Source organism: Pelobates fuscus, chromosome 5 (assembly GCF_036172605.1).
Source record: "Pelobates fuscus isolate aPelFus1 chromosome 5, aPelFus1.pri, whole genome shotgun sequence".
NCBI lineage: Eukaryota > Metazoa > Chordata > Amphibia > Anura > Pelobatidae > Pelobates > Pelobates fuscus.
Window position 1 is genome coordinate 327,393,150 of NC_086321.1, and position 72,089 is coordinate 327,465,238.

General features: G+C 43.6%; 1 protein-coding gene across 1 annotated transcript; it reads right to left on the reverse strand.

The window, feature by feature from the left end:
- Positions 1 to 4,168: 4,168 nt before the first annotated feature.
- HNRNPM (heterogeneous nuclear ribonucleoprotein M) lies at positions 4,169 to 34,246 on the reverse strand. Its single transcript, XM_063455655.1, has 16 exons — positions 34,066 to 34,246; positions 27,359 to 27,516; positions 22,882 to 22,934; positions 22,231 to 22,238; positions 22,053 to 22,146; positions 20,277 to 20,582; positions 19,198 to 19,351; positions 18,579 to 18,628; positions 18,170 to 18,230; positions 17,612 to 17,701; positions 16,820 to 16,861; positions 14,954 to 15,034; positions 7,630 to 7,719; positions 5,852 to 6,531; positions 5,241 to 5,292; positions 4,169 to 4,669 (listed from the first exon to the last, which is right to left on the reverse strand). Exons 1-16 carry the CDS (start codon positions 34,185 to 34,187, stop codon positions 4,506 to 4,508), a joined length of 2,205 nt encoding a protein of 734 aa, XP_063311725.1. The 5' UTR covers positions 34,188 to 34,246; the 3' UTR covers positions 4,169 to 4,505.
- Positions 34,247 to 72,089: the final 37,843 nt, after the last annotated feature.

Consider the following 72,089-nt stretch of genomic DNA (forward strand, 5'->3'; position numbering starts at 1 on the left):
GGCCTGAAACACCCGCTTTAAGGACACTGACTGCTATTAGCTTACACTGGAAAACTTTTTTTCTTTGTAAAAGCACGCTATAGAGCCACCAGATATGAGTTGGCAACTGTCAAAGTACACTGGCAGGGGTCTGCAGGGCACATGCTGAAGGAAGGCCTGACACACCCGCTTTAAGGACACTGACTGCTATTAGCTTACACTGGAAAACTTTTTTTCTTTGTAAAAGCAGGCTATAGAGACACCAGATATGAGTGGTGGCACTGACTGGGCAAATGGGCACAGTATCCACTGTGAGCCTGACACAGAAGCTGGCAGGCAACTAACTGCTATTCAATCTATTACAGTAAAAAAAAATATTTTTAAATGTCAAGCATAAGCTATTGTGAAAACAGACATGAGTGGTGGCACTGGGCAAATGGGCACAGTATCCACTGAGCCTGACACAGAAGCTGGCAGACAACTAACTGCTCTTCTTCAATCTATTACAGTGAAAAACTTTTTTTGGTTTTAAATGCAAGCTTAAGCTATTGTGACACCAGCAGTGAGTGAGTGGTGGCACTGGGCAAATGGGCACAGTATGCACTGTGAGCCTGACACAGAAGCTGGCAGGCAGGCAACTGCAATTACATTACACAAAAAAAAAAGCAGACTGATGTTCTAGCCCTAAAAAGGGCTTTTTGGGGAGCTGTTCTTACAGCAGAGATCAGATGAGTCCTTCAGGATTGTAGTGGACACTGAATACCCTAGCCTATCAATTTCCCTATCTAATCAGCAGCAGCTACACTTTTCCCTCCTCTCACTAAGCATGCAGCTTCAGAATGAATCTAAAATGGATGCTGGGAGGGAGGTGGGAGGGTGTGGAAGGGAGGGTCTGCTGTTGATTTGCTGGAATGTGTCTGCTGATCGTGAGGCACAGGGTCAAAGTTTGCTCAATGATGACGAATTGAACCGCCCATGTGTTCGCCCGCGGCGGCGAACCAAAACACGCTATGTTCGCCGGCGAACAGTTTGGTACATCACTACTCCCCATGGAAAATCCAGGATACTACTCAACAAAGGTCGCCCCCTATAGGTCACCTCTTAGAGGTGTGTTGCAGTGACATTCCTGGGACATGTACATGAACCAGTGTTTAGGTTGATGAACTTTTGACAAGTATTCCTGGTGCATTTTCAGGTTGTTCGGTGCCAATATTTCTATTTTAGTTACAGGCATGCATTTCTTTGCTCGTTTTTTTTGTTTACATTTATTACAGTCATTCATTAATTTTTTCTATAATATTTTGGGTCATTTTAAGAATAATTAAGTTGTATCAGTGGTTTTATGGTTAGAATTTGGTTTTATTTTTAGCTTCCCACTATAGACTAGCTAGAAGACTCAAAATTAGTCACTCTAGACATTCAAGGCAAGCCACTTTTATTTGTATTTATTTAGTGTGCTAAATAGTGTGTTGTTGTAACAAGTGCAACAACTTTATATACACTGCTCAAAAAATAATAAACAAAAATAACACATCCAAGATCTGAATGAATTAAATATTCTTCTGAAATACTTTGTTCTTCACATTCACATTTCTTCACAAAAATTTAAAAGTGGAAATCAAATTTGTCAACCCATGGAGGTCTGGATTTGGAGTCACACTCACAATTAAAGTAGAAAAACACTACAAGCTGATCCAACTTTGATGTAATGTCCTTAAAACAAGTCAAACTGAGGCTCAGTAGTGTGTGTGGCCTACACGTTCCTTTAAGACCTCCCTACAACGCCTGTGCATGTTCCTGATGAGGTGGTGGATGGTCTCCTGAGGGATCTCCTCCCAGACCTGGACTAAAGCATCTGCCAACTCCTGGACAGTCTGTGGTGCAACGTGACGTTGGTGGATGGAGGGAGACATGATGTCCCAGATGTGCTCAATTGGATTCAGTTCTGAGGAACAGGCGGGCCAATCCATAGCATCAATGCCTTAGTCTTGCAGGAACTGCTGACATACTCCAGCCACGAGGTCTAGCATAGTCTTGCATTAGGAGGAACCCAGGGCCAACCGCACCAACATATGGTCTCACAAGGGTACCTAATGGCAGTCAGGCTACCTCTGGTGAGCACATGGAGGGCTGTGCGGCCCCCCAAAGAAATGCCACCCCACACCATTACTGACCCACTGCCAAACCGGTCATGCTGGAGGATGTTGCAGGCAGTAGAACGTTCTCCACGGCGTCTCCAGACTCTGTCACATGTGCTCAGTGTGAACCTGCTTTCATCTGTGAAGAGCACAGTGTTGGGCTGTAAACAAAACCCCCACCTGTGGACATCGGGCCCTCATGGAGTCTGTTTCTGACTGAGCAGACACATGCACATTTGTGGCCTGCTGGAGGTCATTTTGCAGGGCTCTGGCAGTGCTCCTCCTTGCACAAAGGCGGGGGTAGCGGTCCTGCTGCCCTCCTATGGCCTCCTCCACGTCTCCTGATGTACTGGCCTGTCTCCTGGTTGCGCATCAATGTTCTGGACACTACACTGACAGCAAACCTTCTTGCCACAGCTCGCATTGATGTGCCATCCTGGATGAGCTGCACTACCTGAGCCACTTGTGTGGGTTGTAGACTCCATCTCATGCTACCACTATAGTGAAAGCACTGCCAGCATTTAAAAGTGACCAAAACATCAGCCAGGAAGCATAGGAGCTGAGAAGTGGTCTGTGGTCACCACCTGCAGAACCACTTCTTTATTGGGGGTGTCTTGCTAATTGCCTATAATTTCCACCTGTTGTCTATCCCATTTGCACGACAGCATGTGAAATTGATTGTCACTCAGTGTTGCTTCCTAAGTGGACAGTTTGATTTCACAGAAGTGTGATTGACTTGGAGTTACATGGTGTTGTTTAAGTGTTCCTTTTTTTTTTGAGCAGTGTATATATATTTATAGAGAACCAACTTATTCTGTTGTGCTTTATAATGTTATTAGGGAGGAATTTGCCAGCAAATGAGAACCTATTAGACAATTTTACAGGAATAATAGGAATACGAGGACCCTGCTTAAATGATTTTACAAATTAAACAACTTCCATGGTTGCACAGATTTACGATCAAGGACTTGCCATTTTCCACTATTTGGATGATATCCTGATTCTGCGGGAGCACTTAGAGACTGGAGAATCATCAAAAGAGTTTTGGAAATCCTACAATCCACTGGCTGAATCAATTTCAAGTAAACTGGTATTGTCCCAAGTGAGGACATATTTAGAAGCACAGTCTACACAGCTCAACAAATCCCATTGTTGTCCTGATGCCTGGGTATTTGTCAGTCTGTTCCATCCGAGGCAGGCGGAATTTAATCGTGGCAGTTGGGTGGCCAGCCAGCTTAGGGATAGAAAAGTTAAGAGGGTGGCCGGCCAATGGGAGACAGGCAATAGGCTAACTGTAGGTAATGGAGGCAGCAAAAGAGCTGTAATCTTTCTGCTCGGCTCCCTCGCTCACCCTTTTAGTGTATGTGTATCTGCCAGTGAATGAATGAACGCGAGTGAGTCTGTCCTATGAGTATGTGTATGTTTAGGTGACCATCCCCCCTTCAATAGCATGCATGGGAATGGTGTTTTTACTCAGTTTCCTCTCTCTCCCCCTTCCCCCACACTGTGGTGGTCTTGCTGCAGCTGGCCCTGCCTCCATGGCTGAGATAATCAAGCTTGATGATAGGGTGATGGGAGTTGGCACCCAGACCACTTCAATGAGCTGAAGTTGTCTGGGTGCCTACAGTGTTCCTTTAAGATACAAAGGGCACATGTTCTGGTGAGTATAATAGCTCCCCTTCAGGCATTTTCATGTAAGCACTGCCTTTTCAGAAAATGGCAGTGTTTACATTGCCCCTAGGGACACCTCCAAGTGGCCACTCTTTAGAGTCCTGTGCCGATTTTAGCCCATCCCTATGAGAAAGCATTGGATTGACTAAAAACCAGCCATTTTGATGTCACAAAGGGGGCAAAGCCAGCACTGGCAATAAAGAGAATTTTATAGGGGGACTAAGAAGGGGGGAGGGGCAAGCAACCTAAATGCTGGTTTTAGCACTATAGGGTCAGGAATACATGTTTGTGTTCCTGACCATATAGTGATCATTTAAGCTCTTAATAGCACATACACCTTTTAAATGGCATACAGAATTCACTGTATAAACAGTTTACATATGATAAATTTAATATTTTAATTGAAACCTAACCATGCATATGATTAAATGATACAAAATATAAAGCTAGAGACATGCTGATGGTCAGGTCATTTATGATATTGACAATTTAAAGAAACTTTTTAAAAATGTATTTTTTTATTTCTGTAGTTTCACAAAAATGAACATACTTTTACAACTACAAAATATGTGCACACTGGTCACAATAAAATTTAAACTGGGAAATAAAACAAAAATTAAACATAGTGGGAACATGTCTGCCTCTATAGCAGCGATTCTTACATAAAAAAAGTGAGGAAAAAAAAAAGTCTAACAAAGGCTATAAAGAAAGCCCCATCTACGCATTTCTGTCCATTCGGACATCAATTTCTCTTCCTCCAAGTTTGGTTCCATTCATCATGCGGCATGCTCTTTCAGCTACTTCTGGGCTTTCAAATTTCACCACACCACAGCCTTTGGATTTCCCATTTTCCATCTTTATATCAGCATACACAACATGGCCTGAAAGGATGCAGTAAACCAAGTTTAAAAAGGTAGTTCGCCAAAATTATTGTATACATAAAAGGTTTTGTATTTCCCTTCATACAAGCATAAAGGGTTATTCCAAGCACCAAAAGTACTTCAGCAATTTAAAGCAGTCATGATACTTAGAGTCAGTATTGAGACAGCGTTAAAGAATTTTGCGATTTGAGTTATAACTCAATTTCTGCATCATTAACCAGTCCAGCCTGGCTAACTTAAATCCAAATATTTGCATCAGTCAGCATGCATAGCACCAACAGATGACCAAAGGTGGTATTGCACTGAACCCCCCCCCCCCCCTAAATAGCCCCCCATCCCCTTCCATAGCACCCCATTTTCTATTTTTTTTGTATGACATCGCTGAGGAGGCTGGGACAGCATGTCCTGGAGGGCTAGTCCTCCTCCAGCACATGCTGTCCCAGCCTCCCAAGTGATGTCATACAAAAAATAAATAAAAAGAATTATTAAAACACTGTCTTTGATTGGAGTAACACCCCTTAGCCATGCTTTTTCAATACATATACAAGAAATAAGCAGAAGGGCAACTTACCACAATCGTTGAACTTGTCTTTCAACATTTTCCATGTGCAGTCAAAAGACAACTGTGGAGGAGAGAATAAGATTAAGTCAACACCAAAGGATATACCAAAACCACAAACTATTGGAACATTAATATATTTGACATGATGAACATCAAGTTTAGTTCTGTCTCAGACAACTGGATTCCTGAATTGACCACAGTGTGGATTTCCACATATAAAGTCAAACAATTATTGACATTTATAACATTCTGCAGTATTGCCAACAGCCCTCGACACGAAAGGCTTGTGGCATTATAACAGCCAACACAGGACACCAGGTCTTGGTGACCTTTATCTAAACAGTAACTGCTCTACAGAGGATCTGTGAAATGAGCAAAGCTGTTTTCATTCAGTCTTAAAAAAGTTACTTGAATTTTACATGGTAAAGTATGGAAAACAGAAGTCTTTCAAAATATAGTTAGAAGCTAGTCTTGATGAATATGTCCTGAGTGCTCCCATTTTATTAGCAATCATTAAAGCAGCCGTCCAAGCCGCCCCTCTCCCGGGAGGACAGCATAGCATGCCCCAACTATGGGAAAAGAATAGGCAGAAATAGCATTCCAAACAAAGAATCGCTTACATTTCGAACAAAGATTTGACATCCCTTCCGGGGCATTGCACCTGGACGAGAATTGCCAGTTCCTCCAAAGGATCCTCCAAAGTTGCTTCCAAACTTGTTGTGGTCCATGTCCATAGGCCTGTCAAAATTTGAACCCATCCCTAATCCCATGCTAGAACCAATCCCCAGACCTGCACCCATTCTGTCCAAAGAGCTTGAGCCAATGCGATCTAACCCAACCCTGCCCAAAGAATTAGCACTTAAGCGGTCAACTGGTGGTAATCGGTCCATAACAGGCCCCATACGATCTAGTCCTGAACCCATTCTATCCAGTGATGAGGAACCCAAACGGTCCATTCCAACACCAACTCTATCTATACCAGAGCCAATACGATCCAAATTGGACCCCATTCTGTCTATGCTTGAGCCAACTCTATCCATATTAGAGCCCATTCTGTCCACACCATAGCCAATACCAGTACTCATGCGGTCTAAACTAGAAGCTACAATTCTATCAATGCTGGTGGATATATCCATTCCTAAAGAACCAATACCAGAGCCAATCCTATCTGAACTAGGACCCATGCGATCCATGACAAGCCCCATTCGGTCAATGTCTGATCCTACTCTGTCTACACCCCCTCTCCCCATGGCTGAGCTCAGTCGTTCAATGGTGGAACCAAGACTGCTTGCTCCAGAACCTAAATTAAAAAAGGGAAACAAAAAAACCACAAAGACACTTTTGTAAATATTTTTTATCATCTTCAAACACTGACTTTTGGTAAATGTTATAAGCCATTTAATCAATCTACAGTTAAAATGTGTTCAGGTTTCTTTCAATTCAAAGTGGTGGCACAGGTTAAAAAAAAACAACATTTTATATTATGCAATCTGAGTTTTCATTCATTTAACAAATTCAGGGCTGTGTTGAGCTGCAATTTCAAAATAAGCAGGACATTCTATTTAAGCTTAGGATCCTTAGTGATCACATTTTAATCTTTAAAGGGCCACTATAGGCACCCAGATCACTTCAGCTCAATGAAATGGTCTTAGTGACAGGTCCCTCTAGGTTTAACCCTGCAGCTGAAAATATAGAAGTTTCTGAGAAATCACAGTGAGAAGCTGAAGTCCACAGGAAAGCACTGAGTAGTGCTTTCCTAGGGGGCGTTTTTAATGCACTCGCGGCTCTGGCCGCACATGCTCATTCGGTTCTACTTGGGAGCCATATGAGGAGTGGCCAGTGGAGGTATCCCTAAGGCTGTTAAATACGGCATTTTCTCTGAAAAGACCGGGTTTACTGCAAAAGGCCTGAATGGAATGACTCTACTCACCAAAACAAATACAATAAGCTGTAGTGTCCCTTTAAGATAAGCTCCAATTCCTTTGTCAAGCCCTCTCACAATACACACTTTCACACCTAGTGCCTCACAAGATCACCTTGCATCATTTGTCGTGCATGCAAATATGTATTAAGATATGGGGATAGGTACTTCCAAAGTCTGAGGATTTGTTATTTTAATGTCTAAATATTGTTCTGTCCATAAACTTTACCATAGCACTGATTTAGTGATTTATTTTAATATTAAGACAAAAAATATATGCCGTATTTGGCATGGGGCTAGAAAACCAATGTTTTGTGGACCATGAAAGTGCACAAGGAAAATGCTCAATTTAAGCATACTAAAAGCACCACAGTGCTAATCACGAAGACTATGCAATTTTTTGTAAACATTTGAAGCTAACCGGGTTTAAAATATTTAAGTACAATTCAAAGAAAACAAAACACACATAAAACGTACCTAACCCTCTATCAATAGGGTCACTGTAACCTCTGGATAAGGAACTCAGTTCATTTCTGTCAAAGCCAGCTGTCAATCCACGGTCAATGTCTAAAGAGGGAGACGAGACCGTTTATGAACACATGAAATATAAACAGTAATATTCATCAATATTTGATAATCAACTTTTGTATGGTTAACCTATCACAGTCAATTACGTATTCAGGAAGAACACACAAGTTCATAAGTTTTCAGGTTGACACATCTGGTTTTCTTTAAGCCATAAAAGATTTTAAAAGGAACATTGCGCCACTTAGAATGCCCTCAGATATTCACTCAATGCATCTCTATGGGAAGTGATGCAAAGATTGCAGGACGCAACAAACTACCTCTAGCAGCTGTCTGAGTGACAGCTACTAAGTGTCCTTTGTGACAAATATAAAAGCATTTCCTCAGAAACTGCAAGATGTATAATGGTGAGACCACAGTGACACTTTTTGCATCATAAACACTACATTAAGCTATATAGCGGCTTTAGGGTTTACAATATCCATTTAAAAAAAAGTTAAAGCGGGGGGCGGGGCCGGACCGCCGACGGGATCAGACATGTTCCGTCTGAGCTCCCGCTTTGGGGCCGGAAAATCGGGGCTAACTGGGGGCTCACACCCCCCACCCACCCGCTAAGCAGATCACATTGATCCCCGGATCGGGAGCTACGGGGGGATACCTTTTAGGTGTCAGCCCGGCACCTACAGTGGCAACAAAGGCCCAAGGCGTGTGGAAGCTTGAGCCGGGACGAGACGGCCGCTCTCCCGGGTCTCCTGCCGGTGTCTGGCGTCCCCCCCCCCCCCCCCCCCCTCTGGACCGGGGGGGTTATCCCGGTCTGCCCAAGCAACTACCGTCACTCCAAGCAGGGCCGCAAGCCAGCAATCTGCAACGGCACACTCTCCGGCGGCATCCCTCAAGATGGCTGCCGCACGCCTGCCACATGTGCGACCTACCAGTAAGATGGAGCCTGCTGCAGAGGCAGCCATCCAACGCCATCCGACTTCTACAGACACCTGCCCCAGAGAAGTGCCGGCTGACCACATTGAGCAGACCAAAGGGATGCCTACAGCACAGATATTGGGCCGAAAAAGAAGAGCATCAGCATTCCACTGGGCCCACCTCAAACGCACTGCAATGGCTGCACCTCCATCCCAGATCCCCTTCTGAGGCACAAACAGCCTGCCAGCACAGGAGGATTCACCCGGGGCACCGGCCAGCACCGCTGAAGATCCGACGCCGCAGGCGGCGATCACCCACCGGGATCCAAAGCAGGCCCCTGCAGGGGAAGACCTCGGCCTCCCACGTGAGTGACCAGGTACGAAGCCCAGAAGCGCAGGCCTTCACGACGGCTCGGGGCTGTGGGGAGGAATTGCTTGAACTCTGCCTCCTATCCACGCACCACCCCCTAAGCCTGAGACCGAACCGGGGCATAGGCTGAGCCAGTACCTTGCAACTCAAGCACAGACAACCGGCGAAAATGCCCGCACGTTGGACTACCTCCCTACAAGCGGCATGTCTGCCCTGTGCCTGATTCCGCTGCCGGAGAACTTTGCCACCTAGATCTTGGACGCTTGAGTATCACCCATGCCCACAAGTCAATACTGTATAAATATGCATGTTTGTTTAGGCAATACCATTTTTTTTTTAAGTTCAGCAATGAGCGCTAGGGCAGCCTAGTTAAATGGGTTATCAATCCTGTTATTACTACCTAATGACCCACTTCTATTATGGCTTCGAATTAGCTGTGCATTAGTTTTATCTTTTTATGTTGAAACTCACGCAATCAAACTCACGCAATCCAACCCACTAAGACAGGCATAAGACCTTTCGTAGCCTAGTATTATTCTTGCTAATCACATACCTGAGCGCCACTAAGACCAAGCATTGTGAAGCCTGTTTATTTTGACTTTATTCAGCATTCAGATGCCATAGCCTAGTACTAGCTTGTATTTAAATAATCTGCAACTGAATAATCGCTTTACTTTACCCTGTGAATATAAATGTTTGAGCCACTACTAGCCTGGGACAAAGCAATCTTCCCTGCATATATACTAAATCATCTGGAAGCACCTGACCGTTAACTTAAGCTTGTGACTATTAACCTGTTAGGGGTTAAAATTGTGCAGATACTCGTGCCATGGTTAGACTTGTTAATATCTATGTTTACGCAGTTGTAACACATTATGTGACTTTAAAAATGACAAAAATGTGCATGTCTCTCATGTAACCCAATGTAGAACCTGCATATGAAACGCTAGAGGATTGCCTTTGGGGTACCTCATAAGCGGATGTTAATTGCTTATGCACAACAAAAATAAAAAATTCAAAAAAAAAAAAGTTAAAGCAGTGACCTATATAAGATGTCGCACACTGAAATATGTAGAATATGTCTGTTAATTCCAACAATGTTTTAGGTGCATATAATAGACAGACGATACCAGTTTGCATGTCAAAGTGCAGTTTCCCCTTATATATGTCCATGACCTTGCAGATTTAGAAAAGTTCTGTATAGCAGAGTTCCCCAACCCAGTCCTCATGGCCTACCAACAATCCAGGATTTATGTATTTCCCTGTTTTATTAAAACCTGGACTTTTGGTGAGTCACGAGTACTGGGGTTGGGTAACACTGCTCTATATGACCAACTGGACAAAATTTAGGAGGAGAAAAGAAAGACTGTGGGACCCATTAAAAAGCCAGGGTACGGGGGGCGGAGCCTGACCACGGAGCAGTCCAGACGTGTGCCGCATGAGCTCCTGTGTCTGGCATACTAAACTCGACAGCAAAACGAGCCAAAAGCCTACCGAGCTGCAGAATCTTACCCGACCTAATCCCGACATGCCGGCGGTTCCGGGGATACCTCTCGCGGGCCGCTCCTCCGCTGGCAAACCGGACTCGGGGCTTTGCGGCCTACCGGTCACTGGGCCGAGGAGAGACGGCCGCTCTCCTACGGCTCTAACCGGAGGTGACACACGACTAAAGGGGTCCCCTCCCCCCCTGGACCGGCGGGAGTTATCCCGGTCCTACCTGGCAAGCACCTGGGCGGCAGACACCCGCCACAATGAAAGACAGGCTGACTCAGACCAGCAGCAGCTACGCTCCCCTGGGCTGCCCAAGATGGCGGACATACTCACCTCACACACAGCAGCGGACCACGTGGAGCAAACACTCCAGGGCATCGACGAGATATTTGCCCGATTCTGGGCCAAGCTGGAGAGGCGAATGCAACCCACACAGCGACCCAGACAAAGGGACACCCAGAGAGGCCTAAGCCCAAACGCTGAAGGCTATCAAACAGGCACAAAACCTACCCAGCAATCTACCAAGCCCAAGACCAGCCCACGCAAACCGAGGGTCAGAGGGGCGCTTACCCAGCAGAGCACCAAGTGGGCGGAAAAAACCCCGCCGCAAGAAACAAGCACGCAACAGGACCCTCCACCGCCTGCGTAGAAAACAGGACTTGGACACTCTGGGTCATGGGGCCTGGAGCCCGAAGTTGCCAGCCCTTGAACCGACCCGAAGCCAACGAAAGGGTGAGTGCTGCCCAAAACGCACCTTGACCCTGGAGAAGTCAAACGCCCGCAGCAGGAGCATACCGGACATGGGTGTCGGTTAAGCCAACACTGGACTGATTACCTGTGGGGGGTAGCCACCGGCCGCACTAAAGGCCTTACAGCGCACATGGACTCGGTGCTCTCCCCCACGTTGCCTCTGGAGCGCTGTGCGGTATGCCAGTCATCGTTTATTGCCTAGCCTATATGTGTTTTAACGCTTAGTCAGCCACATTGCAGCCTTAGGCATCTCCACATGTACTGATGCAGCCTCAAATTATGTGTCTAGACCCACTGCTTAGCCTTGGTACTATGCCCTTCACCTGCCTTTCATGACTAAAACCCTAGCAAATGTATTCTGGTATTGCTAAACTGCATAACTGTATTTTGATAACATATCTGGTACAGTCTGATAGAGATCGATGTGTATATATATAACGAAATGCACCCTCATAGTTTGTTCACTCATTAGGATGATGTACCAACTCAGCATGCCACTAACTGCAGCCAGTCATGTTAATCCACTTCTTGTAACCACGATTTTTGCTAGTATGTATCGCTTTAACTAACAATCTGATCGAATCTATATTGCTTGAGAAAGATATAAATAATCATTTACAATCGCTATTGAATCTTGATAGAATTGAATACCCTAAGAATCTACGTTTTAATCTCACTCTATAATAGCGATAACAAGCATGTACCTACTCTTGTCTTTGTAACTTTAAAAATTGTGCATGTTTTCTCACTGCCTTACTGATTACAAGCTGTGTATTTTGTCTTCTGTCACAAGCTGTTGGGGCGTGACAAGTTGTATGTAAATTATTTGCACTTCAAAAATAAAGAATTTAAAAAAAAAAAAGCCAGGGTACGGGGGCGGGCCGCCGAGCCTAGCAGTCGCAGGCAAGCACAGCTCCCGCACGAGATAATCAATTTAACTTGAAAATCATTAAACTGAAATCAGCGACCACCAACCTCGACCCGCAAAGCACACGGGCTACCGGAGCCGGGGAGAGGCTTGCTCGCGGAGTTCCAGTCCCCCGGAGGAGGGGTACCCTGCAGCAACCAGCGGGTGCCTGCCTGGCGGTGAGTTGAGTGGACGGCCGCCGCTCCACTATCCTGCCCAACGGAGCCCGGAGCACACAAAGCGCAACGGCGGACCCGGTCCTGTCCCCCCCCCCGGACCGGGGGGGGGGGGGGGGGGGGTGATCCCGGTCCATGCTTTAAACTACACGTGGAGGCGCTAGCAGACCACCATGCAGGCCTCAGACACGCGGCCAAGATGGCGGAGGCCACGAGAGCGGTGATCGCATGAAGCCGATAACTGAAACGACCTGGCACGGTACACAGGGTTGCCTGAACTTAACGACCCACATTATTAAGCAGCATTAAAGTCCAGAGAAATTGCGGATGCAAGGTCCACGCTTACCAGCTCTCCACATAAGCACCGACATGCAGCCTGGACCCGCACACAAGATGGCGGAGACCAGCACTCTCGGACACAAGACGACCTGCAGCCACCATGCGCTCTGGCACACGAGGCATTATCAGGTACGGCAGACCCCCCTAAGCGGGTCCTAACACTGACCCTTCAGCCTGCTTCCTTGAGCTTCTGGCAAAGATATCTCTAATGAGACAGAAAGGGGTATTTTTTATATACACCCCTATACTTATTAACCCTTAATAGGGAACACATGGGATGGGTAGCAGCATTGTTACCAGGCTGTGTGATACAAAGTAAATACAAATACAAAAAGAGAGAAGTCCTGCGCTTAAGCAGCAAGGACTACAACACACATCAGCCCCAATATATAGTAAAAACCAAAGAAAAGAAAAGCGTTACCTGCGCTCTCTCCTTAATCCCTATGTATATTTAGACAAATGGAGGTCATTTAGTTGCTCCAATGGCCATTGGAGGGAATGCCCGCCTGCCAACGTCAAGGCAGACCTTTTTGGCAGGCGGGCATTCCCTCCAATGGCCATTGGAGCAACTAAATGACCTCCATTTGTCTAAATATACATAGGGATTAAGGAGAAAGCGCAGGTAACGTTTTTCTTTTCTTTGGTTTTTCTTATCAGGTACGGGCCCAGACACCCCGAGATACTCCTGACAGAGAGCCCAACAAATACCGCTCACGGATACTGCATTGCCGAGAGGTCCGCACACGTTTCATCTGGGCTGGGTGCTCATTGGGAGGAACCCCCCCCCCCCCCCCCCCACAGCCTGCCATATACCCAGGGAGAAGCTAGGGGCCCGGCGGAACCCTGGGCCCACGGTCCTGAAGATGGGTCCAATGGCACACGGGCGCGAGTGCCCATCAAGGCCTCATGTAGAGGATGGGCGGCCCTCGAAAGCAGCATAGCCATAACAGAGACTCTGGTCAGCGGCTTAAAGGCATCGGAAGCAAGCGGGACTCCGGGTCCAGATCTGGCCCCCTGTCACTGGACATGTTGAGGACTAGCCTGTGTGGCAGACCATTGGTGGTATTTGCCCCTTCTCATGCTATCAACAGACCCGACCCCCCCCCCCCCCCCTTATGCCTAGCTTAGCATATGTGCCCCAACTTAACCTTATCAGTCTAATCATCCTCACTCAGCCGAAGCTGGGGTAGACGAAGTGGTTTAGTCCATTGATAACCTTTTTAATTTTAGTAACACACAGCATGATGTCCAAATCGACCCTTATACTATATTAGCTAGACTAACTAAACTTGCAATTTCATAATAAGTGCTTATGGCCCTACCATTCACGTTGTCTCTATGCATGTCACTCTGCAGTCTTTTCATTTGTCATAATCTTGGGCTCGGGCAGCTACCTTATTGTTGATCCTCGAGATCTACATGTTGTTGAGCCAGATGTAAATTCTCAGCTTGTTTAAACTTTTATTTAAGTATAACAATTAATCGCCTGTTTTAAGCATGTTTATGAAATATAAAACGAGGTTGTTAATCTTAGGAGATTTTGCAATGTGTAATGATGTCTATAACCTGTATAATCCCTGCAAGTCTCCCTCCTGTTATTCTGTACCACCATAATCACATGCCTCAATAAAAGAAAGATTGACAACAACAAAAAAGCCAGGGTACTAGCAATGCATGCTTGGAATTTGTTGTAAACTAGTGGAATGGTAGCAAGCAGATTCCATTTATAAAGCACACTGTACAATTGTGGATCAACAAATTATTGCAACAAGATAAGTAGAACATCTAAAACTATATCAAGCAGCAACATAATATTTTGCCATTTTTTTGAAGTTGATAGAAGTCAATTCTTCTGTGATTACAGTCATAGCCTTCTTTGTATATGCAACTGAGGTGTAACCGTGTAATGTTAATATAAGCCAAACTAAGATTATACAATAATATAAATGTTTCTACGATTCCCTTCGAAATACAAACAGGACGTTATTTACACACACTATCAATAGGTGTTGCGTTTTACTATATCTAGTTATATGAAATGGGAAAAAAAATAGAAACAATTGTGTTCCCATATATTTGTTCAATTACAGAAGCATGGGCTTTGTACAGCCATTTTGGACACCGAAGGAGGAGATCTTTTTTGGCAGCCACCAAGGCAAAACTAGTAGTCTATTAGTTGCATTTAAAATGTTTTGTTTGAAAATTCAGTCTTCACACACAAACTGCACAGTTATACCTGAATGTATTTTGTAGATTTAAATAGAAAATTAGTCTGCCTGTTTACCCCTCAATACAAATAATAGGAGTAGATATTTGTAAAGCTTACCAGGATTCATTCTGCCAAGTCCCATTCCTGATCCATATCTGTTCAGACCGCCATTTCCACCAATAGGAGGTCCTTCAAGACCTAAAGCATATATAAAAGTTTTACAAGAGTTATAATACATGATCAAGACAAGTTCTATAAAAAAAAAAAATAATAATTAACTGTACTTTTTCTAAACTAACAAGTGAAAAATACACAATTTATTATGCTTTTGTTTCCTGCTCAGGAACAGTGTACCCATGCTAAAATTTCAAGAGTGACCGCTCTTTGCTGTTTCACCTCGGTTTAGGATTATAAGAAATATATTAAGCCTTTTAGATAATTGCACAAAATATATAAATTATATGTAAATTAAGACTAAAGAAGCATACTTAAATAAATTAACACGGGCAGTGCATAACATTTTGGCCACACAGAGATAATAGGGTATAGAAAACAGTCAAAACCTATAAGCCAGGATAATAATCATGGGGTAAATGGACAGAGTTTTAGCACCCCCGTAAGTTCTAGTTGCCTATAAATATAGTTCAGATCCTTATGCAATCCACACGATTGTCTTGTGGAAACAATTTTACGAACTGAGTTAATGTATTTTAAGTATGCTTCTTTAGTGTGAATACATTTACATATATTTGTGATATGCAGATTACATCCAATATTTATTAAGTGCTACTCCACTTTGCAGAGTTGTTTTCCCCCACAACCAACAGCCAAGCTATTTGATTGTGCTAGAATTGAGGAAGTGAAATTTCCTTTTTAATATGATTTCTTTGCAATTGCTAGCCATTGCAGCTAATTTCACTACTTGCAAATTTTAAAGTTAACAAAGTACTACCGAAAGCGTTTCTATTACCCATCATGAAGACAGACACATACATACACACACTCACAGGACACCCCTAAACTTTCTTAAAAAAAGACAAAAAATGTAAATAAAAACATTTATAAAAAAAAAAAAGTCAGTCTCCTAGCTTACCTACAAATTAGAGTCACTAAAATGAAAGTTTGGCAAAAGAAGAGGACTAAAACTTCTGTATTATGGAGCATAAACAAATAGTTCTTTCTATATGTACCGTATTTATCGGCGTATAACACGCCCCGGCGTATAACACGCACCTCATTTCCAGAAGGAAATTCCAGGAAATTTCCACCTCTCCCATAGTATTCCCCCCCCTCATCCCATAGTGTTCCCCCCCCTTTCCATAGTAATCTCCCCCCCTCCCATAGTATTCTCTTCCCCCTCCCATAGTATTCCCCCCCATAATATTCTCTCCCCCCTCCCATAGTATTCTCCCCCCCCATAGTATTCTCCCCCCCCATAGTATTCTCCACCCCCCATAGTGTGTCCCCCCCCCCCCTCCCATAGTGTCCCCTAGTGCACTTTCCCTCTGTCCCATATTTACTTACCTGTCTTGAAGCGTGGGCCGGCTTCACAGCGCGCACCGCGGTACTGGAACTTAAATTTCAGGTTCCGGTTTCCGGCGGGACTGAAAGGAAGTGTGCACACAATAGTGTGCACACTTCCTTTCAGTCCCGCCGGAAACCGGAACCTGAAATTTAAGTTCCAGTACCGGCGGGACTGAAAGGAAGTGTGCACACAATAGTGTGCACACTTCCTTTCAGTCCCCCTGGAAACCGGAACCTGAAATTTAAGTTCCAGTTCCGCGGTGCGCGCTGTGAAGCCGGCCCACGCTTCAAGACAGGTAAGTAAATGTAGGATATCGGCGTATAACACGCACCCATGATTTTCTCCCTATTTTCAGGGAGAAAAAGTGCGTGTTATACGCCGATAAATACGGTATCTAAATGACACAAAACTTCCTGCTTCGAGGGAGCAGGAAAGGGTACATAGTAAAATGCACTTACCTATTTTGTTCATTCCATAGCTCATGGAATCCATGCCCAAACCTAGACAATAAAAAAAGTTACTATTGAGCATTCGTAAAAAAAATTTTTAAATAAAAATTACAGAAACAAAAGCCTATAAAGAAAGGGACTCCTTAGCAAAATATCGATTTTTTTATCTTAATCTACTAGGACAGGATATATACCATTCCTCCTCAATAACATTGCAGAAGGAGGAGAGGTGAGCAACATAGTACCAGAAAAAGCTTTTATTCTCTTAGTTTCATTTAAATAAAAAAAAAGTAGACTTGTATCAAACGGGGGACAGTTGGGCACTATAGCATAACAAATACAGGTTTGGATTCCTAACCCTATATTATTCCTTTAAAGGGGCAAACGCATGGAGTCCCCAAATTATGTGTTAAACTTTGTTTTTGGTTTTTAAACCGTTTATACTGAATGTGTCTTCCCAGATGCTCACCCTTCTCTGCAGCTCAGGCTAATGCTTGCACAATAGTTTGAGCAAAAGTGAGTGGTAGTAATTCAAGTGCAGTGTTAGCTGGCAGCTTTAGGCCTATCACCTCTGCCCATTGTTGGTATAAACTGGCATGGCTGAGGCAGAATGTTGCATGGGAAACCCTTTTCTCTGGTAAGTATATGAAGCTGGCAAGTCACCAGCAATGTATAGCTTGGCTGTTGGCAAAAAAGGTTGGCTACCGAAATATGGTTACTAAAATACGGATGTAAAACAGGAAGTTTTTGGGATGCATTTTGCAAGGACACATCTAAATTCTTCTCAGCAAAGGCACTCACCACCAGGACCTCCACCTGAACCTCTTAAATTGTTGGCATCCAACGGTATGCCACCAGGACCTAGACCCATCCCAATGCCTCCAAGACCACCTACAAAATATAGATTTTAACATGACGTTATGGCATTTACAGACATCCCACAGAATGTTAAAGTGAAACTCATTTTAGATTCCTGTTCTACCACTCATAATTCTTTCATCTCAGTCCTCCAAAAGTTCTCATATCTTTCAGTGCCCTCTCTCAATTCCCTCTCCCCTTCTTTGTCTGTTATATTATAACCATGTCAGTTTTACTTTCATATCCGCTCCGTTCAGGACAAGCAGTTTGTGCCAATATTAAAAAACAGTCACCATATGGGTTTTCATTTCTAATCAAGTAATTTTTCCTTCCTACCCTTCCAGTCCTTTAGTTTCATTTCCTGCTTTTAGATCCTGCCTTTTTAGCAGACATTGAATGCCACTGTTGGCAAACATGGCTTAAGTTCACCAATTATATCTATGGATAAACATTTTTTCAGATGCACATATATGATGAACAAGTGCACTGTTATTTACTTACGTGGAAGTTGTGGAGGGCGATCAGCAGGGAACATGTCTCCTTTTGGCATGGCTTTATCATCCTACAAAATATAGTTGGAAATTCACAAATCCATCACAGCACTGCCTATACCAGTATTTATAATGTTTTAGCAGTTAATTTAGCATCTCCCATTGACACACTGACCATTCAGTGTGTAGAAATACAAAAAAAAAAAAAAAAGACAAATATTCCTGCAAGAGATGCTTGACAACACATGCTGGTCATAGTTTTATACCAAGTCACTTGATTAAATCTTTGCTAACCTCACTTGTGGCATGACTAGGTTAAATATTTAAGTTTGCTTAAAATACAAAGGTAATGTTTCAGTAACAAATACAAAAAAAAATATTAAAAAGTAAAATCACTTGTCTATGACAAAGAGACTTACCATTTTCACCATCATAGGTCTGTCAAATAACAGCTGGCCATTGAACATAGCTATCAGTCAGTCAAGGAAGTTTTACATTACAAGTATTACTACCAGGGCCATCTAATATTGATAGGACCCTGAGCAAGCATTTTGTTTGGGCTCCCTAGACCCTGCACCCCCCACACTCCCTGGCATGTAATAACATAATTTACAGCAACCCCCCCACTCTACAAAAATATTCAGATACATAGAATGACACTCATACAGTGGGACACAATGACACATGCAAACATCAGCGTAATGTAACTTGGTAATTTACTTTGTCATTTTGCTGTAAACTTTATAATGTGTAAAATTCACATAGAAAGCCTGTTTATTACCTAAAAATTTACAGTTCTATTACATGCCACAGTATTTTGCTTCTTGAACTGTCTGTATTTGCGATTGTGGCATGAAATGCTTGCCTGTCAAATCTTAGCACAACAAAATAAAGAATACAATTTTTTTATTTTTTATTTACATAGCATATAGAGGAATAAACTGTACACCGTCAAAGTACAATTTAAAAAGATAATCAATATGTGTGTGTAAATATGAGGTCATTAATATTCAATGTTTCAATTTGATTCAAGGATACAGATTGCCTGGACTGCCTCAATTGCCTGTTCGTAGGTAACTGTGCCAATCCCTCTGCTCTTTCCGTCCTTATCTTCCAATATATCGGCTCGCATCACAGTTCCAGCAATGCCAAATACTTCCTTCAGCTTCTTCCATCCCACGCTGTAATCAAGCTATAAAGAAACACACCAACGATCATTTTAAGTTCACCTCAACTACAAACCAGCTTTTGAAAGACCGTAAAAAAAATTATTGTATTGTTTCCAGTGTAAACCTGTGTTCCTTGTCACCACTTTATTTTCATCACGAGTAGCTTGCCTCACTAGCCTAAAAATGACCACCTGGCAGTTCACATATTATTTTCCTTAACTTTGCTAGAGGTCATGCAAAAATGTGAGCACGTCTGTTTTGAAGGCAGGTCAGAGTTGTTTGTAACCAAAACTGGATCTGCATTACAAGTGCAAATCAGACCCCCCCGATTGTTTTGTATACTGTATAGCCAACTGCACATACTGAATTAATTTAGTTTTTTTGAAGTCCAAAATGTAAAAACTTAATACCACAAGTAAAACTTAACAGAAAGTTTCCACTTGCCCCAATAAGATTTTTGGAGTTTTCCCAAACCCAGAAGCCGTGGCACAGTGTAGTGTTTCAGATACATGCACTTCTCTCAAGTGACAAAGTACATGGGCTGCAAGAATAGCCAACGTCCTCACGTCAGATTAAACTGTGCCTCATAGCAAAAATTAATAGTTTCTGCTAAGGTTGTTCAGGAGGCAGTGCAGCCTCTAGAATGCATAAAAGGATCTTAACGTGATTGTGCAATAAAAATCTCATATTTGAAGAGTGCTCAAACGAACAGTTAAATGCTTACTTTGTATTTACACAGGAAGAAGTACATTGTGTTAATGATACTGCATTTAACTTTAACGCAAAACATCACAATAGCTTCCAGAGAATATAACCGAGCATAGTTCCAATTCCTTTGAATATCTAAATAATGCATTTAGAAGTCTAATAATAAAAGGATAGAAATTCAGCTCTCAAAGAGCTGCTTTTCAATTTCAAGATTACACATGGAAAGCACAGAATACTTACATTTGCAACAAAGACTGTGCTCCCAAGCCTTCCTGACTGCAAGGCGTGGATCACATCAACAGGAATGTTAGGGTTGTTGAGAATGCTGGCTGGGATATTCATGTTGCCACCAGCTGGACCAGGACCCATTCCTAACGGTCCGGGACCGCCCATACCCATTGGTCCAGGCATTCCCATGGGCCCTGGACCTCCCATACCCATGGGCCCTGGACCACCCATGCCCATTGGACCTTGACCACTCATGCCTATTGAGCCCTGAGAGACAATGCTTTGTGCAGCTCTTCTTAAACGCTCTCCATGAGGATCCTGAAGAAAGAATCACATATGGTGCATTATTAGGTTAAAGTAACATTTTATTATATATAAATGTTTTCACAGTAATAAGGTATTAAGTTGCCAGATAGAAAAAGCTCACAGATTACGTTGTTTAAAACTACTGTCAAAACGGTTACAAACAGGTAATACAATATAATTTTATATACAGTCCCTATAACAGTATGCCATTAACTACTTCTGATTCAATTGCAGTAAGCTCTTAATCTTTTTTCTAGCGACAAGTTAGGTTTCTTTACACAGCAACACCATGGGAGACCAAAAAAAAGGTATTGAATCCAGTGCTTCTGTATGACAAACCATCACTTCCACATTGAGCAAGTGAATATTAAAAGCCTCACAACTGTCTGACAGTAAAGAGGATGCAACTCAGGTGATTTACAAAAGTGCAGATTTCTCAAGTTCTTTAGGGGTTTTGGGTGTTTCTTTAAATTCATAAAACACAGCTAGAGCAGGTTTCACCACAGTATCATTGCTTCTACAGAATCTCTCCAGTAGACTATTTATAGGTGTGCAATGATTCAGGTCAGAAGCTTGATCATTGTGGGTCTAAACTAATACATGTTTGCAGTGCAGAATTCTTGAATAACACTTAAAAGTTAAAGGGACTCTCTAAGCAACACAACTATTCAAGACATAGTAGTTCCTCCAGCCATGTCTGCTTCATTTTCAGGCACATTGATAATCATCCTAGTATCACTATTCACTCCTTATTCCGAGCCAAGAATGGAAATGGCTGTGAATGCATTTGTAAAAAAACAAAAAAACAAAAACAAAAAAAAACAGAATTTTGAGTTTGCCTGAATTTAGTAATCATTAAAAATTTAAATATCTGCTGCATTTCTCCTTGCACATGCAAGCTTACAAGCACTGAACAATAAGAATATTCATTTGAATTATATAATGCTTTTTGTTCATGACATCAAATTTGGCAGTTAAAATGGCATGTCCTAATACAGCTTTGTGTAAAATGTTTAAAGGGACATTATAGACACCCAGACCACTTCAGTTTATTGAATATTAGCTTTGCAGGGTAAATCCACTTCTAAAGACTGTCTGCCAGAGGGACTTCTGGGCTGTTAGGTGATATTTGGTCGCTATGTATGAGGACATCCAGCGTCATCTGAATCCCTATAGGAAAGCATTGTATAATGCTTTCCTATGGGAAAAACCTAATGCGCTCAGGGTCATTGCCGGACATGGGCATTATATGTCTCCCCCGCCTGCTGATGTCGGCAGGGGAGTAACGGAGGCGGACTCAAATCAGCTCTGAGGGACATCGTCGCTGGACCCAGGTAAGTGACAGAAGGTGGTGTTTTTTTTTTTTTTTTAAACCCCATCTGCACCTCATTTCTTTCTACAACATTTCTTTCCTGGCACCATGTTTCCCTATAAAGTAAGTCAAGTTTATACAAAGTCCTACTATAGTTACACATTACGTACTTCCTTGACTTTTAATGGTCTTCCATTGAGAACATGCTTGTTAAGAACTTGTACAGCTTTCTTCATGCTGTCCTCCTGTTTAAACTCCACAGAACTGAATAAAAGAGAAATTGATTGTTAGGCAATGCACAACCTAAAAAAAATATTAAAGCAGCATATTTAATAAAAAGATACTTACGCACATCCCTGAGCAGATCACAGGTACAAAGAGGAGGAGAAAACAAAAAGAAAATATTAGTTTTAATAGTAAGAACGAGGACATATTTTTATAGTTTGGGCTGTTCACAATGAAGGATATAGCACAGCGCTCTGCTACTCAAACACTCCAGCGAAATCAAGATTTTACAACTAGTCACTGAGTGCAAGGAAATATGTGATTTCTGACAAAACTTCTAACTAAATGGAACAGAGCCAGAAGAATCAAATCTTTTTTCAAAATACTACACAAAAAGTGTCTATTAATGGAAAATAAATACATCCAAGATAGTACAGATTTCAATGATGTCTGAAGTTTGTGATAACGCTGCAAGTTAAAAATCACATATTATAGTTGCAAACCCATTCACAAGTGTCATTATACTTGGCCACGGCAGTAAAAGGAAATCTTAAAAGGACACTTTCTATTTTCTGCTCCATAGATTCAAAACCATTACATCCAACTAAAAATTCCTTCAGATCTTGCACAAAGGTTAAAGATCTTGCCAAGAATTCCCACCCAGACACTGCCAGGTTTAGTTATACAAAACCTAGTCTCCCAAGATATCGGCGCCCACATTTTTAACACGGGAACTCATAAATCCGTAGAAAGGGGGATCTCACAGTGACTTACCCTTGACTTTCCTTCATCGTCCATTAAGAGCTCCACGTATGTTACCTCACCAACTACAAATCAGTTTCCAGACGACACATATACCATAGGAGAAAAGCCAAGAAAATAATGGGAATTTAGAACAAATCATCGACAACCTTCAGAAAGAGCCTCTGAGAAAGGCCGGAGACTTCACTAGACCAGCAAGGTATAAAAGTGTGCAGGCAACTTGAGCAATTTTAGCTTATAATCCTCCAAATCCACTTACAAAGGCTATTCTTTGCCATGTACAATGGACTCGTTATATGCATATAAGCAAACCATGTATTTCAAATTTGAAAATTGCCATTACAAAAAAAACATGCAGTCTTAGGACTTTGTGGTTGGAAAAAATCCTTTATTGCACGACAACAAATAACGTAAATTTTGGATCTAAAGTACCAGTTTTTGATAAACATATGTGCCATGACCAATTTACTCACTGGACAATTAGTAGTAACCACTTGGCACTCAAAAAAAAAAAAAAAAAAACCCTTCATGAGGAAGAAAGTTTCCTTAAAAGTTTAAATAAATACCAAAAATGATTCTGAAACATGAAACAAACATAAGATCTGAAATAGAACATTTTGAGGTAAAAAAAAATATATATATATAACTGCACAAGTGTTCGATTCTGCATTAACTGGGGGTAAAAAAAAAAAAATGCAAAGAGCAAATGTAATCAGCAAGAATTAAAAATCCAAACCCAGTGGCATTTAGTTAGAGCCAAAAATTTCACATTTACTGACAGACCTAAAAACTGAAATTACTTTAATTGATTTAAAACTTCCAACAACAAGGTTTAACACTTTTTACTCTACCTTCTTCACTCGAAAAGTTAGCACTAATCTCCCGCTCCCGACAACATGACGTCAGCAGTCAGAAAAGTATATCTTTACATTTAGCATCTACAACTTCATGTGATGGCCAAAAAAAATAAATATATGTTGGTAACAGACTATGCTGTTGAGGATGGATGAGATAAAACTCACAAGTTATCAGATACAAAAATCATTTTAGAGAATTATCCATTGGAACGTATCCTCCATTTTAGATAACGTAGCATACTGTAAATAGGCCACAAGAAAAAATACAAAATACAAAAGGAAATCCAACTATGGAGATAGCTGCTATTTTCACAATGTATCAAGCCATTATATCTGCACCAAAGCAGTATTACGAACAGGTTGTGAGACATGGGGTCTATTTTCCAAAACAATATCTTAGCGCAGCTTTGTGTACAGTCACATTTAAAATGTGATTTGTTTTAAAAAATGTATACAAAGTGCGTTGAAAGCTAGGAAAGGTTTAAAATCAGCAACGCAGACTGACAATTGCTTTCCCTAGAACCTTTATAACAGCAAGGGAGCATAAAGTAATTACATTTATCGCAATCCTAAATAGTTTCTGTGCAACACAAAAATGCAAGAGTAACTATTGTAATAAAGTATGTAAAGAAGTTGTTCAGTAATAAGACAGCCCTGAAGAGGAGCCTTCAAAACCGATTTAAAGAGAAACGCCAAGCATAAAAAAACTAAAAAAACAAAACTAACTTACAACAGTTTTAGTATACAGATCATGCCCCTGCAGACTCACTACTTCGTTCTCTGCTATTTAGGAGTTAAAGGACTTGTTTATGTAAACCCAGCCACCCAAGGTGTGAATCACACAACCTTGGAAAAATGATTTAACTTTAAAGTTTCTTAGAGCACATGGTGTTTTACTTTAGAATTTCTCACCTTCTGCTCTGCTAATTGAACTTTAAATGGTTACTCCAACCATCATAACCATTACAGCCAGCTGAAGAGCAGCAGTAGCCAGATGCCAATCCTGCAGCGATCTTGCATACCTGACCCTATATAGTGTTAAAACACCTTCTAGTCCCCCTGGCTGACCTAAATATAGTAAAATCTTACTTTTATTCCATTCTGCTACTGGCTCTGCCTGTTTGGCTGACAGAGGTGTTGATCAAAGCCCTTAGAAAAGCATTGGATTGGCTCAGACGGTCAAGGAGGCAGAGCCAGCACAGGCCAAAACCCTGGCCAATCAGCATCTCCTCATAATGAATCAATGCAGCTTTATGAGGAACATTTAATGTCTCGTTGCCAAGAGTAGAGACACTAAATGGCAGTGCTGCACACTAGGAAGAGCTGTCCCAGGAAGCACCTCTAGTAGCCATATGAAGAGTGGCCAGTGGAGGTGTTCCTAGGCTGTAATGTAAACACTGCATTTTCTCTGAAAAGACCGTGTTTACTGCAAAAAGACGGAAGGGAATGATTATAGTCACCAGAACTATAGCTTATTGTATTTGTTTTTTTCTGGTGAGTATGGAGTCCCTTTAATATATGTATGTGCAGTGCTTCAGAGCAAAACTATGCACATACAGACTCCAGACACCATGATCACTTAAAGTTACTGAAATGGTCGTGTTGCATGGAGAAACCCTTTAAATCACACTAATGGGGCTCCTGAAGGCTATTAAAGATATATTAAAAAAAAAAAAAAAAAAAAGTGTAATAAAGGAAGTTTTAAAATTAGATCTGCAATTACAGGATGTGTGTAGAAAGGCTATACAAGTTACAGGCACAGCAGGTGAGGCTAGGACTGCATAAACTACAAGTACATGGCACACAGACCACTCCATTGAGATACATGGGTACCTATAGTGTCATTTAAAGTAACTACTATGCTTACATGGAAGGGATAAAACCTTCTGTAGTGGCTATCATACGGACAACCACTAGAGGCAATTCTGATGCAAAAGCCCCAATAGGACACATGCATCACCAATGCTCTTCTATGAAGAGCAATGGATTGGACATCGGCAGATGAGAACTTGCCTCCTCCAATACCTTGCAGGAGACATAGGCTCAGTCATGGGGACATGGACAGTAAACCATAATGAATAAGAACATGTATTCTGAATGTTTTCGTGTTCTTTTAACTCCTAAATTGTAGAGTATATAGCAATGACACTGCAGGGGAATGATCTGTACACCAAAAAAAATTAAGTTGTTTTTGGTGCTTAGAGAATACATTTAAAGCAAGAATTTGCATAACATGAAGAATGAAAGCCCAGTGGTTTATTTATAGTTAAAATAAAAACCAGCTATCTGGTCTTCATGAAATATTTCCCAGCATCAAAATATACTGGATAAAGGCAAATCAATTTACACACACAAAAAAAAACCCATTACATTTGTGTAGAAGCATTAACAAAAGTAATAAGATCATGGAGGGAAGAGGGGTTGCACTGCACACTTTTAAACAAGATCCTGACAAATCCCAATTTGAATAAATTACCAAGAGGCATAGACAGATCCTAACAGGATTACATACACAGCCTGTGAGAACCAGTCTGAAGATACAGCATGTTATATTCAATACCAATGGAAGAAAAAAAAATAGGAGGCACCAACTACAGTTCAATAACACCAGCTCTACTTTTGGATTTAAAAACATACAATTTAAATGTATCAATATTAAATTAACGATCCCAAAGATAAGGATCTAATAAGTGATTTTGTTTTTAGAACTGATCAAATGGATGAACACAGACGTGTCTCAAGCTTAGACCACAAACTCTTTATCTTTAACATTTAGTCCAATATTAAGGCCAGCCTCGTTTCGCATTGGTAGTAGAAGATTAGAGATTTCAAAACTAAAATTTGACCTGGGAGAATATTACTACAGCAACTTGAATACAACTTCTCAAAAAGCAGACAAAAATTATACATCAGAGAATACACATGACTGGAATTTAAGGAGCAGAGTTTCAACTGGAGGCTTATAATGAAGTCATTTGATGCACTTCACCTATTAAATTTGGACCCTAAGCCGCTGAGCAGCTAACCACAACCATGTCACAAGATGCACAGTCAAACTAACAGCCATCACACAACAGGTGAGCCCACTACAAACATTTATGAACACAGTAAAAAGAAAAACATACCTTTGTGTCAGTTCAGTGACAAAATTTTTTATACCCAAGCTAATTTTCAGATCTGTCCTGTATTCCAGTATGAAAGCCAAAGGCATTTTCACATGGACAGGTGCTCATTTTACTACTAGAGTGAATTACCAAGGAAATATTTACCATGTGCATAAAGTAGTCAAAGGAGCAAAGAGCAAATTGAGACTGTATAAACAACCAAATTACAATGAATTTGAAAATGTAAGCCACATTATGGTCATGTGCTTAACATAATACAAGCAAGAGGCTCATTATAGAAAGTTAATCACTAGCCTCTACAGATATTGTTAAAATAAAGGCATCTTTACCAAACTTTAAACACATAGCCACCACCTTCTAACGCAGATGTATAATTTAACCGATGCCGAAAATCAGGGCACAATAAAGTGCCAGTCAACAACACGTCAAAGCTGAAACACAGAGTTCCAGGCAGGAGAGGTGAAAAATAATTAAGGCAGCAATCCAAGTCTGCATGATGACCATTACCTTTTTCCTTTACTAGATCTTTCAGCGACTGCCACTTGACATCAAAGGGAATATTGGAGATGAATGCTCTATACCGTTTCTGTGGATTATAGGGTTCAAAGCGACTTGTTTTCTTTACGGTCTTCTCCTTGCGCTTATCATTCTGCTGTCCTGAATCACTGAAAAATAATTTGTTCATTTGACACATAAGACAAGTTATAAGTCTGCGCTGGGAAAATAGGGGAGGCTTGCACATACCACATCTGCAACCTATTTGTTCATATATCCCAAAACATGCACAAAAATCATAAACAACCATGGTTTCTTTAGAGGTGTATCTATTATACAATGAATAAATAGATTTTCAATGGAGAACTCCATTAAAGGATCATACTAAACACCATAACCACTACAGCACAGTTATGGATATGGAACCTGGAGTGTCCTGGTATCCTTCCAATTAGGGATCGACTGATTATCGGTCTGACCGATATTCTGTACTTTCAGCAATATCGGTATCGGCCAATAAAGATATCGATACTGCAGACCAGGGCTGCAATCAGGCTCCTGGGGTGCCCAGCATACTCTTACTTACCTTCCCAGCAGCTCCCCTGTCTAACTTGCGCGAGCCCTGTGGCAGTCAGAGCGTTGCCACGGGCTTCCATGGCAACGCTCCATGTGGCACACCATCCACGAGAGTTAGATAGGAGAGCTTCTGGGAAGGTAAGAGTGTGCTGGGCCCCCTCTGCACAGTCCATGCCACTGGACCACCAGGGAATGCCATCTTCCCATCCCTGGCCAGGTAAGAAGCAGGGAGGGGGGACTAAAACAAAATGTAATATTTATAAAAAATAAATAAAAAGCAGCCCACACAACACTCTGCATTCACACTACACAAACACTCTGCATTCACTATATACACTCACACTACACAAACACTCTGCATTCACTATATACACTCACACTACACAAACACTCTGCATTCACTATATACACTCACACTACACAAACACTCTGCATTCACTATATACACTCACACTACACAAACACTCTGCATTCACTATATACACTCACTACACAAACTCTGAGCATCATAGCAGCACCGATTCAGGAAGCAGTAATGTAAACACTGCCTTTCCTCCTTTACATTAACCCCTTAACGACGAGTGACGGACCTCATCCGTTAAAATGAACCCCAGATCGCCGCAATTGCGGCGATCGCGGGGTTAATGGTGCTCCGGTCTGCCTCTGTATTAGAGGCAGACCGGGAGCACCGGATCCGGCTGTCCCAGTTCATGTGCCCGCTCTGACAGCATTTTAAAAAGTTAAAAAATACATTTAAAAACGCTCATTACCACGGGGCGGAGCCTGGACACCGAGACGAGCAGACGCGTCTGAAGTGTGCTCCTGCTCGACGGGCTGAAAAAGGGAAAATTACAGCGGCCATAAGGCCCAAGGAACCTCGAGGGTGCACCTCTCATATTTGGGGGACATCGCAAACCAGAAAGACACCACCCCGGGGCCCGCCGGAGCTGGGAAAGCAAAGATGAGTCTGCGGCCTACTGGGCCTGGGTGAAGACGGCCGCTCCCCTCGGCGCCGGGGCAATTAAGCGACAGCACAGCGGACTACCCCCCCCCTTTGGACCGGTGGGGGATATCCCGGTCCCCGCTGGACCAATCGATCAGACCAAACAGCGGACAATCGAGCGATACAGCATGCAGGGTCTTCAGGCCACCAGAGCTCTACCAAAATGGCCGCCTGGCACAGACCTCAAAAACGGAGCACCCACCCCAATCCACTTACACCGCAACATGACAACCTTGACTGGCTCTGCACCAGGCTATGGGACATGCTGCACAGCCGGGGATCAACATACCGCCAGGCAGAAACACTAGTGGCCTCATGGATCAGACCGGCAGCACGACGCAGCCACTACAGGTGCATACCCCGAGCCTCCAAAGCGGCGATCCGGCAACGCAGACTCCAGCAGTCCTCCCGGCGAGAAAGGACGCCATGTCCACCTGACGTACGTCCCTACCTGCTAACACGCAAACCTGGGACTACCACACAAGCCCCATGTGCGGGCAACCAGAACCAGTGTAACAGAACCCAACTCAACACCGTCATGGCGGCAGCAAGAGGGTCTGTGCGGCTGCTCACCCCACGAGGTACAATCAGAACCGACTTCCAGCGTGAGGGCAACAGGCCTCGAGGCACCGTGAGATGGGCTCAGAAAGGCAACACTCGAGACACGGCTCAACGCAATGGACACTACACGTATGTCATACAGAAGCCTAGCAAGGGCATCGGCTAAATTTTTGGACTCTGTGACATGGCTGCAGGACAAGACAAGTCACTGAACAGGGACACCGACTGCTGGCTCAGCGGCATAAAAATATAACAGCATGAAAGCGTATATGTTTTTTCCAATATCTCAGCTGTATGTTAGCTTAGACCATAGGTGATTGATAACCTTTTTTTTTTTTAGGGACAAAGACGGAAAAAAGGAAGAAATATTAATCTATGCCTTAGCCTCAGTTACGTTACCTACTATTATGACTTTTAGTTTAAAATTATGACTCTTATTTTGACATACTGCTTATCCTGTCCAGTCGACATGTGTGCTTAACTATTTACAAATATGCAGCAACCTAAGGCAATGATCATACAGCCTAGTTAGCTAATCTACAATCCGCGTGAAGCCCAGTTACAAAACTAGCTTGTAAAAATATAGCAGCCCCATTAGAAGCTAGATAAATAATTTAGATGGTAGGTAATCTGATGTAAAGTGCTAGCTGCATTAGAATGACCAATTCAGCAATATTAAGCTTTAAAAATCGTTTGTTTTTCATTATTATTTGCCTCCTATACTTTCACTTAGATGTTATAAATGTTCAGCTAAGCGGGACAAAAAACTCAAATGTGCATGTTCTCATGCCACTGTCTAACGTGTACTGATCTTGATATACGCTGTTGTGGCGTTAGTTCACTCCATCCCAACTGTGCAGACACATGTACTTAACATACCATACTGCAGTTTAAAATGTGTCGAGCAGAAAAACGTGTTAGACTATAGAACGGTCTCACCAGATAGTTTCCCTCATGATATATATAGCCACCCACCTGGTTCAACTACTGTTTAAAACGTATTATTTAGTTCAAGCTACTGTTTAAAACGTATTATTTAGTTCAAGCTACTGTTTAACACTTATTAGAGGAGCTCCACGCTAACCTTACATGTAACCCACTGTCATCTTCTACTTAACTAGATTTGTGTTTAGCATTGTTATTCTCCTTCGTACTGCAGACCTATGACAGTGACCCAGATCTGTGACTCCTCACTCATGCAACAATACTGCGTACAGCGACACTTTACTGAGACTTTACCCACATGCCTAGCTAGCCTCTTTAACTCATGTAAACGTGATTTCCTGCCTAGACATGTGGAACTAGCCTGTTATATTAATTTTACTAACACACTTAAACTAAACGAGAACATACACTGTAAACATATAGATCTCATTTACTTAAAAAATGTGTGCTGTTTCACAACTGCCATGATGATGTCTGTCTCTACTGTCATTATTGTACTTGCCCATGCTGTCGTGGCTGTGCAAGCTCTTTTGTTATAACATGCACTACAAAAATAAAGAATTTAAAAAAAAAAAAAAAAACGCTCATTACCACTACACCTGGAACAAACTAGAGAAAAAATGATCCCGCGCCAAGGTTCAAAATATGCCTTTTGAATTAACCCCAGGGTGTATTCTTTAATAAATAGTATGTGTTTGTGCGGAAGTTTCAATAACCAACCATCTAAACTTCTCCAAATTGGAACATGGACACAGCGTAAAACTTCAAAGTTAGAAAAAAACCTGAATGGCTGTGTCTCAAATGTGCCCCTTCAACATCCACATTTACCTGGCAAAGGTACATACGGGGGTATTGCTGTACTCAGACCACATAGCGGAGCAACATATGAAGTATTATACAGTCGTAGCACAATAAGGTTTGCAAAATATACTGTGCAAACTCACTGTGTGTCAAAAAGGCAGAAAAAAAACGCTTATTACCACTACACCTGGTACAAGCTAGCGGAAAAATGATCCCACGCTAAGGTTCAAAATATGCCTTTTGAAATACCCGGGGGTGTCTACTTTAAGAAATGGTAGGCCTTTGTGGGGTAGTTTGAATTTAAAACCTGCAAAGATGCTTGGAAATTGCACATAGGCCCAGCGTCAAAATTCAAAGTTCGGTAAAAACTGATATGGCTTGGTCTCCTATATGGCACTGTAGCTTCACGAAATAGTGCCAAAGACATTCATTGGGGGTGTCTTTTTACTCAGAAGACGGAGCATAATGTGGGGGTTTTGAACTTAGTGGCACATGAAATATACAAAATGCCCAGCAAAAATGCAATCCGTATGTAAAAAAAAATGCCCCAAATATTTTTTTACCACATACTTTGGCATATATTGGTGAAATAATGGGGGCATGTTAAGGCACAATATGCACCTTATGAGATACCCTGGGGTGTCTACTTTTACAAATGGTAGGCCTTTGTGGGGGTTTTTGAACAGTCAAACTACTATAATACCCCAAATGGAAGCATAGGCTCATTAAATCTGTCTCAAAATTCGACTGTGAATACTGAAAAGGACAGGTCTCCTATATGGCACTGTAGCTTCACGAAATAGTGCGCAAGACATACAATGGGGGTACCGTTGTACTCAGCAGAAGTAACTGAACACATAATAAAACTTTGTACAGGAATAGCACACACCAACTTTACAAAATACACACGAGAAGTTCTTTGTTATAAGTTTGTGTGCCAAAATCCCCCCAAAACACAATTTTACTCCATAATTTAGCAGAGGTTGGCGGTAAAATGGCTATGTAGAAAGTGTCAAAACAACCTTAGGTAAATAGCCTGTAGTGTCTACTTTATATAAATATATACTTTTGTGTGGCAATTTTGTTTTCTTTTATGGCTATTAAGCTTACAAGACAAACATACCAAATTCTAAAAATCGCTCCACATTAAAAGTTTATTTTACTCCTTGTGTTTTGTGACCTGTAACTACCAAAAAAAAAAACCTTAAAATCCCAGACACATTATATATTCTGTAAATCAGAACAACTAAATGCATTTATTTTTAATTACTTTCCTTAACCTGCACTAATTGTGCACACATTATTATTGCAAAAACTCCAAATTTTTCATTTTTTTTATAATCAATAAGCATTTATGTATATATGTTACATCAAATTAAAGCCCTTTCGGTCCTTTAAAAACGGTATATAATATGAGTCGGTGCAATAAGTTAGTAAAATGCAAATTGCAGTTGAACACAAACAGCAAAAAATGCTGTTGTCATTAAGTGAAAGACAAGCTTATGAAGCTCTGTCCTTAAGGGGTTAAGAAGTCTGCAAGGACAGACTGTAGACACCAAAACAACATTAAGCTGTAGTTCTAGTTCCTATAGTGTCCCTTAAAGCAAAAAGTTGTTCTGGTGGTTGAAGGATCAGAAGCACATTTGCAATAAAAAGCACAACAAACCATGCGGTTACCTAGTACCACCAAGACCAACACTTAGAAACGTTAACCAAGTTAACAGACTTCCACAAATCACTGCCCTTAGCATTTCATTAGTGTTATATTGATTAACAATGCCAACAATGACCAAATGTGCAGTAAACACATTCACCAGCAAGTCCTAATATTAGAAGAATAATAAGTTATGCTCAGCAATTCATTACACGTGGAACACATTGATTTCTGTGACATAAGCAAAGCTGTATATGTGTCCACAATATACAGCTATGGAAAGCAAGCAAACCTTTAAGAGAGCACAGGAGGTATATAGCAAGTGAACAACTTTAACATTCCACACCTGCAATTGTCAAAGTATTTTAAATTAAATGTTAAATCCATTGCTGCATGCCTAACTCCTATGAAGGACCAAGCATTGTTCAAAAAATAAATAAATCTAAATAATCCGGATCAATGAAGCTGAAACCCATCTTGCAAGTTCCATCACCAGTTATACAGTGCCTTTAAATATCAATAAAAAAATGGATGTGTTCTTGCTGTAGGTGTTACATTAAGCTGCTTGCTCCCAGGTTCAATCTGGTCATTTTGTTACACATATAAGCCCTAACAAAATAATAAAAAGCCTTCAGCCCTTTCATACGTAGCTTAATATAACGCTAAAAATAAATAAAATACATGTATCTATCAGCCCTTCTATAATAAAATGCTAGGCCAACACACCAGACAACCATTCATTCATACACTGCGACAGCTAAATAAATAATAATAATGGAGAATCCCCCACACGTGTAGCAGAGCCCGCCCTCTCCCTGTGAGGCCGGCCAGCGATTCAGGAAACACCGAGGCCGGCCAGCGATTCAGGAAACACCGAGGCCGGCCAGCGATTCAGGAAACACCGAGGCCGGCCAGCGATTCAGGAAACACCGAGGCCGGCCAGCGATTCAGGAAACACCGAGGCCGGCCAGCGATTCAGGAAACACCGAGGCCGGCCAGCGATTCAGGAAACACCGAGGCCGGCCAGCGATTCAGGAAACACCGAGGCCGGCCAGCGATTCAGGAAACACCGAGGCCGGCCAGCGATTCAGGAAACACCGAGGCCGGCCAGCGATTCAGGAAACACCGAGGCCGGCCAGCGATTCAGGAAACACCGAGGCTCGCGCGCGACCAGCTCACCTTGACTCCTTGCTCTCCTCCACAGCCCCGTTGCTGCCCGCTGAACCCTCGACGGATCCTTCATCGCCTTTGGCCGGTATGCTCCTCTGGATCTTCACTTTGATCAGAGCGCTGGACGCCATCTTGTCTCCACTTGTGGGGGATCTTTGTGTAAAATGGAGCCGAGCGAGCGCCGAGGAAGCGATTATATGTACTGCCCCGGTGCATGACGGGAAGCCACGTAAGCGCGTCACAGCTCTTAAAGCCCTCCTCTCTCCCATGGTGCCTCGCTGCTGCGGCGGCCATGATTAAACCAAAGGTGCAGCTTTCAGTGGGCCAGGCACTAAAGGGAAATGTCAAAGTGAATTTAAAAATTAAAAGTCAGAATAGCCAAATAAAACCATAGCTGGCTGAGATAAGTGTCACAGTTTGCCTATAATGACCTTAAATTTGGAATTCACCTGGAATTCTCACTGTAGGGAATGAAACCCTGTTCTTGTGAGCCCAGGAATCTGATTTTTCCTAGTATAAAAAGAGTCCGAATTTATTGTATTTTGCCATAGAGCTTCTGTGCTATCCATGGAGAGAAATATATGGTACAGTCTTCGTGTGCATGGCTAATGCACTGTGTAAATAATCTCAACCCCTAGGTTTGGTAAAATAGGGTTATTCACCAAATAACAAATTGTTGTGAATTAAAACTTTGTATGGCAAAATGGCATATCTGGGGAAGAAAATCTCCAACACGGCTATAATTACAGTTTACTACTTAAGCCAAACTTTTGCAATTCAGATATTCCCTACAACTCAGACAGGATTATTCACTTGACTAAAGTGAGAATTGTCAGGATTCAATGTTAATTTCAAATGTAAAGGAGTAGTCCGTTGATTTAACAATTTACTGGGTATAACCCCTGTGGTGGAATCTCGGTAAAAATAAATTTAGTAGGCCGAGATTACCACGTGGCATGTGTACGTGCATATGCTGACGTATCGATCAGTTGGTTGCACGAGGCAAGATACGATCAGTAGTGTACGGAGCATGTGCAAGGATACAGGATGTAGTATTCCCCTCCTCCATTGTGCTGGACAGGCCATGCGGTCAAGCAGGAAGTTAATTCTTATTTGTGTTGATTGGTCAAGAGAATGTGCGGGTGGAGCTTAATATGGGAGGAGTTATGTGCCTATATAAGGAGCCTGCACTATTGTCCGGGGCTCAGAACTTGCTGTATTTTGGTGACATTAGTCCCTCTGAGTCCCGATCGGTGATCCAATAAAGAATCTCTTCCTTCCTGAAGAAACCTGTGTCCATCTCTCTGTGCTTCGCTTCCGTCAGTTTCTCCGGTATCATTTGGTGCATTGGCCGGGAAGCTCATCGTTCAACGGTAGCTGAGAGGCAGAGGCGTGAGACGGTCTATCTTTGCCCACGTTCTCTACGGCTGCACCCCTGAACTTCTGCGTGGACCTCCCTTCGTCTCGGCGCCACTGGTCTGTTGTCCAGGAGATCATCGGCCTCTACGTAAGAAGTGCTGGGGTGTCCCCGTCGATGAGTGTGAACTCAGGTTCAGGAACGAGGAGGTAAGACAACTGCTGTTTTAGACGGCAGAACCCACTAGGGGTATACCGATTGTGCGGTAGGCCCAAAGGGGTTTGAATCTGTGTATCTGCCCCCTCTGTCGGAGGGAAGGAGCGAAGGCGCACCGCTCGATCGAACGCTCTTTAGTCAGACCGTTTGATTTTGTTAGTCAGGCGGGGCTCTGGTGTAAATAGCCCTAGCCGGACACCGGTGTCTTGTCTAGACTAGCGTTCTAGGGTGTATATTTTGTTCGCTAGGTCGGAGGGACCGGGAGACTAAGCGGCGTCTGTGTAAATTCGGTTCGCTAGCTCTCAACCTATCTGGGCTAAGTGGGAAGGCGTGTAAATTTGGAACCCACTAGACTTTTGATAGTTATCGACTAAGAGGCGTCTGTGTAAATTCGGTCCTCTAGCTCGACTATATGTGGTGCTTGGGCAGTGTGGCTAACCAAAACGTATGTAGATTGTTTTTAGGTAGTCCATTCAAGGTACTGGCCAATAGTTTAGTTGGGAATTGTAAATGTGTTAAAAATATTTTAGTAAAGTGTATATCTTGTTAGATAGCGTGAGCTCAGCCGTCTAGCGAGAGTGTTAATAGTGTGTTGCTGTATTATAGTGCACGGTACCATAACCCTGTATATTTACTGACACTGTATATAAGTACTAATCACTGTCGTCCATTGCATGTTTAACACCATAACCACTAATAATTGTATTGTGACCTTAACTTGTGCTTTGACCTATGCTAACCGTACTGTAACCGCTATTTGTAAAAGACGATGTTACTGGGGTGTGTTATAGACGGGTAATTCATATATAGAGAATTATAGCGTGGGTGACTGTATAGTTTCGCCAAAGGGCATAATATTGATTATATAGTGACTGGTGTAACAGCTGTGTGTGTATGGGAATTCCCTGAGTGTTTATTGTGTTATTGTGTACGTTTCACTTGGTAACCGTACCACGTGGTGCTGTTGCCAGAGGAAACGGGTGTGACTGTTGAATAGTACGCGTGTATAGTATTCGTTGTCGACGACGTTCCATTGTTAAGTATGGGTGCGTCGCAGTCAACGATTGCGGATCCCTTAGGTTGTATGGTGAAGAATTTTAAAAAGGGATTCAAAACTTGTGATTTTGGGGTTAAAATGTCTCCTGTACGTTTGGTCACTTTGTGTACTAGGGAGTGGCCTACTTTGGTTGCGGCATGGCCGCCACGTGGCAGTTTGGATCCAACTCTGGTACAGCGCTTACACGTGGCTGTATCAGGTAGGCCTGAACTTTACGGCCAGTTTCCTTATATTGATTGTTGGAGACAGGTCGTAAATGACTCGCCAAAATGGATTCAGACATGCCACGAGGAGCAATGTCGCCTCATGGTGGCTAGAACTTGTTTGTCCACTAGGACTGGTGTTAGGCCCATTTTGGACACGCCCCCTGAGTCCAAGATCCCTTTGCCGCCCCCTTACTTTCCTTTAAGAGGAAGTGACGCAAGTGCAGGAAGTCCTGCAACCCTCCCCTCATTGCCCTTATCCACTTCCGCTTCCTCCTCCAGTACAGGATCCACCCCCTCTCGTACTAAATCTCCCCTTCCGGAATCAGAGCCAACCCCCATTAGGTCTGAATATCCTGATTTGGCGCCACTTCAGACTTCCGGTCAAGCTTCTTCTAGCTCGACTCGAAGTGTTCTATTCACTACCTTTTCCCAAAACCAAGCTCCCACATCCTCATGCCCTATCTCTCCCCGACCGGAACCTCTAACTGACGCCCCTCTACGTAGCCCCATACAAACCCGACAACTGACCGGTACCCAACAATTAAAGCACTATCAGATGCCTCTTCGTCTGAATCCCGGGTCAGCCTATATCGATGCCGCAGGTCAAATGGCACATGCTGACCCAGTCTTCGTATATGTTCCATTCACGACAACCGATCTCTTAAACTGGAAGACCCACAATTCCTCGTATACTGAGAAACCACAAGCTATGACTGATCTGTTCACCTCAATAGTACAGACACATAACCCGACATGGGCTGATTGCCAGCAGTTATTAATGACTTTGTTTAACAATGAGGAAAGGACAAGAATTAATCAAGCAGCCATTAAAGCGTTAGAGGATAAAGCCCGTACTTTGAACCAAGCTAATCCAGCAGCATGGGCCGCAACACATTATCCCAACACCGATCCCGATTGGAACGTAAATGGTGCTGATATGGTTCAACTCAGAGCCTATAGAGACGCTATAATTGCTGGCATGAAAGCAGGAGGAAAGAAATCCATTAATATGTCGAAGACAGTTGAGGTGATTCAGAAAAGTGATGAAGCGCCCAGTGTCTTTTATGACCGATTATTGGAGGCATACCGCTTGTATACCCCCTTTAATCCGGAAGACGCAGATAATTCCCGAATGGTGAACTCCGCCTTTGTCAGCCAAGCTTACGGAGATATTAAGCGCAAGCTACAAAAGTTAGAAAGGTTTGCAGGTATGTCTATCACCCAACTAATGGAGGTAGCGAATAAGGTTTATATGAATAGGGAAACAGAAAGTAAGAAAGAGGAAGAGCGCAAGATGCGTAGAAAGGCAGATATGCTAGCGGTAGCAATCGCAGGCGTAGATAGACGGGGCCCAGATAGAGGCGATAATAAGTGGAATGAGGAACCTCTAAGTAGAAATCAGTGCGCATACTGTAGGGAAGAAGGGCATTGGAGAAATGAGTGTCCGCGAAGAGAACAGTCTGAGAGAGACAGACCTAGGACAGGTTATGGAAACTTTAGAGGCAGAGCGAGAGGTAGAGGAGGCCCCGGAGGGAGTAATGGTAATAGAGGGAGCAATGGGAACAGAGGAAGTGTTAGGGAAGACAGATATTTTCCAGCAGCGCAAAGGCCCCGCGATAGAGAAGGTAGGGACTTTGTAGGATTGGCTGACACGGTCATGGAGGACTATTGATACCGACCGGGCTCCATCCCCCTTGGTCGAGCGGAGCCTATGGTCGATGTATCAATAGGGGGAAAAAGGAGTGCGTTCATGATCGACACTGGTGCTGAACATTCAGTGGTGACTAATCTAGTTGCTCCTCCATCTGGAAGGACTATTACTGTGATAGGAGCAACTGGAAGAAGTGCTGAAAAACCGGTTCTTAAAAGTCGACTCTGTACATTGGGAGGCCACGTAGTAAAACATCAATTCCTTTATATGCCTGAATGTCCAGTCCAATTGCTGGGACGTGATATGCTATCTAAATTACAAGCGTAGATTACGTTCCTACCAAATGGAACAACATCCTTAAAGTTTAATGGACCTTCAGGTATTATGACATTATCCGTACCAAAGGAAGAAGAGTGGCGACTTTATACAGCGTTGACTATCCAAAACCCTAGGAGTGATGAATCCTTATTCAACATACCAGGAGTTTGGGCAGAGAACAACTCACCAGGACTGGCCCGCAATATTCCACCTATTAAAATCGAACTAAAACTTGGGGTTTATCCAGTGAGCCTAAGACAATATCACATCCCGCAGAAGGCTAAGAAGAACATCCAATCTTATCTGGATAAGTTCATACGGTATGGTATCCTAAAATTCTGTACTTCCCCCTGGAACACCCCATTGCTGCCTGTTCAAAAGCCCGGTACAGATGAGTATCGACCTGTGCAGGACTTGAGAGCAGTCAATGATGCGGTTGTTAGTATACATCCAGTTGTGCCCAATCCATATAACCTGCTTGCTTTAATTCCGGGCGGGGCTACCTATTTTACAGTCTTAGACCTCAAAGATGCCTTCTTTTGCCTCCGAATTGCCGCAGAAAGTCAATGTATCTTCGCTTTCCAATGGGAAAACGCTGTAACGGGCTCAAAACGCCAAATGACCTGGACAAGACTGCCCCAAGGGTTTAAAAATTCACCTACCCTATTTGGTTCAGCTCTAAGTCAAGATCTACTGGATTTCGAGTCTATCCCAGGAGAGTGTGTATTGTTACAGTATGTAGATGACTTGTTGATAGCAGCAGTTACAAAAGAAATATGTCAGCAAGCAACGCACGATCTACTACACATTCTCTGGAAGGCAGGATACAAGGTGTCTAGAAAGAAGGCTCAGTTGTGTTTGCCAACTGTCAAATATCTGGGATTCCATATCTCTGAAGGTCAAAGAATTATGGGGCCAGAGAGAAAAGAAGCTGTGTGCCAAATACCGATACCCAAGAATAGAAGACAAGTGCGAGAATTCTTGGGGGCAGCAGGCTTCTGTAGGATATGGATTCCCAGCTACGCGATACTGGCAAAACCTCTGTATGCAGCTATCAAAGGTACAGAGCACGACCCCTTCTTATGGACTCAAGAACAGCAAACGGCATTTGAAGATGTGAAGAAGGCTTTGATGAGTGCCCCAGCATTAGGTCTACCTGATCACACACGACCATTCTACCTGTATGTACATGAGCAAAGAAGAATGGCTGTGGGGGTATTGACACAGTACTTGGGATCATGGCAAAGACCTGTTGCCTACATGTCTAAGCAACTGGATGCAGTGGCCAGTGGACTTCCACCTTGTCTAAGAGCCGTAGCTGCAGCCGCCCTGCTAGTAGCTGAAGCCGATAAACTCACTCTGGGTCAAGAACTTTATGTACGAGTCCCACATGCAGTACAGACGTTGTTGGATTACAAAGGAAATCATTGGTTTAGTAATAGCCGTATGACCAAGTATCAAGCAATGTTGTGTGAAAACCCAAGAGTGCATTTAGAGACTGTAAATACCTTAAATCCAGCTACCCTTTTGCCACAACCTACTGAAAGTCAACATGATTGTTTGGAAGTAATGGATGAAGTATTTTCAAGTAGACCAGATCTTCGTGATTTTCCCATCCAGAACCCCGATGTTCAATATTACACCGACGGCAGTAGTTATGTGAAAGAAGGGATCCGCTATGCAGGATATGCAGTAACAACAATAGACAAGGTGATAGAAGCTCGGCCACTGGCGAAAGGAACATCAGCACAAAAGGCAGAATTGATAGCACTGACACGAGCGTTACAATTGGCTGAAGGTTTAAGAGTGAACATCTACACGGACTCCAAGTATGCGTTTTTAACCACTCATGCCCACGGAGCTTTGTATAAAGAAAGAGGACTACTGAATTCAGAAGGCAAAGAAATCAAATATGCAGCTGAAATCCTACAACTATTGGAAGCAGTGTGGGAGCCGAAAGAAGTCGGTATCATACATTGTCGAGCGCATCTGAGAGGAGATGGTGATGTAACCAAGGGAAATCGGATGGCAGACAGTACAGCTAAGCGTGCCGCTGAATCAGGAAGACAGGAGTATGTAGGGCATATAGCTGCTCTAATACCAACCCCACTGTCTCAATGGACTCCAGTTTATACAGCTCAAGAAGAGGAGTGGTTAAAGACTGAACCAGGAAAGTATTTGGAGAACAAATGGTATCAGCTAGAAGATGGAAGAATAGTCATACCAGCATCACTAGCGGTAGAAATTGTCCAAAACTATCACAACGGGACACATTCTGGGAGAGACAGTACAGAAGAATCTCTCAGAAAACATTTCTACATACCAAGATTGTCCAACTTGACTCAGGCCATTGTACGAAGATGTGTAACGTGTGCTAAAAATAATGCAAGACAAGGACCTGTAAAGCCACCAGGAGTCCAGTTTATGGGGGGACTCCCCATGTCCGATCTACAAATAGACTTTACAGTGATGCCTAAATCGGGTGGACATCGTTACCTGCTGGTAATTGTGTGCACCTATTCAGGCTGGGTAGAAGCATGTCCTACTCGTACTGAGAAAGCAGGAGAAGTTGTGAGATTCCTGTTACGAGAAATAATACCCCGATATGGACTACCCTGCTCTATAGGATCGGACAATGGTCCAGCTTTTGTTCACCAGTGCCTACAACAACTGACTCATATGCTTGGTATAAAGTGGAGGCTTCATACGGCATATAGACCCCAGAGTTCTGGTAAGGTAGAGAGAATGAATAGAACTATTAAGAACCAGTTGGCAAAAATGTGTCAGGAAACCCAACTTAAGTGGAACGTTCTCTTACCCATAGCTCTATTGCGAATCCGCAGTACCCCTACCAGAAGGATGGGCCTCTCTCCTTTTGAAATCATGTATGGGCGACCACCTCCCGTACTTGGTAACTTAAGGGGGGACTTGAGTCAGTTGGGAGAAGGAATTACCCGGCAGCAGGTTGTAGAGTTGGGTAAGACTATGGAGGAGGTACAGAAATGGGTACAAGATAGATTACCTGTGAATATTTATCCCCCAGTTCATAGTTACCATCCAGGAGATCAAGTGTGGATTAAAGAGTGGAATAATGTACCGTTAGGGCCCAAGTGGAGAGGTCCTTATGTTGTTCTTTTGTCTACCCCTACAGCGATAAAAGTAGCCGAAGTGACTCCGTGGATACATCACTCCAGGGTTAAACCAGCAGCAGTTGATTCTTGGCAAGTTACAGCAGATCCAGAGAATCCCTGCAAGATCCGGTTAAAACGCACTACTCAGTCGGAGTAACGAGGAATCGTGTGGATTACAAATTTTATTGTTACAGGGATTTGGTGAAGTGAGTGTTTTAGACGGCCATAATAAAGCCTGTCCGCTCACCAGCACATAGTATATAAGCCAGGAAAGTCTCGAAGGGACACCTGTGAAGACGAGCAGAACTCCATTCCCTGCAGCCCTTACATCCTGGAAGCACGGACGAAGACTGAGGATGACGGCGAAAGATGTATTCTTGATAATGTTTATTTATGTGTGTTTTTATATTCAGGAAGGTAGAGGTACCGACACTCCTAGCTGTGAGGTATGCATTAAGACTACAAGAACAGGTAACCATATTTCCCAAACCCTAATTTGGCATTCACAATACGAGTGTAAAGGAGATGTATCAAGATGTAGATACTTAAATATAGAATATAGTGTGTGCCATTTAGGAGTAGGAGAACCTAAGTGCTTCAGTCCAGAGTATCAACCTCGTACAATTTGGTTGACTCTCAGGAATGGAGATCCTCAGGGGACCCTAATTAATAAGACGGTGTTAGAATCCGTACATTCTTCGGGTGTTCTGCTATTTGATGCATGTAAGGCGATATCAAGTGGTAGAAAGCCGTGGAATGTATGTGGGGATCTTAGATGGGAGAGGACGTATGGGTCTAACGATAAATATATTTGTCCCAGTAGTAAAAATAAATATGTGAGTCCTAGATGCCCAAATAGAGAGTATAACTTTTGCCCATATTGGTCTTGTGTGGGGTGGGCAACTTGGGGACAGACAGTAGACAAGGACATGATAGTGACTAAGTTGCCTACCAGCCCATATTGTAAGTCTATGGAATGCAACCCAGTCCATATACTTATAAATAACCCCGACAAGTTCTTAGACAAGTATGGCAATTTATTTGGGTTTCAAATATACGGGACGGGTTTAGATCCTGGGACAATATTGTTTATAGGGATAGAGACTGATACGGTATCCTCCCAGACTCATCAAGTATACCATTCCTTTTATGAAGAGATGAGTATAGATAATAAGATCCCCCATAATGCTAAAAACCTGTTCATTGATTTAGCCGAAAGTATTGCCGGTAGTCTTAATGTTACCAACTGCTATGTGTGTGGAGGTACTAACATGGGAGACCAATGGCCTTGGGAAGCAAAGGAGGTAATGTCCGGTTCTGAGGCAGTTGACCAACTAATATCTACACAAGCCGATTATCATATGAGTGTTAGAGGTAAATCTGAGTGGAGATTAAAGACCTCCATCATAGGTTATGTTTGCATAGCAAGGAAAGGAATAATGTATAATACTTCTGTAGGAGAATTAACTTGTCTAGGGCAAAAAGCTTATGATGATGATACTAAGAATACAACTTGGTGGTCGGCTTCAAATGTCTCAGAACCATCTAACCCGTTTGCTAGATACGCCAATTTAAAGGATGTGTGGTTTGATCTATCCATCACATCTACCTGGAGAGCCCCAGCAAATTTGTACTGGATCTGTGGTAAGAAAGCCTATTCGGAGTTGCCACAGGACTGGGAAGGGGCATGTGTGTTGGGTATGCTCAAACCATCCTTCTTCTTGTTACCTATTGAAACAGGTGAGACTTTAGGTGTTAAAGTGTATGATGTGAATCATAGGAAGAAAAGGGGACACATAGAGATAGGCGCCTGGGAAGATAATGAATGGCCTCCCCAGCGTATTATAGATTATTATGGGCCAGCCACGTGGGCAGAAGATGGTACCTTTGGTTATAGAACCCCTATTTATATGCTCAACCATATTATAAGATTACAGGCGGTGGTTGAGATTATCACTAACGAGACATCACAAGCGCTCAATCTTCTAGCGAAGCATAATACCAGGATGAGGACAGCAGTCTACCAAAATAGATTAGCCTTGGATTACCTTTTGGCAGTAGAGGGAGGTGTATGTGGGAAGTTTAACCTGAGCAATTGCTGTCTTCAAATAGATGACGAAGGGCAAGCAATAGCTGAGCTTACTAGCCATATGGTTAAACTAGCGCATGTGCCTACTCAGGTATGGAAAGGGTACAATCCAAGTAGTTGGTTTGGTAGCTGGTATGAGTGGTTTGGAGGGCTTAAGGCAGTGGTAGGTGGAGTCCTACTGATTTTAATGTTGTGTCTTCTCCTACCGTGTCTTATACCCTTAGTAGTCAGGTCTGTGCAAAGTCTGATAGAAAATATAGCAGAGAGGAAGGCTGCTGCACAGATAATGGCAATATATAAATATAAGGCTCTAGATCAGGGAGAACCAATGCAGGAAGATGAATGTTGAAGATTCATATCATAAGTTAAGTCTGGTCTGGTTCAAGGTAACTTGCGGTGTATGCAAACTAAGGTTAAGTGATGCCTCAAGTAATTGTAAAATATCAAGAGGCATCAAAGGGGGGAATGTGGTGGAATCTCGGTAAAAATAAATTTAGTAGGCCGAGATTACCACGTGGCATGTGTACGTGCATATGCTGACGTATCGATCAGTTGGTTGCACGAGGCAAGATACGATCAGTAGTGTACGGAGCATGTGCAAGGATACAGGATGTAGTATTCCCCTCCTCCATTGTGCTGGACAGGCCATGCGGTCAAGCAGGAAGTTAATTCTTATTTGTGTTGATTGGTCAAGAGAATGTGCGGGTGGAGCTTAATATGGGAGGAGTTATGTGCCTATATAAGGAGCCTGCACTATTTTCCGGGGCTCAGAACTTGCTGTATTTTGGTGACATTAGTCCCTCTGAGTCCCGATCGGTGATCCAATAAAGAATCTCTTCCTTCCTGAAGAAACCTGTGTCCATCTCTCTGTGCTTCGCTTCCGTCAGTTTCTCCGGTATCACCCCCAAAAGACAGCATTTTTTTTACTGCATGTTTTCTTGGTTTCATATGAATCAAGGCCTCCTTAAAGTGTGATGTTGTCCTGGAGGCATGCCTCCAAAATGACAGTCCAATGCAATGCTCTCCACAGACTGTAGGTGCATGCACCGCACTTGCCGTGATGCGTCTATGACTCTGCCATAGAGAATCATTGCATATGTTGGCCAATACCTTCTGAAAAGGACCTTTTCCAAGGGCCGGAGTAGTGAAAGTACAGAATCTGGTCTTTATTGCGATATAGGGGGAAAGACAGAAAAGAAAACGATTCTGATTCAAAGAGCTTGACATTTTGCATATAAGTTATCAGTTACACACAAAGGAATGTGAGCTACCATCCTTTTCTGCAATTTTTCACACTATAATACACATACCATTTGTTAGTACTTATCTTGCAAGAAGGGGTAGCACTAACTCCTTGAAATTTTTAACTACTAATAGGGATAGCAAAAAAACAACTTGTAACTACTAACAGTGATAGTCCCTTACAAATAATGCAAAATACAAACGGAAGTCAGCGCTAATTTAACAAACAATGTAGCATAGTGCAATATTAAAATCCACGATCTCCGCTGGTATAACAGGTAAATCCACAGTCAGCGCTGAAAAGTAAGGCAATATCCCAATCCTCCCAATAACCGGACGAAACACAGTTTGGGAGTCAACTAACTGGCTTTATTCACAGGCTAGTAGATTTATACAGTTCCCCATGCAAGGGGTTTCCTGACAGAAGCTTCAGGGGATTTCTCCCATAATGCAGTGTAATTCTCCCAGAAGTGGCTAGGTTTGCCACAAACAATATGTAGGTAGGCAGCAACCCAAATGAAGGAGACCCCTCAAATCCTTTAACAAATGAGAAAATACAAAGAAATGGGGTAGGACTGCGCCAGCAGAAAAGTAAAATAGAATAACGCAAAATAGTTCAAAAATAGTCTCACTAGAGTAACAGTGTTTGATGGAATGTAGATGAGTAGACCTTTCAGTAGAAATGGGTATGTCGTATGGTCTCAGGGTATTCACATATATGAAAAACAAAGAGACAGGGGCAGCCAGTAGTGCAATACGTCTAAAATCCAATGAGTGAAATAGTCTTATAAAGTAAAGAACTCACATTTAAAAGAGCTATGGCGGGGGCGTGGCTTGGACACCGGAGTGAATGGCCGCGTGAGAGCTGAGCTCCGTCCAGAACCGGCCTCATAAGCAGCAATCCCGGCAGTTAAGGCGACATGGCATCAAAGAAATCGAGATCACAGGCTAACACCACCCCATCTACATCACTTACGTCATCGAAAATCTCTCTTAGACGGTATTTTGGAGAAAAATCGGAGACGGATATCAAATCCAAGATGGCGGCGACAGAGAAATCTCCTGCAAACAGCGCACCATCCAGCCCTGCGGCCTCGGACAACTCCTTAGATGGCAGCGATCTAAAGACTCTACTCTCACAACTACCATCTAAACAAGATTTGGAAACAATGTTTTCTAAGATGGAGAGGAGCTTTGGGGACAAAATACAATCACTCCACGAGGAGGTAAGCCATATAGGCCATAGGGTACAAACACTAGAAGAAGAGGGGGAAGCAACAGCTTTGCATATCACAAATATACAATCCCTTCAACAAACCCACAATGAGGCCATATTATTCCTGCAAAGGAAAATAGAAGATTTGGACAACAGAGGAAGAAGAAACAACCTTAGGATAAGGGGTCTCCCAGAAACTCAGGAGGGAGAAACAGAGGATATTATACTCCTGCTCACAGGCCTCTTTAACAAAATATTGGACAGGCCTCTGGACACTGTCATTAAATTTGACTGCGCACACAGAGCGATTAGACCCCTGAGCACTACCACATGACAAACCGAGGGATATTATCTGAAGAGTTCACCATTTCCCGCTCAAAGAAGCACTTCTACAAAAAGCCAGACGCCTCAGAGACATTAAACATGGCGACCATAAAGTGTTGATCTTCTAGAACTTGGCACAATCAACTCTCGTAGCAAGGAGAGCACTTAGGCCCATAACAGCAGCCCTCTCGGATAACAATATTAGATACAGATGGGCATATCCCTTCACTCTGGTGGTTACACAGCAAGGGAAAACATACTCTATCTCCACACCCGCAGATGTCCCTGCTTTCCAGCAAGCCATAGGACTTCCAAAGGACACAGTAGAGGACTGGACTGGGCTGCCATTGGGACAGGCATCATGCACATCCCAGAGAACCAAATGGCAAAGAACCCCAAGAAAACGTAGAAGACGTACCCCATTGGGCAATGAACCTATAACAACTCCCAAAAGCGAATTAAGCAGACCCACTTGAGGGACCTAATATATCCTTTATTACTTATAACTACCTTTTGAAGCACCTAGATGCTCTCTCTTATACCTGAAAGTTTCATGTCATATGTCGCAACTCACATACTGTTTAATGTATTGCATATTTATACTGCCATTCCGCGCAGCCACCGCCTGCACCCCCTTAGGAGCTGGGCCATGGCTGTGTGGAAACTAGGGGACAGAAACCCACATTTCAGATTTAATTCCAAGTTATTATAAGATACCATATGTTATATAGTTAGATACGCTTTTAGAACTATAAGTTTACTTTCCAGACTACAGGCCACACGTTCTGGACACCCAAGACCTCGTAACCCCCAAGAGGTGCCGCAGAAAGCCCGCAGGACTCATACAGAGCCTAGCGCGCTAGACACCATCTGGCAGATGCATGTTACTCACATGCTAATCGTACATAATATTCCAAGTTTGAGATCCCCCCACACATCCTACATCCCCACACACCATAATTTCCGCTCACTTTTTAATGGCTGATCTCAAAATAATGTCCCTAAATGTTAGGGGACTCAACACTCCGGAGAAACGCACAGTACTAACCCATGAAATTGACAGGCAACGGGCTGATATTGTTTTCTTGCAGGAAACACATTTTAGAGGGAATCAAACCCCCAAACACGATAGGGCAAGCATTCCATAGCAACTACCACGGGGGCAAAGCAAGGGAAGTAGCTATTCTAATATCACCACGTATAGTCTTTACCCTGAGTGAAACCGAAACTGACCCCTTGGGAAGGTATCTATTCATTAAAGGCACGCTAAACAACACATTATTGACACTGGCAACTATATATGCTCCAAATACCAAACAAGTATCCTTTATCAATTCCTGTCTTCGGAAACTACACAAATTTGCAGAAGGGATAACGGTTCTGGGGGGGGACTGGAACATGGTCCTAGATCACTCCACAGACAGTTCTACAACCAGTAGAGACACACAGAAACACCAAAGGGCTTTGTTTCAGAGATCCCTCCATACCCACCAACTGGTAGATTGCTGGAGAATATCCCATCCACAAGTGAAGGACTACAGTTACTACTCACAGGTTGCACATAGCTATTCCAGACTGGATATGTTCTTTCTAGGACATAGACATCTACATTTGCTGAAGGAGGCATCAATAGGCCATATCACATGGTCAGATCATACCCCAGTATTCCTCACACTATCTATTACAGGAATGTGCACACCGGTCAACTTGTAGCGAATAAATGAATCGCTACTAGACGACCCTAGAGTAACTGATGACCTCAATGAATCCCTCCCTAGATATTTTCTGGAAAACAAGAATAAAGACACTGCAGACACCTGGGTATGGGAGGCACACAAAGGTATTACTCGAGGTATACTGATTAAGTGGGGAGCACGCATAAAGAAAGAACGCCAAGCGGAGGTCAAATCACTCACAGAAGCAATCTCTAGGGCAGAATCGAAACATAAAGCCGACCCCTCAGTAGAAACATGCAACACACTAACAGCACTAAGAATGGATCTACGCAATATCCTTACGATGAAGGCACACAGAGCAATACTCCTAACTAGGGGGACATATTACGCACACGTCAATAGGAGTGGGAAATATCTAGCTAGAGCCCTAAAAGAAAAGCACCAAAAAACATACATATCCCACATAAAAGCACAGGACGGCACACGCAAAGACAAGACCGAGGACATAGCCAAAACCTTCCGGGACTACTACAGTAATCTCTATAACCTAGACTAACCGAGAAGCCCTCTTCACGACATTAAAACATATATCTCCTTCCATACCCAAAAAACTATAGACGCCCACCAGTCAACCATTTTGGACTCACATATCCAACTGGAGGAATTGCAAAATGCAATAAAAACTCTCCCTAAAGGTAAAAGCCTGGGACCTGATGGCCTAACATCCAGATACTACCAATCTTTCCAACACATCGTGACCCCCCACTACCTAGAAGTCCTTTACAGCCTGCTAACTACTCCAGAATTGCCACCCCCGATGCTGAAAGCATCGATCACAATCCTACCAAAACCTGGCAAGGACCAGAGCATATGTAGTAGTTATAGACCCATCTCCCTGATTAACCTTGACATTAAACTCCTCGCAAAAATCCTTGCCAACCGACTCAAGACATTTTTGCCCGACTTGGTCCATACAGACCAAGCAGGATTTATCTCCGGCAGAGAGGCGAGGGACAATACCACCCGTGTTCTCAATATTATACACGGTGCCTCAATCACCAAGAGATCAACAATACTACTCTCGGTTGATGCCGAAAAGGCGTTCGAACAATTACATACAATGGGTGAGAACACTGTAGAAGGAACCATCGGCCACAGTTGGAGTCAATGGGCAAAACTCTCCCCCCTTTACTATAGGCAATGGTACGAGACAGGGGTGCCCTTTGTCGCCACTCCTATTCGTTCTGGTGGTGGAACCATTCCTAAATGCTATCAGGGCAAATAACAACATAAAAGGCTTCAATACAGGTGGACAGGAAGTAAAAGTATCTGCCTTCGCAGAGGACGTATTCCTAACCCTCACACACCTAGATCAATCCCTCCCACATCTCCAAAAAGAAATAGAATACTTCAGTACATACTCGAACTTCAAGATAAACGCTGATAAGTGTGAACTAATGGGAATAAACTTAAACCCGACCCAACATAAGCACATAAGCCACACTTACCCTTATAAATGGGCAAACACAGGCCTCACATATAGGCGTTAAACTAACATCCACAACTACAGGCCTCTATAGAATGAACTATATCCCCCTATTGGCTAACATTGAATCACAACTGAAACAATGGGACAAACCACACTTCTCCCTATTTGAACAACATAATAACCCCTTAAGGACACATAACATGTGTAACATGTCATGATTCCCTTTTATTCCAGAATCTTGGTCCTTAAGGGTTTAAGATGATGATACTACCAAAAATCCTCTATATATTTCAAACGCTCCCCATCGAGCTCAGACGCTCGTTTTTCCACACGCGGAAAAAAACCTTCCTCTCGTTTATTTGGGGAAATAAAAAATCCCGATTAGCAAATGAAACACTCACACGGGACAAAAAGAAGGGAGGTATGGGATTACCCCATATTTACAACTACTACATAGCAGTCCTTTTCACTAGAATAAGAGAATGGACAGATATAACGCACAAAAAGGCGTGGTATGACATAGAACAAAGCTATGCACGAGTCCCTCTGACATCCCTCCCCTGGAAAACATGCCAACTACAGCAGATAGCAAACTCAACCCACCCCCTTATCCACCACATCCTAAAGAAATGGAGATTACACAAAACCCCATGGGACTTGTCACCAGGCATCTCTCCACTACCCAGATATACTAGGGGGCAGGGGTGCACAGACTATAATAAAACTATTAGAGACGCCGAACCCACACCTTGGCGACCTACTGACGGAGTATACACCCCCTAAACTCAGACATCTACAAAACCCAGGTGGTCACCACTCACTAATAGAAGCAATGAGATACGCACAGCTGAGACACTCCCTCGCCCAAAAAGTCCTACCAAACTGGACTCCAAGAGGTTTAACCCCCTTTGAGAAACTGTGCACGACCACAAAACCACAGAAACGCACCCTATCACAAATCTACAAACTCATCCAAACATCCGATAATGATCAGGAGACCCTGACATACTAACGAAAATGGATGAAGGAACTACACATACACATGACACACCAGGACTGGGCATATATCTTCACAAAACCCATGCACACTTCCATTAGCTTATTAAGATGCAAGTCTTTCTATTAGCGCATTACGCGGTGGTATAGGACACCAGACTTACTCCATTTGTACTGGCCAACAGTTAGTGATAAATGCTGGAGATGCGAGGGAGACGTGGGCAGTATGGGGCACCTATGGTGGTTTTGTCCACAAATAAAAACGTATTGGTTGGAAGTAATATCCAAAATTAATGCTATCCTAAGGGTGCTGCACTCTCTACCGCCTTCCCACGTCCTGCTGGGATGGCCGCAATCTTTCCAATGTATGAGGAGTCAGCGCCTGCTATGGCTGCTACTAGGAGAAACAAACAACCTTATACCGATTTACTGGAAACAAACTGTATCACCCACAGCTAACCAATGGATATAAAGGGTAGAACACATGAGAGAAATTGAAATGCTATATTATTCCTGCAAAGGAAAATAGAAGATTTGGACAACAGAGGAAGAAGAAACAACCTTAGGATAAGGGGTCTCCCAGAAACTCAGGAGGGAGAAACAGAGGATATTATACTCCTGCTCACAGGCCTCTTTAACAAAATATTGGACAGGCCTCTGGACACTGTCATTAAATTTGACTGCGCACACAGAGCGATTAGACCCCTGAGCACTACCACATGACAAACCGAGGGATATTATCTGAAGAGTTCACCATTTCCCGCTCAAAGAAGCACTTCTACAAAAAGCCAGACGCCTCAGAGACATTAAACATGGCGACCATAAAGTGTTGATCTTCTAGAACTTGGCACAATCAACTCTCGTAGCAAGGAGAGCACTTAGGCCCATAACAGCAGCCCTCTCGGATAACAATATTAGATACAGATGGGCATATCCCTTCACTCTGGTGGTTACACAGCAAGGGAAAACATACTCTATCTCCACACCCGCAGATGTCCCTGCTTTCCAGCAAGCCATAGGACTTCCAAAGGACACAGTAGAGGACTGGACTGGGCTGCCATTGGGACAGGCATCATGCACATCCCAGAGAACCAAATGGCAAAGAACCCCAAGAAAACGTAGAAGACGTACCCCATTGGGCAATGAACCTATAACAACTCCCAAAAGCGAATTAAGCAGACCCACTTGAGGGACCTAATATATCCTTTATTACTTATAACTACCTTTTGAAGCACCTAGATGCTCTCTCTTATACCTGAAAGTTTCATGTCATATGTCGCAACTCACATACTGTTTAATGTATTGCATATTTATACTGCCATTCCGCGCAGCCACCGCCTGCACCCCCTTAGGAGCTGGGCCATGGCTGTGTGGAAACTAGGGGACAGAAACCCACATTTCAGATTTAATTCCAAGTTATTATAAGATACCATATGTTATATAGTTAGATACGCTTTTAGAACTATAAGTTTACTTTCCAGACTACAGGCCACACGTTCTGGACACCCAAGACCTCGTAACCCCCAAGAGGTGCCGCAGAAAGCCCGCAGGACTCATACAGAGCCTAGCGCGCTAGACACCATCTGGCAGATGCATGTTACTCACATGCTAATCGTACATAATATTCCAAGTTTGAGATCCCCCCACACATCCTACATCCCCACACACCATAATTTCCGCTCACTTTTTAATGGCTGATCTCAAAATAATGTCCCTAAATGTTAGGGGACTCAACACTCCGGAGAAACGCACAGTACTAACCCATGAAATTGACAGGCAACGGGCTGATATTGTTTTCTTGCAGGAAACACATTTTAGAGGGAATCAAACCCCCAAACACGATAGGGCAAGCATTCCATAGCAACTACCACGGGGGCAAAGCAAGGGAAGTAGCTATTCTAATATCACCACGTATAGTCTTTACCCTGAGTGAAACCGAAACTGACCCCTTGGGAAGGTATCTATTCATTAAAGGCACGCTAAACAACACATTATTGACACTGGCAACTATATATGCTCCAAATACCAAACAAGTATCCTTTATCAATTCCTGTCTTCGGAAACTACACAAATTTGCAGAAGGGATAACGGTTCTGGGGGGGGACTGGAACATGGTCCTAGATCACTCCACAGACAGTTCTACAACCAGTAGAGACACACAGAAACACCAAAGGGCTTTGTTTCAGAGATCCCTCCATACCCACCAACTGGTAGATTGCTGGAGAATATCCCATCCACAAGTGAAGGACTACAGTTACTACTCACAGGTTGCACATAGCTATTCCAGACTGGATATGTTCTTTCTAGGACATAGACATCTACATTTGCTGAAGGAGGCATCAATAGGCCATATCACATGGTCAGATCATACCCCAGTATTCCTCACACTATCTATTACAGGAATGTGCACACCGGTCAACTTGTAGCGAATAAATGAATCGCTACTAGACGACCCTAGAGTAACTGATGACCTCAATGAATCCCTCCCTAGATATTTTCTGGAAAACAAGAATAAAGACACTGCAGACACCTGGGTATGGGAGGCACACAAAGGTATTACTCGAGGTATACTGATTAAGTGGGGAGCACGCATAAAGAAAGAACGCCAAGCGGAGGTCAAATCACTCACAGAAGCAATCTCTAGGGCAGAATCGAAACATAAAGCCGACCCCTCAGTAGAAACATGCAACACACTAACAGCACTAAGAATGGATCTACGCAATATCCTTACGATGAAGGCACACAGAGCAATACTCCTAACTAGGGGGACATATTACGCACACGTCAATAGGAGTGGGAAATATCTAGCTAGAGCCCTAAAAGAAAAGCACCAAAAAACATACATATCCCACATAAAAGCACAGGACGGCACACGCAAAGACAAGACCGAGGACATAGCCAAAACCTTCCGGGACTACTACAGTAATCTCTATAACCTAGACTAACCGAGAAGCCCTCTTCACGACATTAAAACATATATCTCCTTCCATACCCAAAAAACTATAGACGCCCACCAGTCAACCATTTTGGACTCACATATCCAACTGGAGGAATTGCAAAATGCAATAAAAACTCTCCCTAAAGGTAAAAGCCTGGGACCTGATGGCCTAACATCCAGATACTACCAATCTTTCCAACACATCGTGACCCCCCACTACCTAGAAGTCCTTTACAGCCTGCTAACTACTCCAGAATTGCCACCCCCGATGCTGAAAGCATCGATCACAATCCTACCAAAACCTGGCAAGGACCAGAGCATATGTAGTAGTTATAGACCCATCTCCCTGATTAACCTTGACATTAAACTCCTCGCAAAAATCCTTGCCAACCGACTCAAGACATTTTTGCCCGACTTGGTCCATACAGACCAAGCAGGATTTATCTCCGGCAGAGAGGCGAGGGACAATACCACCCGTGTTCTCAATATTATACACGGTGCCTCAATCACCAAGAGATCAACAATACTACTCTCGGTTGATGCCGAAAAGGCGTTCGAACAATTACATACAATGGGTGAGAACACTGTAGAAGGAACCATCGGCCACAGTTGGAGTCAATGGGCAAAACTCTCCCCCCTTTACTATAGGCAATGGTACGAGACAGGGGTGCCCTTTGTCGCCACTCCTATTCGTTCTGGTGGTGGAACCATTCCTAAATGCTATCAGGGCAAATAACAACATAAAAGGCTTCAATACAGGTGGACAGGAAGTAAAAGTATCTGCCTTCGCAGAGGACGTATTCCTAACCCTCACACACCTAGATCAATCCCTCCCACATCTCCAAAAAGAAATAGAATACTTCAGTACATACTCGAACTTCAAGATAAACGCTGATAAGTGTGAACTAATGGGAATAAACTTAAACCCGACCCAACATAAGCACATAAGCCACACTTACCCTTATAAATGGGCAAACACAGGCCTCACATATAGGCGTTAAACTAACATCCACAACTACAGGCCTCTATAGAATGAACTATATCCCCCTATTGGCTAACATTGAATCACAACTGAAACAATGGGACAAACCACACTTCTCCCTATTTGAACAACATAATAACCCCTTAAGGACACATAACATGTGTAACATGTCATGATTCCCTTTTATTCCAGAATCTTGGTCCTTAAGGGTTTAAGATGATGATACTACCAAAAATCCTCTATATATTTCAAACGCTCCCCATCGAGCTCAGACGCTCGTTTTTCCACACGCGGAAAAAAACCTTCCTCTCGTTTATTTGGGGAAATAAAAAATCCCGATTAGCAAATGAAACACTCACACGGGACAAAAAGAAGGGAGGTATGGGATTACCCCATATTTACAACTACTACATAGCAGTCCTTTTCACTAGAATAAGAGAATGGACAGATATAACGCACAAAAAGGCGTGGTATGACATAGAACAAAGCTATGCACGAGTCCCTCTGACATCCCTCCCCTGGAAAACATGCCAACTACAGCAGATAGCAAACTCAACCCACCCCCTTATCCACCACATCCTAAAGAAATGGAGATTACACAAAACCCCATGGGACTTGTCACCAGGCATCTCTCCACTACCCAGATATACTAGGGGGCAGGGGTGCACAGACTATAATAAAACTATTAGAGACGCCGAACCCACACCTTGGCGACCTACTGACGGAGTATACACCCCCTAAACTCAGACATCTACAAAACCCAGGTGGTCACCACTCACTAATAGAAGCAATGAGATACGCACAGCTGAGACACTCCCTCGCCCAAAAAGTCCTACCAAACTGGACTCCAAGAGGTTTAACCCCCTTTGAGAAACTGTGCACGACCACAAAACCACAGAAACGCACCCTATCACAAATCTACAAACTCATCCAAACATCCGATAATGATCAGGAGACCCTGACATACTAACGAAAATGGATGAAGGAACTACACATACACATGACACACCAGGACTGGGCATATATCTTCACAAAACCCATGCACACTTCCATTAGCTTATTAAGATGCAAGTCTTTCTATTAGCGCATTACGCGGTGGTATAGGACACCAGACTTACTCCATTTGTACTGGCCAACAGTTAGTGATAAATGCTGGAGATGCGAGGGAGACGTGGGCAGTATGGGGCACCTATGGTGGTTTTGTCCACAAATAAAAACGTATTGGTTGGAAGTAATATCCAAAATTAATGCTATCCTAAGGGTGCTGCACTCTCTACCGCCTTCCCACGTCCTGCTGGGATGGCCGCAATCTTTCCAATGTATGAGGAGTCAGCGCCTGCTATGGCTGCTACTAGGAGAAACAAACAACCTTATACCGATTTACTGGAAACAAACTGTATCACCCACAGCTAACCAATGGATATAAAGGGTAGAACACATGAGAGAAATTGAAATGCTATATTGGTCCACATTAGGCAAATATAATAACTACCTAAGCATATGGGAACCCTGGTTAAAACACTGGGCACAGACACGAAATCAACCACAACCGATTGAAAAGTGATAATGGGAAACACCTTGTACCTTTCTCCCCCCTCATGTACATAGTAGACCCCCTCCCCCCCCTATACCTCACCCCCCGGAATACCCGGAGATCCCAGTTTAGCAAACCCCCACCAAAGGTTCAATGAAGTACAGAATACAAGGACAACACTTGTGGTAATATAATGAAAAGTAACATAGAAACCACTGTCTATCTCAACAATGTTGTATAAGATGAAACTTACCTCCCCCTTTATAACCTCCCTCCTTTCTCTTCTGTACCCCCTCGTATTTGTTGTGGAATATCAATAAAATTGTAATTAAAAAAAAAAAGAGCTATGGCCAGCTCTGGTGTGAAGGGCGTACATCAATATAATCCTTGCTTATGGGGATATGTGGAGGGAGTGCGTCTATCAGCACCGTCAGGTCATTCAAAGCTCCAAAGGAAATAAAAAGAGGCGACAATAGTGTTCTCAATTGGATAAAAGTAAGTAAAGGTAACTAAAATAATACCCACAGATATAGAGCAGGAACACTGCTCTATTTGTAAAGCATTGGTGGTATTATCCCCACCTGGGATTTCTTTTAGTACAGGAAAAGCAATAAAAAGCCAGGAAGGTAAAACTAGTAAAAGTGCATAAAAATACAATAAAAAGAGAATTGGCACAGTAAAGTAACCAAAAACCTTTAATTGATCTAAAACACACAATATAAAATAACCATTACGCATTTCACCAATATAGGCTTTCTCAAATGGCATAATGCCTACAGCCACTAGAGGGACTTCTGAAATTGAAACGGACCGTTATCTGATGCTGGATGTCCTCACGCTCTGACGCGCATGCGCATTAGGTCTCCTCCGGGGGGGGGGGGGGAACGAGCGTGGGCGAAGGACATCGACGCTGGACCCAGGTAAGTGACTCAAGGGGTTATTAACCGCGGGATGGGGGCTTGACAAAGGGGTAATCTATAGTGCAGGAAAACGAGTTTGTTTACATGGCACTATAGTTTCTCATTAACCCCTTAACGCCGTTACGGCGTGCTATGCCGTCACGGGTTAAGTGGGCTTTAACGCCGTTATGACGGCATAGCACGCCGTAACGGCTTGCAGCCCCAGGAGGTAAGTTATACTTACCTCCGCCGCGATCCGCTTCGGGAGGACTGCCTCACAGCCCAGGCAGCCCTCCCACGGCAAATGAGGCCCCCGGGGGCCATGTGATCGCTCTCAAAGAGCGATCACATGGCCCCCTATAGCTGGCTGTGGATATGCCAGCAGGGGGACTGTTTGAAATATCAGACAGTCCCCCTGCTGGTGGGAAGAATTAAAAAAAATAATTAGACATGTGTAAAAATAAAATAAATGCATTTTTATATATATATAATATGTATATATATTATATATATAATATATATACATATTATATATATGTAACGTCATACAAAGTGTATTTTAATATTAATATAAGTATATATATTAATATTAAAATACACTTAGAATGACATTACATATATATAATATGTATATATATTATATATATAATAGATGTACATATATATATTATATATAAATACGTATAATTAAAATAATAAATAAATTAAATAATAAAATAAATAAATAAAATATTGAAACAAAATTTAATATAAATTATATATGCATATGTAATTTCATTCTAACTGTATTTTGTTATTAATATATATATATCGGTAACAAAATACACTTAGAATGACATTCTATATATATCTATCTATATATAAAATGCAAATAACCGCAAATATATATATATAGATAAATACATATAATTACATAAAAGATTACATCAGAGGGGGGGCGGAGCCTGACAAGCAAGCGAGCAAGACGTGCTCTGCTCGAGCTCCCGCCGATCGGAACGCTTAACGCCTAATAACTGGGGTTGAACCGCAGAAGGAACCACATTCAGCGTATACAAAGCTTGGGGAAACCAGCACACACCTGTGGACACCCGACCTGCCACGCAGAATGCACGGGAACCGAAACGGCGGAGTGAGGCCTATGGGGCTGGACGGGCTGGGAAGGCGGCCGCTTCCTGCTCACCACACCGGGCCACGAACAGGCACCAAGCATCTCCCCCCCCCTACGGACCGGGGGGGATATCCCGGTCCCCGCCACATGGAGCTGGCTCGGCTGCACGCCTGCAGTCGGGACCGACAGCCGGAACAAACAGACTGGAGGTGAGGGTGCCCAAAATGGCGGACACAAGCGACCACAGAACTCGAGGCACACATCAGCAGCCTGCAATACCCACTCACGTTCCTAAAGCGAGCAAAAGGGTGGTGAAGCAAAGCGGGGCAAAAAATCCACACAGCCTGCCCACAAGGGCCACTCAGCCAGGGCCTGAAAAACAGAGCGCCAGCCTCGGGACGCACAGGTCCTCACTGGAAACCTTTGACTGGCTCTGCACGGGCCTCAGGAAGGCTTTACACAGCCGGGGAGTAACCCACCGCCAAGCTGAATTAAAGGTGGCCTCATGGATACGTCCTGCAGCGAGGCGCAGCTACTATTTACAGATACCCCAGGCTTCCAAGATGGCCGTCCGGCACAACAGATACCGCCGGGCTCTGAGGCGGGGTGAGGCACCAAACCCCCCGTGCACGCAGGCCCAACAGCGCAGTCGACACAGCGAAGGGGCACCCAGAGCCGTAAGGCTGAAATCCTCGTTACTGCCGACACGCCGAACCTCTGCAGCAGTTCTGGGAACAGATCCGAGACGTCCACACCGAAATATCGGGACCCAACGGTGGCACATACAGCCAGATGGCGCATGGAAAAACCGGAACGTTGCAGGACTGACAACACCTGCCAATTGCCGCGCGAGCGGAGAAGGCCGTACATATCCAAGGGAGCGAGGTAGGACAGTGCTTGTCCCACTCCTGCAATGCCCCAGCCAGCCTAACTGGCCCCAGTTAGGGCCACGACACCCGAGACTTTTGCACACCTTGGTCACTGTCCCCCCACTCATGGGCATCGGCTAAAAGAACCACACAGATACCGCTTGCCTTTGGGAAATAACTGATGCATACCTAGACTACCCCACCTGACTCTGATAATTCTAGCCAGTAAAGCTCCTTATCCCTCGTTTATTTTGTTCTGACCAGCGCAGGCGTGAGCTGATCGGGACTCCAAACACAGGCCTGCACTCGTAATACATGGGACAATGCCACAGATTATGGACTCAGGCCTCATACAAGCCACGCTCCTGCAGCCGCCTCACTTACTACCATGGCATTTGCTTTTGGTATTGATGTATTGCCTGTGACTTTTTGTTTTCGTTTTACTTTTGTTTCACTCTCTTGCACTATCTCTAATTTGCCTATTGGGGTTCGCCCTCTAACAGTATCAGGCTACTTAACTTCACTAAGCTACTCTCTGCTAGATACCATATTAAGCAGTAATCGAACTCCGCTTTAAATAGTGTTCTACGCATGTTTTCATGATACATAATGCTTTGATCTTTAGCCCTGATAGCACGGCACTCGTTTTAAATGCAAATGTTAGCAAGGATGTCTTACGTGTTAAGTTCTATATATTGTTATGAGATCTCATGCTACACTAGAACACACGCCTTGTACGGTCTAGAGAATGTAACAAGGCTACTTGACAGTCTAAGAGGGCTAATGTGATGTTTTGCAGCGGGACATGAGTAATCTCAATGATTAATGATATTATAGTCGTTTTATGCCTTCACCAGTTAACTGCCTCCTAGAGGTCTCCTTTTGCATAATGCATGCGGGTGCTGTTTTTTCAATGTTTTTTCAATGTTTTTTCAATATTTTTCAATATTTTTCTTTATTTCTCACCTTGATTTTAAGTAAGTACCCTTAAACTACTCATGTATAGCCTGATGCCGGGGCTAACAGGAAGTTTTTCAAACAGTTCACCTAAGCGACTTACTATGAGGGCTTTGGTCATAGCGTATACCCAGCTTGTGCAGATTATTTAACTTCCTGAGGGGCCTACTGTGTGATATTTAGCGTGTTCCCAATCAGATATGACCAGGATATTCACAGTTGTTCCCTGCCTAACATGTAACCTACCCTTGATTTTAACTTCAGTAACCATAACGTAAGCGTTGTTTAGCATACTTAATTTTTATTTTATTAACCAAGCTTGTATCAATCTGTTTGCATGACGTTTCTAAAAACAAAAAATATGGCAGTCTTTCTTAGAGGTGTATTGTTCACTATATTGTTATCATCAACTCGTGTTACCTCACAATGCCTCCTCTCTCTTTTCTGTACCCCATATCGCATGTGCCATAATAAAAGAAATATTCACAAAAAAAAAAAAAGATTACATCAGTATACACGTAGAATTTAAATACCTATAAATGCATATATATTAAAATTCTACATGTATATTTAAATAATCTTTTTTTTTTTTCAATTCTTTATTTTTGGTTTGACAGTTACATAGTAATACATATGCTTAGTTAGGCTTACGCAGAAGCCCGTTGTATCCGTCATGGTAACCGTCCATTTTTCTTTTTTGTAATTAAATAATACAATAATGTAACAAATAACATAAACTATTTAACATATGTCACATAGTTGCGCATTACAGGGTTGTTTGGCTCAACATTATTATCTGAACCGTTGGTTTTACCAGTTGAGAGTTAGGTCCCCTAAATCATGTGTCATACTGTTCCCATGGTTCCCATACTTTTCGGTAGGTAGATGAGGTGTTTCGCACCTGGGCCGTCAACCTGTCCATCAGACAGTTATCTCTAATTTTCGTCCGTACAAGCGTGATAGGTGGGGTGTCTGTTTTGTTCCAATGTTGTGCTAACGCCCTGCGGGCTGCCAGATTTAGTGAGTTTAGTAATTTCTGACTGTGTTTGTCTAACCCCTCAGTCGGTCTGGACAGGAGGCAAGCCCATGGGTTTGCAGTCAGAGGTCTTTGCAATATGCGTGAGTTTTGGTCTGTCACCTCTTTCCAGTATATCCTAACCTTGGGGCATTCCCACCACATGTGGATGTAAGTGCCTTTTTCTCCACATAGTCTCCAGCATGTGTCTGAGGGGCTCAGGCCCATATGGCATTGTTTTGTCGGGGTGGTGTACCACCTGAATAGGATTTTGTACATTTGTTCCTGTAAGGTGGTGCATATTGAAATCTTGGAACTTGCGTCCCATATGTCTCGCCACTCTTCCCCCTCTAGCTTCTCTCCCAGATCCGTTTCCCATCTGTCCGTGTAGGTTAACGTACCCCATTCCCCTGATTCCTCCCCTATATGGTTATACAGTGTTGTTATCATTTTCGTGGGCATGTGTTCCCTAAGGCACATGCTCTCGAAAAAGGTTTTGCGTTTGCGTATTGCTGTTCTGACTTCTGTTGTTTGTGCAAAGTCTCTAATTTGGATGTATCTGAAGAAGTCATGGTTTGTCAGGGGTGCTAGAGTTTTTAGCTGATCAAAGGTGATTACCTGGTTATCTTGGTACAGGTGAGCGTATCTGTGTGTCCCTGTGTTTTTAATTCCTAGGAAAGCTTCTGTACATAGTCCTGGTGGGAACGCTCTGTTACGTAGTATCGGTGTCATGGGGGAGGGGTTGTTCATGAGTTGGTATTTCATGGCTGTTTTGTCCCATATGTCTATAGAGTTTAGGATTGCTGGGCAGGTGGTTCTGAGGATTACCCTGTGGTTTTTAGGGGTCCATATGAGTAGTTGTGGTGGGTCTTTGCCCATGAGGGTGGTTTCAATATCTACCCATTGATGTTGTCCCTCAGGGCTGTGCCAATGCGCTATTTGCGCTATCTGTGCTGCTAGATAGTAGTGGTATAAGTGAGGCAGTCCTAGGCCCCCCCTCCACTTTGGATTGTATAGTACCGCTCTGGCTATCCGGGGTCTTTTTCCCTGCCATATAAATTCGTCTATTGCTTTTTGGATGTCGGCTATATCCTTTTTTGTGACTTTAACGGGTAGTGCTTGAAATAGGAAAAGGAGTCTGGGCAGGACATTCATCTTTATGGAGTGCAATCTCCCTATCCAAGAAATTGGTTTGTCCGACCAGTTCTCCAGATCTTTTTTCAGTTTGTGTATTAGGGTTGTGTAGTTTTGCCTGTACAGCATGGAGTAGTTTTTTGTTAACTGTATCCCTAGGTACGTGAATTGTTCTTTAGCTAGTTTAATTTTGTATGTGTTGGTTAGATGAGTGTTGTCCTCATCAGTGATATGGAAGGAGAGAGCCACCGATTTGGTGAGGTTTACCCTGTATCCCGACACCTCACCGTACTCCAGTAGGAGCTTATGCAGGTGTGCCAGTGACTGCTTTGGTTCGGACAGCGTGAGTAGAACATCGTCTGCGTACGCCGCCACTTTGTATTGTTGTGTTCCTATTTGTATCCCCTTGATGTTAGGGTCGTTTCTGATGGCTTGCAGCATGGGTTCTAACACCATCGCGAAGAGGAGCGGGGACAGGGGGCAGCCCTGTCTCGTTCCATTACTTACACTGAAAGGTGTTTTTTGGGCACCGGTTATAAGTGTTTGGGCTTGTATGTCCGTGTAGAGTGCTTTGGTAGCTGTTATGTATTTTTCTGGGAATCCCTGCTTTTCCATGAGTCGGAACATAAAGGGCCACTGTACCCTGTCAAAGGCCTTCTCTGCGTCCAGTGACAGGGCCAGTGATGGGGAATTGGTCTGTCCCATGTGCCATAGTAAGTCTACCCCTCTACGGGTATTTTCGTATAACTGTCTGCCCGGGATAAAACCCACTTGGTCTGAGTGTATTAGTTTAGGCAGTAGTGAAGTTAGTCTTGTCGCTAGAATTTTTGCGAATATCTTTAAATCCGTGTTGATTAGGGAGATTGGTCTATAGTTGGCGGTCTGAGTGGTGTCTTTGTTGGGTTTTGGCAGCAGTACTATGTTTGCTGTGGCCATGTCTCGGTCTGGGGTTCCTCCGGTCATAAAATGATTATATAGTTTGGTCAGTTGTGGGATCAGTTCTGTTTTAAATGCTTTGTAGTATTGGATATCATATCCGTCAGGGCCTGGGGCTTTGTTGCCTTTGAGTATTGAGATCGCTGCTGCGATTTCCTCTGGCGCGATCGGTTCGTTTAAGAGGTCGGCTTCTCCCTCTGTTACTGTGGGCAGATCCGAGTGGTTAAGGAAGGTCTCTATGTTTTTCAAGTGTTGGTGGTGTTCGCTGTCGCTGTGGGGGGAGTGGTTATATAAGTGACTGAAGTAGTTAGTGAACTCCCTATTGATATCTTCAGGTGTGCTGGCTATAGTGTTTGTATGTGTTTTTATGGTCGTGATTGGTCGAAATCCGGGCCTGGGTTTCAGGGTCCTGGCCAATAGTGTGTCCATTTTGCCCGCTTTTTCATAGAAAAAGCGTTTAGACCACGTAAGGGCTTTGGTGATCTCGCCTATGGACAGTTCTTTCAGGGCATGTCTAAGGTCTTGTAGTGATTGGAAGTTATCTGCGGTGGGGTCCTGTTTATGTCTAGTTTCCGCTTTCCGTAATTTAGTCTGCAGCTCGAAGAGTTGCTTCGTTTTGGTTTTCTTTTTATGGGTTGCAATTGTGATGAAGTGTCCTCTCAAGACTGCCTTGTGTGCTGCCCATAGTGGTGTTGGGCCTATATCCTCCCCCTCATTAGTGGTAAAGTAGTCTGATATAGCTTTTTTGGTGTCATTGAGTATGGCTTCGTCTTGTAGGAGTGATGTGTTTAATTTCCATGTCCAGCTACTGTGGTGCTGTATTTTAGTCAGGGTCGCTGTTACTGCTCCGTGGTCTGACCATGTGATGCTATGTATTTCTGTTTGGCTCAGTTTGGACATGCCAGCCCCGTTTAAGTATATGTTGTCTATCCTTGAATATGTGTTGTGTGGTGCTGAGTAGAATGTGTAGTCTTTTGTGTGTGGATGTTGTATGCGCCAGGCGTCTAATAGCCCTGTGTGTGTAAGAAAAGCGTTTAGCAATTTGTCTTGTCTCCCCCCCCCCTGCGCGCGAGTCGTTCCTGGTTTGCTACTCCTGTCTATTGCCGGGCAGGGGACCGCGTTGAAGTCCCCCCCCATCACTAAGATGCCACCTGTGAGGTGCGTTAATAGTGTTTTCAATGAATCCCAGTATCCTGTCTCAGGAATGTTGGGGGCGTATATATTTACTATATGTATCCTCGTGGAGTGTATGGTGCCGGTGAGAGCTAAATATCTGCCCTCTGGATCTATATGTGCTTTGGTCAGGTTAAACGGGCATCGTTTGTGTATCAGGATGGCCACTCCTGCTTTTTTCCTCAGAGCCCTCGCTTCGTGGACTGTGTTATAAATATGATTTTTTAGGTGTACGCGTGCCGACCTGGGTAAATGGGTTTCTTGTATTAGAGCGATATCCGCTTGTTTAACCTTAATGTCTCTGTGTAGGGTCCTGCGTTTGTTGGGTGTGTTTAAGCCCTTGGCATTAATTGTCAGTATGTTCAGAGTCATGGCGTCAGTCGTCTGATTTGCGGATCGTATGGGTATAGTCCCCAGTGATCTAGTGATGGGTGGGGTGGGTGTTGTAGAAGGTCAGTCTCTTCCGTGTGTTTCGTAACAACCTGTGACTGTGTGACATCATTCAAAACAAATAAAACGTTAACATAATAATTAAGTACATAACAATAAACAGATTTGCATATATACAGTTGTACATTTTCTCTGGTCTTACAAGTCGCCAGAGTAACTGGTGAGCGCGCACCTATCTCTCGGGTGTTTCTGTTAATACCCGGGAAGGTGTGGATGCGCCTCGCATTCGAGCCTTGGTGTCGTGAGCCCCGTGTTCGGTTGTTTGTCCCCCCCTCTGGTAGTTTCACCCTGTGGCCCTCTCCCCCCCCTATTTGCTCCTAACATCATCCTTCTATTGTGTGGTGTGTGTGTTTTGCCCCCTATCGTGCACTCTCTATTTGCTCTTCCCTGGGGAGTGCCTTGTAACCTTTGCTCGTAGGGAGTGAGCGTGTGTCCCACATGCCAAATGGCCTATAGTGCCCTTCATTTTGTAGGTCGGAGTAGGGAGTGACTCTCTGGTGTCTGTGTGTCCCCTACTCATTACCCGTTACATTTACATTTGCACATACATTTTCATCCCCCTTTTTTTTTTTTTTTTTTTTTTCCCTTTTTTCTCACTTTGGGGTGTTAGGTCATGGGATGATGAGCTTTGGGAGTAGGATCCCCCCCCCCCCCCAATCTTTAAGTCCTTCCCTTCTGGGAAAAATGAGCGGTACTTAGCTGCGATACGTTGTTGCGGCCTGTACCGGATTGGTCTCAGTGTCCCCATTTGTAGAGTTATCGTGTCCGTTATGTCTGTTTACGACTTAGGCGTCGGTCCAGTCACTTTGGAGCGTTGAGAGTTCTGGCATCTGGTATGTTTGCAGGTTGAGGGTCGGTGGGGGCTCGATGCGTAGGCTGCGAAGAAAGCGCTTTGGGTCGTACCCTGGCAAGAGGGTGTGAGTGGCTCCCTCTTTGAATGCCACCAGCTTGAAGGGATGGCCCCACGTGTATTTTATTGTGTGTTGTTGTAGTAGCGCCGTCAGTGGTTTCCATGCTTTTCTTCTCTGTAATGTCGTCGGTGATAAGTCCTGGTATGCAGTGATGGTTGCACCCTGGTATTGCAGGGTGTTTTGGCGTGTGTATTGCATGACCGCTTCTTTTGAGGAGTAATAGTGGAACTTGATGATAATGTCCCTTGGCGGCATCCCCTCTGCTCTTCAGGCGCGCAGTGCCCTGTGCGCCCTGTCAATCGCCCATTTATCTTTGGGGATGTCGGGTAGTAATTGGTGGAAGAAGAGCTCCATCTTTGGTGTTAGGGGGCCTTCGTTTTGTTCCTCCGGTACACCTCTCAGCCTAATGTTATTCCGGCGGGAACGATTTGCCAGATCTTCTATTTCCAACTCCAGGTCGGTAATTCTCTTTTCAGCGGCTTGTGAGTGGGCCACCATTTGATTGTGGGCTTGTGCAGCGGCGTCAGCTCTGGCCTCCAGTGTTGCGGTTCTGGTGCCCAGAGCGTGTATCTCTGCCGTCAGCGCTTGTGTGCTCTTGGAGATCTCCCCTGCCAGGTAATGTCTGACTTCTGTCAGTTTGTTCAGGACGCTGGCTATGTCTGGCTGAATGGGGTTGTGTGAGTCCGGGCCCGGTGTGGCTGCCGGTGAGTGTTGCGGGCTGATCCGGCGGCCATCTTGTGCGGCCTGTGAGCCTCGTGGAGAGGTAAGCATATCGGCTACTGAGACCGCGGCTTCTTTCTGCTCACCTTTTTTTCTTCGCTGCGATTTTGCTCCGGACTGCGCCCCTGACATGTTAGGGGTAATTTAGCTGGTTTTGGGGGCTCGATGCTGCTGATAGTGGGTAGATTGTGCTCGGATGCTGCGGAGCTCACAGACTACACGTCCATCTTAGTCTGCGGTCCGGCCACGCCCCTTAAATAATCTTTTAACATAATTATGTGATTTGATTAATTAAAATTTGATTGACATGCATGACAACACAGGGAGAAAGTGCAGAGAATTTAATTTGCAAGCACTATATTTGACCCTGTAACTCTCCAAGACACCATAAAACCTGTACATAGGGGGTACTGTTTTACCCGGGAGACTTCGCTGAACTCAAATATTCGTGTTTCAAACTGGTAAATTGTATTACAACGATGATATTTTAAGTAAAAGTGACGTTTTTTGCATTTTTTACAAGCGAACTGCACTTTTATGGTCTATATTATTGTTGTAATATGTTTTACTGTTTTAAAACACTAATATTTGTGTTTAGTGAAGTCTCCTGAGAATAACAGTACCCCCCATGTACAGGTTTTATGGTGTTTTGGAACGTTAGAGAGTCACATATAAGGCTTGCATTTCATTTTTTTCACATTGAAATTTGCCAGATTGGTTATGTTGCCTTTGAGAGCGTATGGTAGCCCAGGAATGAGAATTACCCCCATGATGGCATACCATTTGCAAAAGTAGACAACCCGAGGTATTGCAAGTGGGGTATGTCCAGTCTTTCTTAGTAGCCACTTAGTCACAAACACTGGCCAAATATTCGTTTTTTGCTTTTTTCACACAAAAACGAATATGAACGCTAACTTTGGCCAGTGTTTGTGACTAAGTGGCTACTAAAAAAGACTAAACATACCCCACTTTCAATACCTTGGCTTGTCTACTTTTTCAAATGGTATGCCATTATGGGGGTAATTCTCATTCCTGGGCTACCACACCGTCTCAAAGGTAACATTACCAATCTGGCAAATTTCAATTTGAAAATGTAATGTTCTATATTTGACCCTGTAACTTTCCAAAACAACATAAAACCTGTTAATGGGGGGTACTGTTGTACTCGTGAGACATCGCTGATTACAAATATGTGCATTTTTTTTGCAGTAAAACCTAACAGTATTATGACATTCACAGTTAAAATGTCAGACGGAAATGCAAATTTAAAAAAAAATCTTATTTTCTCACATTTTTTTTACTTTTATTCATAATAAATGATGTTCCATATATGAATAGTTAATGATAGATTAAAGCCCTGTTTCTCCTGAACAAAATGATATATAATAAGTGTGGGTGCATATAATTTGAAAGAGGGGAACTACGGGTGAACAGACACATAGCGCAAATTCCAGTTTTTGTTTACGTTTTGTTTTGATCAGAACGTGCACTATTGACTCCGTCCTGAAGGGGTTAATGTAGCTGTTCTGGTACGAATAATCATTTTTTGCAGGCATTTTCATGTAAACATGGCCTTTTCATAGAAAAGGCAGTGTTTACATTGCCCCCTAGGGACACCTCCTGTGGTGTTCAGCATCTCCGCGCTCTGCATGCAGACGATGAACTTTCCTCATAGAGATACATTTATTCAATGCATCTCTATGAGGAGGTGCAGATTGACCAAGCTGGCATTTGCTCCCACCCCTGTCCCGCCTTCTTGCCAATTTCAGTCAATCCAATGTTTTTCCTATGGGAAAAGCATTGCCAATCCAGCCAGCCAATCCAATTCAATTATTTTCCTATGGGAAAGCATTGGATTGGCCAAAATCATATAATTTTGATGATTTCAGCAAGGAGGCAGGGCGGGGTCAGCACCGGCAGACCCACGTAGATAGCAGAATAGGCTTAATGAGCTACGATTTCCCACGCTGGAAGACAAACGCCGCCTAAAACACCTGAAGATCAGGGGTGTTGCTGACAACATACCAGAAGCTGAATTACCACACTTTGCACGACGGCTCCTCACAGCACTATTAACCCCTAAGACGGCCAAAGCGGTAGTACAGGACGGAATATTCCGCAAACCGAAGCCAGCTAAGGCACCATCCACAGCTACAGGGCCGTCTTTAACGCGGGGCAAACGGGGCAGCTGCCCCAGGCCCTGTCCCTGCTGGGGGGCCCAAGACAGCTGATCCGTTTGCCCTCTGCCTGCAAACTATGGGGGCCCATCGGGTGGCCCATGCACTTAGGGCCACCCGGTGGGCCTGTGTCAGCAGGGGCCCGGTCAGGCACTGTGGCGCTTTAACAGCGCGACCGGGCCCTTGCTTTTCGGCAGCACTGGGAGGAAGTGACAGCCGCGCGTCACTTCCTCCCACAGAAAAACGAGCTGCGCGGGAGGAAGGAGGACCAGCTGTTCAGGAGGGGGCCAGGCCGGGAGAGCTTAACTCCCAGCCACCCCAGCCAGCCCACTGGACCCCAGGGAAGCCACCCTCCAGAAAAAGGTAAGAAACTGGAGGGTGGTTATCAAATTTTGCATGAGTGTCTGAGTGTGCGTGTGTGTGTGTGTGTCAGTATATATGTATGTGTGTATGTCTGTCAGTGTGTCAGTATGTCTGTGTGTGTGTGTGTGAGTCTGTCAGTGTCTGTGTGGTTCAGTATGTATGTGTGTATGTGTGTTTCAGTATGGCTGTCTGTGAGTGTCAAAATGTCTGTATGTGTGTCTGTGTGTTTCAGTATGTCTGTCTGTCTGTCTGTGTGTATGTGTGCCAGAATGTCTGTGTGTGTGTGAGTCTGTCAGTGTCTGTGTGGTTCAGTATGTATGTGTGTATGTGTGTTTCAGTATGGCTGTCTGTGAGTGTCAAAATGTCTGTATGTATGTATGTCTGTCAGTGTCTGTGTGTATGTGTGTCAGTATGTCTGTGTGTGTGTGAGCCTGTCAGTGTCTGTGTGGTCCAGTATGTATGTGTGTTTGTGTGTTTCAGTATGGCTGTCTGTGAATGTCAAAATGTCTGTATGTGTGTATGTCTGTCAGTGTATGTGTGTTTCAGTATGTCTGTCTGTCTGTGTGTATGTGTGACAGAATGTCTATGTGTGAGTCTGTTAGTGTCCGTGTGGTTCTGTATGTCTGTGTTTGTCAATATGTCTGTCAGTGTATGTGTGTTTCAGTATGTCCATCTGTCTGTGTATATGTGCCAGTATGTCTGTCAGTGTATCTGTATGTCTGTGTGTGTGAGTCCGTCAGTGTCTGTGTGGTTCAGTATGTCTTTGTGTATGTTTGTTTCAGTATGGCTGTCTGTGTCAGTACGTCTGTCAGAATGTGTCTCTGTATCTGTATGTTGTCCATTTGTGTTTGTGTGTGTATCTGTATATCTGCATGTGTGTCAGGTTGTGTATGTGTGTGTCTGTATGTGTGTCAGTGTGTGTGTCAGTGTATCTATATGTAGTCAGTGTGTGTACCTTTGTATCTGCATGTATGTCAGTGTTTGTATCTGTGTGTGTGTGTCTATGTGTGTGTCAGTGTGTATCTGTATGTTCTTGTGTGTATCTATATGCGGTCAGTGTGTATCTGCATGTGTGTCAGGTAGTGTATTTGTGTGTATCTATATGTAGTCAGGGGGCCCAAGTAAATGCTTGCCCAGGGTCCAATAAAAATTAAAGACGGCCCTGCACAGCTACACAGACGTAGTAATGCAGTTCCAGAACCAGAAAGACAAATCCGCAGTCTTGGCGGTCACCAAGGATCAGCCGACATACCTCTTCGAAGAGATGGCTCTCACGTTATACTCGGATCTCTCAAGTGCAACACTGGCGTGGAGGAGAACCTTGCAACAATTTACCTCCTTCCTGCGAGCTCAACACATCAGGTACCGCTGGGGCCCAGCTCACACTCTACTGGTCACCAAGGGCAACACCACACACACTATACACGGCATGCAAGAGACAACGAAGATACTGAGGCTGCTGGGCCTCCCCCCGGACTCACTTGACTGATCTTGACAATCAACAAAACCCACAAACCCCCCCAAGTTGGGACCTGAATTTGTTCCCTGGCGGCCACCCGCAGAACCCTATGCCGCAGCCACCACCTGACTACAGACTGGGAAAAACAAACAGTCTGCCGGGACATTCCGCAACTACACAAAGTTTATTACTGTTTAAAACTTGAGACCTTACTTTGATGGCCAAAGCAATCGACAATAACCACTGACAAGTAGGCCCCACACTCTTGCACAGAGCTATCCGACTATCAGCGGACTCCCCACTCCTGCGCCCCAGGGTAACTCGGGCATACATTAATCCATGATCGCCTCTGTTCACCAGGGGAGCGCCTCTGTTCTGGTGTCTATAGCCTGTCTCTGTAGGCTGAGCACTTTAAATGCTACCTTTTCAGAGAAAAGGCAGTGCTTACATTGTTGCCTAGGAACATTTCTAGTGACAGTCACTCAGGGGTGGATCCAGAGCCTGATCTCGGGAGGAGCTTTTGTAGATTATTATTAAATTATCCAGGCACAAATAACCACTACAGCTCAGTGTAGTGGTTATGGTGCCAATTATGATGTCCCGAACGGTTCGCTGGCGAACATAGCTTGTTGTTCGGTTCGATGTTCGGTCCGCCCCCTATTCGTCATCATTGAGTAAACTTTGACCCTGTACCTCACAGTCAGCAGACACATTCCAGCCAATCAGCAGCAGACCCTCCCACCTCCTGGACAGCATCCATTTTAGATTAATTCTGAAGCTGCATTCTTTTTTTGTGTGTTTATTATACATTATCCTCCATAGCCAGTCACCTGTGTTTATTATACATTATCCCCCATAGCCAGTAACCTGTGTTTATTATACATTATCCCCCATAGCCAGTAACCTGTGTTTATTATACATTATCCTCCCCATAGCCAGTAACCTGTGTTTATTATACATTATCCTCCCATAGCCAGTAACCTGTGTTTATTATACATTATCCCCCCATAGCCAGTAACCTGTGTTTATTATACATTATCCCCCCCATAGCCAGTAACCTGTGTTTATTATACATTATCCCTCCCATAGCCAGTAACCTGTGTTTATGATACATTATCCCTCCCATAGCCAGTAACCTGTGTTTATTATACATTATCCCCCATAGCCAGTAACCTGTGTTTATTATACATTATCCTCCCATAGCCATTAACCTGTGTTTATTATACATTATCCTCCCCATAGCCAGTAACCTGTGTTTATTATACATTATCCTCCCATAGCCAGTAACCTGTGTTTATTATTAGTGATGTACCGAACTGTCCGCTGGCGAATAGTTCCCGGCGAACATAGCGTGTGTCAGCAGACACATTGCAGCCAATCAGCAGAAGACCCTCCCTTCCAGACCCTCCCACCTCCTGTACAGCATCCTTTTTAGATTCA

Excerpts from the sequence above, each read along its gene's own strand:
- HNRNPM (XM_063455655.1), bottom strand. The coding sequence starts at position 34,187 with ATGGCGTCCAGCGCTCTGATCAAAGTGAAGATCCAGAGGAGCATACCG. Across the intron at positions 17,702-18,169 it reads TCGCCCTCCACAACTTCCAC|GTGGTCTTGGAGGCATTGGG; the intron begins GTAAGTAAATAA and ends TATATTTTGTAG. Across the intron at positions 16,862-17,611 it reads TTCAGGTGGAGGTCCTGGTG|GTTTGGGCATGGATTCCATG; the intron begins GTGAGTGCCTTT and ends TTTATTGTCTAG.